The 72,089-nt window shown below is 43.7% G+C and overlaps 1 long non-coding RNA gene across 4 annotated transcripts; it reads right to left on the bottom strand.

The window, feature by feature from the left end:
• Positions 1–21,117: 21,117 nt before the first annotated feature.
• On the bottom strand, positions 21,118–64,738 carry LOC103163096. Of its 4 annotated transcripts, none has more exons than XR_003484349.2 (9): positions 64,388–64,734; positions 44,084–44,342; positions 43,234–43,325; positions 34,652–35,780; positions 33,311–33,417; positions 32,957–33,037; positions 29,149–29,184; positions 27,164–27,298; positions 21,118–23,763 (listed from the first exon to the last, which is right to left on the bottom strand). It is a non-coding gene; the product is annotated as an uncharacterized LOC103163096 (long non-coding RNA). The 4 variants fall into 4 exon arrangements; XR_003484350.2 differs by having other exon boundaries at positions 44,084–44,339; XR_004769388.1 differs by having other exon boundaries at positions 35,380–35,780; positions 64,388–64,729.
• Between the last annotated feature and the right edge of the window lie 7,351 nt (positions 64,739–72,089).

Genomic DNA, 72,089 nt, shown 5'->3' with positions numbered 1-72,089 from the left:
GCCAGCTTGGTCTACACATTGAGTTCTAGGACAGCCAGGGTTATACAGAGAAATCCTGTCTCAAAAACCAAATGAACAAACAAAACAAAACAAGCAAAAAAGAAGAAAAGATCCCTAGCTGGAGATAAGGAGCTGTAGTTCTGCTTAGCATACAGGAGGTGTGGGGTTTGATCACTAACACTTCTGCAAAAGTACCAGATCCATATCTTGTTAGAGACATCCCTACCCCAATATCTCATAAAATAGTAAAGCAAATTCGCAAGTATTTCCATAGCTTCCTCAGAAATAGGTTAACTTTGGGAAGCATGGGAAGCCTCAGTTTCTCCACTGGAAGACAAAGTTGCTAGATAACGCATTGGTGCCTGGAGATGGTTGGGACTGTGCAAATGAATTCTCATGTTACCACTTAAAACAGACGGCTGTTGAACTGGCAAGCGTGCCCCCCTCCATTCACACAGATTTAAGGGATCAGACTTTAATATAGAGAGAAAGCAATATACCTCTTCCCTGGGATGTCCGTAATTTATTCTTTTGGTTGGAAGTTTTTGTCCTTTGGACTAGCTGTAATTACCTCTTCTACATCTTGTCCAAAGCTTAACCTAAGAAATTGCTGAGCCTAAGATTTGGGAGTTTCAGAGACAGCTTGGAAGGAATTTTTCACTGTATAAAGACTTAAGTGGTGGAACATAAGACACATTTGGAAAGTGTACTAAAAGCTGGACTCTAACAATCAAGAAAGCAGAAATAGTGATAATTACTGAGTAATGGGAGAAGGGTGGCCTGAGGGAGAGCGGGGCAAAAAAACGGTCTCAGAAATCACTTTACCCGAAATGGCTCCATTTACAAAGAATGATAACAACTCCTGTTTCCCCTTCGCTAAAGTTTAAAAAATAAAAAGGACTGCCACCCACAAAGACAGGCTGAGTAGTTCTAAGAAGTGTCTGAAGGAGGCCATGAACCTGGTAGGCTGTGAGCAGAAAACCTGCCAACTAAGGACAAAGCCAAGCCTGCTGGGAGCTAGCGACTTCCCAAACCAAGGCCACAGGCTGAAAAAAATATCCAACCCACAGCGTCTCTCTCTGGGATAGCGTTTCAATCCACACAGGTCAGAGGGCTGCAGAGGGGGCCATGGGTAGATATAAACCGTTACACAGAAAACCTCCGTGTGAAGTGAGGGCTTGCCCAGTTGCATACCATAGTCACACAGACAGGGACACAAAAGCCATTTGTTAATGCTGCAGACAAGGCAGTAAGGGAGGCATGAGAAGGTTGACCCACATTCCCCAGCTAATGTAACAAACAATTCTTCCCATTCACACCATATTAGTACTGACTGTTTTATTGTAGTCATGTTATTGCGGCTGCTACTCCTTTAATGACACCATTTCAAAAGTTTAAAAGTTGACTACTAACATTTGCTCCACTCTACATCTCATGGCTGTTGCTGGAAAGAGAGAGAGCAATAGAGACAGAGACAGAGAAAGGGAGAGAGGAGAAGGGGCCACTGGATGGAAAAAGATTATTTATTTTTATTTTCTGTGTATGTGTGTTTTGTTTGCATACATGTATGTGCACCTTGCGTGTGCTTGTTGCCTCAAAGAGGCCAGAAGAGGGTGTCTGATCTCCTGGAACTGAAATTATACACAGCAGTGATCTGAAACCCCAACCTCCCACGATGTACAAGTGCTCTTAAGCACTGAGCAGGGATACTGGATTTAAAACTTGCAAATATTTCAAATGTGCACTGGTTGGTTTTGTGTGTCAACTTGACACAAGCTAGAGGCATCAGAAAGGAAAGAGCCTCAGTTGAGGATATGCCTCCATTGGATCCAGCTGTAAGGCATTTTCTCATTTAATGATCAATGGGGGGAGGGCTCAGCCCATAGTGGGCGGTGCCATCCCTAGGCTGCTTGCTGGTCCTGGGTTCTATAAGAACCAGGCTGAGCAAGCCGGGGGAAGCAAGCCAGTATTTAGCTCTCTCCATCACCTCTGCATCAGCTCCTGTTTCTGGGATCCTGCCCGTTTTGAGTTCCTGTCCTGACTTCCTTCAGTGATGACCAGCAATGCTGAAGTGTAAGCCTAATAAACCCTTTACTTCCCAACTTGCTTTTGGTCATGGCGTTTTGTTGCAGCAATAGAAATCCTAAGACAAAATGTTTTAGCTACAACACAAGCTGCGTTTGAATAAATAGCTCCCAGTATGATCTAAAGATGGACCTGCTTGAAGTTGGCTGAAGCTAAGGGAAAGATAAGCAATCTGGAAGCTGATGGGTGGGCAGTGTTCAGCTGCAAGCAAGTCATTCACCACGGCTTTGCCTCCACCTTTCTCACCTGTAATATGGGCATAATTATATATAGTGTCTTTTTTCCCTTTTCGTGAGGGGCTGTTTGAGACAGGGTTTGTTTGTGTAGCCCTGGCTGTCCTGGAACTAGCTCTGTAGACCAGACTGGCCTCAAACTCACCGGCCTGTGCCTCCCAAGTGCTGGTACTAAAGGCATGTCTTTCCCCACTCCCAGCTATATATGGTGTCTTATATACATTTCCTAGACACCCCAGCTAGATGTGATAGAATAGTCTATGGTAAAGCTACAGAGTGCCTTGAAAACTCAAGGTGGTTGTACAGTGTGCTTGAGGATGACTTACTCCTTCCTTCCTCCCTTCTTTTTTCCTCCCTCCCTTCCTTTCTTGGCAGGGTTTTTCTGTGTAACAGCCCTGGCTGTCCTGGAACTTGCTCTGTAGACCAGGTTGATCTTGAGCTCAGAGACTCAGAGTGCTGAGATTAAGGCCATGTTCCACTACTGCCTGGCTGAAGGAGGATAGTTAGCCTTCCTTCAAATCCTAAATTGTTGCTAGCACACAATTTAATCATTTCTCATTGTAATTTATTTATTTTCATTTCATGTGCATTTACTTTGGAGCCTATCCTGGCACTCGCTCTATAGACCAGGCTGACCTCAAACTCACAGAGATCCACCTGCCTCTGCCTCCTGAGTGCTGGGACTAGAGGAGTGAGCCACCAACGCCCTGCCATGCATTCACATTTTGCCTGCATGTATGTCTGTGTGAAAGTGTCGAATCCCCTGAAACTAGAGTTATAGGCAGTTATGAGCTGCCATGTGGGTTCTGGGAATTGAACCCGGGTCCTCTGAAAGAGCAGACAGTGCTGTTAACTCCAGTGCCATCTCTCCAGCCCCTGCCTTTTCATTGTGATATCCTCCAGGATATCACTATTGAGGGGTCAGCTGCTGTGTGGATGGCTGCCTTTTTGCTGTTGAAATTTCCCCTGTCTTTCTAGGTGAATGGGTGTCATCAGAATTAATGATAGAACAATTAGGTTTTATTGGGTAACTAATAAATGCTGAGAAGGAGGATCCTAGGGGATGCTTCTATGCCCCTTTCCTGTATTTGTAAGAGAGGAATACAATACCAAAAATGAGTGATACTCTGGGTCAGTCATGTTACAAAGACTCTGGCAGGAGCTGATGTGGGTTCCCCTGTGACTGCATCAAAATAAATGAAAACAGAAGAACTACTGAAGGCTTGTGTAAGCATGCATGCATTTCCCTGGTGTGGAGGTGTGTGTGTGCGTGTGTGTGCGTGTGTGTGTGTGTGTGTGTGTGTGTGTGTGTGTGTGTGTATACAAACATTTAAAAATTTCCTTTTAGTATCCTGGGAAAGAAATACACAGACAAAAATATGCCACACCTCAACAAAACCAACTCCGAATTAAACAGGTAAAGACAGAATTCTTCCCCCCTCTTTTATTGAAAATATATTCTTTTCACACTGGATGGTGGTGGCGTGTGTCTTTAATCCCAGCACTCTTCAGGTGGATCTCTGAGTTCAAGACCAGCCTGGTCTATAGATTGAGTTCCAGAATTCCAGGAGTCAGGGCTACATAAAGAAACCTTGTCTTGAAAAATTAAAAAAAAGAATAAAATAAAATAAACTAGACTCTTTTCCCATACAATACATCCTGATTAGAGTTTCCCCTCTGTACTGGCTAGTCTTTTGTCAGCTTGACACAAGCTATAGTCATCAGAGATAAGGGAGCCTCAATTAAGAAACTGTCTCCATAAGATTGGGCCATAGGCAACCTGTAGGGCTTTTTCTTAATTAGTGATTGATGGGGAGGGTCCAGCCCATTATGGGGGGGCCATCCCTGGGCTGCTGGTCCTGGGTTCTATAAGAAAGCAGGCTGAGCATGAGGGAGCAAGCCAGGTAGCAGCTCCCTCCATGGCCTCTGCATCAGCTCCTGCCTCCAGGTTCCTGCCCTGATTTCATTTGATGATGAACTGCGGTGAGGATGTTTAAGCTGAATAAACCCTTTCTTCCCCAAGTTTCTTTGGTTATGTTTTTTCATCACAGCAATAGAAACCCTAATAATAGACATGCTTCCTAACTCCTTCCAGTTATCCCCCATCTGCCATCCCAACAGCATTCACTCCTTTTCCAGAGAATTCTTACACAACAGGATTGTAGAATTTAGCCAGAATAGAGAATGCCCTTTTACAGCCTTGGACTAATTTATTTGTGATTAAAATCTTTCAAATTTTAAATGTCCTGTGTTTCTTTAGGCACATGATATATGTATATATTTAAAGCTGTATGAAAGAAAACTCTGAGAAATTTCTCCCCACCCTGTTTGTGATGGCTTACATGGTATCTGTCTCCCAAAATGTAGTGAAATCTTCTGTAGTTGGTTTTTTACTCTTTACTCTTTGGGCTTTTTTTGGGGGGCCACCATCTAGCTCCCAAATATTTACACATGGAGACTGATTCTTACTTATGAAAGCCCAGCCTTAGCTTGGCTTATTTCTTGCCGGATTTTCTTAACTAATTATCCCATCTACGTTTTGCCTCTGGAATTTTACCTTTCTTTACTTCTGTATATCTTTTCTTTCCTTCTTATTCCGTGCTTGCCTGTGTAGCTGAGTGGCTGGGCCCTTCCTTTCTCACTCCTTGATCTTGCTTTTCCCAGATTTCTCCTTATATTTATTTTCTCTGTGTGCCAGCCCCACCTATCCTCTCTCCTGCCTAGACACTGGCCATTCAACTCTTTATTAGACCAATCAGGTGTTTCAGGCAGGCAAAGTAACAGCTTCACAGAGTTAAACAAATGCAACACATCTTTGCATCATTAAAGCAAATGTTGCACAGCACAAACAAATGAAACCCATCTTAAAATAATATTCCACAACAGGTCTCAGAGTGCCATCTTCGGTGGAAAGTGAGTTGTTGAAGATCTCTTTCTCAATTCAGGGTCATATTGGAGAGACCAGGCCCTTAAAGCAACAGGAATCTTCATAAAAAGGAATTGGGCAGAGAAAGTCAGGCGACATGTCACATGAGGACATGGACGGAGAATAGAACAATAATCACAGTTCAGGGAGTACTGGCTTTATTATTATATTATTGGCTATATTATTATATAACACATTATTATTCATTTAAAAGACCCAATTTGTGGTACTAGATTATTTTCTTCCCACCTTTGAGTTCGCTGTCTCAAGTAATCAATGTCAGTATTTAAGACACTAATACTTTCCTATGATTTAAAAGTCAATTGCTTGGCTTTTTTCTGTTTCAATTGTTGCATTTATTTATTGGTGTGTATGTGAGTCTGTCTATTTGTCTGTGGGCAACGTGTATGCATGGCCCATGTATGAAGGTCAGAGAACAACATGTGGAAGCCAGTTCTCTTCTTCCACCATGTGGATCACAGGGATGAAACTCGGGTTGTGAGGCTCAATGGCAGGCACCTTCACCGGCTGAGCCACCTTGATGGGCCAGTGCTTGACTTTTGAATATATAATATAGTCACATGGCTCACAAGTAAACATGTGCAGAGTATTGCACGACAAAGAGCCTCTTGATCCTTCATTTTCCATCTGTTTTACTTACTTTTCTCTTGTAACAAAACATCCTGACCAAGGCAACTTCTAGAAGGAAGGGTTTATTTGGGCTCATGGTTCCAGAGGAATGAATCCCATTACCATCAGAGCAGGGAAGAGAGGCAGCAGAAAGGAATGGCAGCTGGATCAGTAAGTTGAGAGCCTCTCTCTCTCTCTCTCTCTCTCTCTCTCTCTCTTTCTCTCTTGCTCTCTCTCTCTTTCTCTCTCTCTCTCTCTCTCTCTCTCTCTCTCTCTCTCTCTCTCTCTCTCTCTGTCTTTGGTTTTTCGAGACAGGGTTTCTCTGTGTAGCTTTGGAGCCTATCCTGGCACTCGCTCTGGAGACCAGGCTGGCCTCGAACTCACAGAGATCCACCTGCCTCTGCCTCCTGAGTGCTGGGATTAAAGGCATGCACCACCAACGCCCATCGAGAGCTCATGTCTTAAACCACAAGATGAGACATAGAATGAACTCCAATTGGTTTGTGCCTTTAAACTCCCAAAACCTGCCTCCAGGGACATACCTCCTCCAACAAGGCTAAACCTCCCAAACCTCCTCTACAGCACCATGAACTGGGGACCAAGTAATGAAATGCTACAGACTATGGGGGACATCTTACCTTATGATGATCTTACCTAATCTTGTCTCTGTGCTGTGGTCATTGGTGGTGCTGGTTAATTTATATACATAATACAAATTTGATTCTTTGTACACGTTATTCTTCATCTTATTCCCCCCTCCCACTCCCCACGAGAAGTGTTTCTGCCTCATCGTTAAGGAGAGAGGAAGCATGTGGCTTCTTTAAGGTCACCCTCTATCTGTCTCAGTGTTTGAACACTGTAATTTCTCTGCACTAAGTTGCAGGAGAAATATGTCAGCCAAGGCTGAGAATGTCAGAGTTTTCACCTTGCAAAATATGCATTCATGGAAATGGGGTAGCCTGAGGAAGCAAGTTTCTGAGCCCCCAGGGGTCCTCATAGGCTGGCAGTGAAGGGTATCCGAGCAGGATGGCCTTCTATGTCTCCACCATCTCTTAGATGTTGCACAGGCAGGTGGGATGCTCAGAGTGACAGGTGTCCAGATCTCAGACAGTCATCTGAGTCTGGCGATCTTGGTGCTCCCATACCTGCAGGAATGGCTCAGTACAGCATGGGGTTAATTAAAGGCATGGCTTTCCGAGTCATGGGCTGGATTCAAATTCCTGTTACCAGCTGGAGGTGTGGCCTGTATACTAAACCTGTACTCTAGACTCCTTGTTTGGAAAGTAAGGATTGTCTTAAGGAGCCCTGGTGGATATTAGCTCATTGTGCATGCTCAGACTGGTACCTTGATATTAAGATGGTGATGGGAGGGTTGAGGATGCGGCTCAGTGGTAGAGGTTTGGATTCCCAGGAGAGGAGAAGACAATGGTAGGATGAACATGAGATGACCAGGAAATTTAGCATCTTAGGAGGGTGAAATATTGGGCTTAAAGCTGGACCAAGGAGATTTTTAATTTTGTTTCAGTGCCGTAAGAATATTAAGCATGCTGGGAGGTGGTGGCGCACACCTTTAGTCCCAGCACTTGGGAGGCAGAGGCAGGTCGTTCTTGGTGAGTTCAAGGCCAGCCTGGTCTCCAGAGAGAGAGAGAGAGAGAGAGCGAGAGGGAGAGAGAGAGAGAAGAGAGAGAGGAGAGAGAGAGAGAGAGAGAGAGAGAGAGAGAGAGAGAGAGTTCCAGGACAGCCAGGGCTACACGGAGAAGCCCTGTCTTGAAAAATCAAAAAACAAACAACCAAATAAATAAATAAATTGAAAAAAAAAGAATGCTAAGCACACACTCTATTGCTATGCTACACTTCTCTCTCTTTCACCCCTTCTGTTCATGGGTTAGTGTGACCTCCTTCAACAGAGGCTGCAGGGGACTGAGGATACATACAAGAAAATACATGAGCCAAGGGGAATTTAGTGTTCATTTTGACCTCAATTAACTTACAAAACATACTCGAAATTATATGCAAATAAGTACCAATTATTTTCCATCAGGACCTTGCATTGTTTTTGTCATTTTGACATCTAAATTTTGCTAGGTCCCTTGTTCTTTGACGTCCTACACTGAACCATCACCCTTGATCAGTTTCCCTGGCAGCACTGCTGACTGCAGAGCAGTGACCCTCCTCTTTATTCCTTTTCGGATCCTAACTTCCCTTGTCCACTTCCTCATGGCCTAGAATTGAAAACAATAGCACTCCATAAACTAGTAACTATGCTGCCTTTTAATATCACATCAGCAACAGAATCAGGGCCTGTGGAATTCACAATGTGTTTCCTTGGTGATTTCAATCAGTCTCCAGGTTAACGGCCCCTGTTAAAGCTATATGTAACTGGAGTCTACCCTTCAGAAAAGCATATATTGAAGCTCTCCGTGGACTACTTTCAAGGCAAAAACCCTCTTCATTTAATGTTAGAAAAGGTCAACTAAGGACAGAAACTACAACATAAAGTGTACTCATTTATCTCTCTCTTTTTTTTCTTCTTTGTTTTTTTGAGACAGGGTTTCTCTGTGGCTTTGGAGGCTGTCCTGGAACTAGCTCTTGAAGACCAAGCTGGTCTCGAACTCACAGAGATCCGCCTGCCTCTGCCTCCCAAGTGCTGGGATTAAAGGTATATGCCACCACCGCCTGGTCTCATTTATCTCTTAATTCAATAACTGTTCAGCGAAGTATGTGCCAGGTTTCCTGATAATGATAGCTGTGTGCAGGAAGAGGTATTGACATCACCGATAGATATAATATCTAGGTAATGTACTGATTGCAGGGCTGTAGTTAGCATCTTTAGTCCTTAGGCTTATGGTCACAAAGGCCTTTTGATGTCAAGCGTATGCTGTGGAGTGAGAGCACCTATGGGTGAGGTGGCAGAAATGACAGGTACAGAAGTTGAGCCAAGAAGCCTCCTCCTGCATAAGAATGTCAAAAGGTCTGGTGAGATGATGCACACTTGTAATCTTAACATGTAGGGGGTTGAGACCGGGGGCTTAGACTAGGTCTATAAAAAACAAAATGAAACAGAAAGGAATGAGGGAAGAAAAAGAGCATTGACTCCAATGGACGATAATGTGGGTGGCATTATTTGTGTGGATTTTTTATGTTTTATAAGTTAATTGAAGTAAAATGAACATGAAATCCCCCCTGGCCTATGCATTTTCATGATATGCAGCTCCAGTTCACTCTGGCCTCTGTTGCAGGTCACATGAACACATTCAGAAGAGTTAAAAAGGAGGCTGGGGTTTATAGTTCAGCAGTGGAATGCGGGGTTAGCATTTGCAGGCCTTCAGTTTAAACTCCAGCACCAAAATGTGTGGGAACTTGGGGGTGTAGCTTAGCAGTAGAGCATGCTCTTAACACACAACACACACATGCACACACATTCCTAGGCTGCTCAGTAGCCCCTGACTATTGGTTGAGGCCAGAGGCCTTTAATTACATCAAAGGGCTATCTAGCCACAGGAAGTTAATATTTTTGAGTAAGTTGTTAGTCTGAGTTTGGCTTACCTAGAGTTGTATTCTGATCCAGTTTCTATTTCTCCATCAACATTTCAAAAGGTAAAAGAGATCTTATCAAAACCTTTCATAGCCAAGCTACGAGTGTTGCAAACAGTCTTTGGCACTGGTAATCTTAATCCTCTCTTGAATGTTTCCAGGGAGTCTTTTCTGATTTGAGTGAATTCTTCTATTCTTTGTGTTCTCAAGCTATTTCCAATGTGTTTGCTCTTTCAGAATTTTGTAGTGAATGATGTCAATTGCATTAATCTAAGATCTTCAGGAGTTCACACAGTCAACTTTCCATCACTACAACAAATACTCTATTGGACAGGTTATAAAGAAGGAAGGTTTGTTTTGTCCAGTGTTTGACCTTTGAGTACATGGTGGCACATTATTGTGGGCATGCATGGTGGAACAAGTCCTCTTCTCTCCCATAGCTATGACCAGAAAGGAAAAGAGGAGGCAGAAGGAGCTAGAGTCTCACTATCCCCTTCAAGGGTGTGTCCCAGTGACCTTCCAGTTGGCTCCATTGTTTAAGAGTCACTGCTTTCCTTTAATGCATAGGCCACTGGGGAGAAATTTACCATCTAAACTATAACTGCCATCTTTTCTCTCAAACTCACTAGTAGCTCAGTTTTTCTCAAATTCATCATCCTTGGTCTCCTGGGGCCTGGGATTACAGGCATGTATCACCATATCTGACTCAGCTCTTTACAAGCTCAAAATTACATTTTTGTTTGTTTGTTTTTTGAGACAAGGTTTCTCTGTGTGACTCAGGCTGTCCAAACTTGCTCTGTAGATCGGGCCAGCCTCAAACACAGAGAGATAGGCTTGCCTCTGCCTCCTGAGTGCTGGGATTAAAGGTGTGTACCACTACTGCCTGGCATAAATGCCACTCTTTATGGCATGACACTAGAAGCTATCTTGGAAAACAACCAGGTAGGGAGGTTTCATAATTGACCACTAAGTCATATTTTCTTGACACAATAATCTCTAGAAGGATGAGATCAAGGAACCAGCAAATCAAATCAGATTCATTTAGTGTGAATGTGAGCTATGGAGACAACAGGGATTTTCTGGCATTGTTGTTTTATGTTCTAAAAGATGTCAAGTCTTTAGTATGCAGAGCAGGGGGGTGGTAAAACAGAACTTAAACACTGAACAATAAGCTGTGATCTAACCTCCTGCTAGGAAAGCCTGGGTATCAAGGAAGACTTTATATTCTGCCTTTGATTGTCACATTCTCTTGTAGGCTCTGAAGAATAATGTCTTTCAAGAGCATTGCTATGTGCCTAAATACCACAGGAGAAACGGGAATGATAGACATCATCCCCCTGTGAATCAGAAATTAGATGAATCACTCCTTAATACCTGTTGGAGGAGTTTGGGATTCTGGCAGATGAACAGCTCAGAGCCTTGGGAAACACAGATAGGTGACAAGACCCACTTCCCTGCTGAGGGCACTCAGGTTGTTCCAGCTTGTACTGGCTGCTGGGAAATGTCTCCTATCCCTATTCCTCCTGCCAGATGCTTGAGTGAACCTACACTACCTTCAGTTGCCAGGAAACACATAGAGCTTTGGCTGAAGCCCATCAAGGAAAGAACCATCCAGAAGTACCTTGCTTTGATGTGTTCTTTCCTTTTCTTTCTGCCTGTGAAAACTGGGCTCATCTTTGAAGACCTCTGTATATTGTAATCTCCCTTCAGCTTGATTTCTATGACTAGTTGTGATGGGATCATTCTTCTTTGCTCTTTGTTCATCTCAGGCAGGGCTTTGTCTTCAGTGGCCAGGTAAGGTTTCTAGTGGTTGAGACTTGATTTGCTTATTAGTGTTGCTTATTTATTTTTCCTTTCATATGACATGAATAGGCCAGTGGATTAAGATATGTTTCATAAACTGGGTGATGATGGCATACACTTTGGCAGAGGCAGCTGGATCTCCATGAGTTCCAGGACAGCCTGGTCTACAGAGTGAGTTCCAGGACAGCAAAGCCTACCCAGAGAAACCCTGTCTTAAAAACCAAACCAACCAACCATTGAAACAAAAAAATATGTTTCATATATGCTTGGCTTTTTAAATTTTCACTCTTGGAATTCAAGCTTTCTATTTTTTATCTTATGTTTGTGGTGCTGGGGATAGAACTGAGAGTCTTCTACTTGCTAGGCAAGAGCAACTTCCCCAGCTGGAAATTCCAGTTCTTGATGATCTGAGGTAGTCAGTCCCCACTCTCTCTCCTATGAATACTTCTTAGCTTAACACTCTCAGTTTAAAAAATATTTTCATTTTTATTAACATGTATGTGTGTGTGTCTGTGTTAATGTATACAACATGAGAGCAGGTGTTTGCAGAGGCCAGAAGAGAGTGTTTGACCCCTTGAAGCTAGAGTTAAAGGCAGTTATAAGCCCCTTGATGTGGGTACTGTTGACTGAACTGGCATACTCTGGAAGGGAATACTTGTTATTAACTGCTAAACTATCTTTCTAGTTGAGTCTTAATTTTAGTTAAAATCAACCAACCACTTGCTCACTAACCAACCAACCAACCAACCAACACCAACCAACCCACCAACCACTTACCCACCAACCACCCACCCATCAAGCAACCAACCACCCACTCTCACCCACCCACCCAATCAAAACCACTGAAAACAAGAACATGACAAGACTTTAACATCCAGGCCTTTGAGGATCATTGAATATGAAAGCTAGAGCACTCAGCATACACTGGTTTATCACTGCTATGTCAGGTATTGTGGAGGCCCATAGAAGTGGCTTCTTTCCATCTTGACATAAGGTCAGAGAGTTTGACTCTATTATTGATCCTTCAAGGTTAAACCACAGTGTGTTTGGCCTAAGGTATGGCTATTGTATATATTGCCTAGACAACAGGCTATTTGGCCTAAGATGTAGCTAATCAACAGGATATTTGGTTCAGGGTATGGTTACTTGATGTTTTGGGTTTTAAGAAGGTAATTACATTTGTTTATACCTTATATCATGGTAAGGAAGCCTTTTGCCTTCTCCCCCTTTTGATGGGGGTATATGTGAACTTGGAGCAATAAACTTGGGGCTTTTCACAGTATTTACTGGATGCCCTCCTGACTCTATCTTCTGTTTCTTGTCTATTTCTTTCCTCAGTTCACACTCCTCCTTTCAAGCATGGACTGGATTAATCAGCTGGACCAGACAAGGTATTTTATTGGATCATGGGAAGACAAGAATCATCATACTGTTGTTCTGTGAGGTACCACTGTCCCTAGTTTGGGACACTAGCTAACTATGATACTTTGATACATGTGTTATTGAATTAGTGGCTGGGTCTTGAGAGGAATGTGATTCTTCATCTCAGTTTCTGGGTTCTCTTTTGAACTTGTCTTATTGCCTGGGTAGGCAAAAAGGAGATGGCAGCAGAACTGGGCTCTGAAAGTTTATGTGCAGTTTGCAGTATAGAAGACTGATTAAAATATACCATTGATGTGAAGTGACCACCCTCAGTGTTTGTTGCACAGAAGAAAACAACAACTTTCATGCGTGGAGAATGATACCAGGGCAAGACATCAGAGCTGAGGGCTTAAGAGCAGGCATTACTAATCAAATGACTGATGTGACAGAATTTTAATATACTTTTTTCCAGTACTGGAAATTGAATCCAGGGTCTCAAACATGCTAGATGAGCACTCCATCACTGTGGTATATTCTACCCCCATTTTACTTTTTATTTTATTTATTTATTTAATTAATTTATTGAGGCAAGATCTCCCTACATAGTCCAGGCTAGCCTGGAACTCAATACATAGACCAGACCAGCCTTAGACTTGTAGAGATCTGTCTGCTTCTGCTTCCTGGGTGTTGAGATTAAAAGTGTGCATCAAAGATACATGTTATTTATTTATTCTGTGTTTGTGGGGGGAGGATGGGGCATACCACAGCATGTGTGGAGATCAGAAAACAGCTTGTGGGGGCGTTGGTTCTCTCCCTTCTACTATTTGGGACCTGAGAATTAAACTCATGTCATCAGGCTTGCTGGTGTTTTTACCCACTGATTCACCTGGCCAACCTTGACCACTTTAAATTCTGTTTCCATGCTGGCCTTGAACTCACTTTGTAGCCCAGGCAGGCCTCGAAAGCTCTCCCCAGTTGCTGAGATCACAGAACTGTGTCACCAGACTCAGAAGATTATTGTTTAAACTCTACCTATTTATAGGGTACATTAAGATAACTTAGTCCACAAATGAATTGTATGAGGTTCAAATCACACTCATTAGCATTTGCATTTTCTTAAATATTAAAAATTTCCACATGTTGTGGCTTGCACCCAGGGTCTTGGGTATCCTAGGCCAGTGCTACACTGATCTACATCCAAGCCCACAAGTTCTGATTCTATGAAAGGGTGTGTGTGTGTGTGTTTGTGAGGTACAGTGTGATATTTCAACATGCAAGGCTTGTAGATGTCCCCTTGGCTACCCCATTGTCTCCAGTTATGTTATCAAACACTTGTCTGGATGTTGCCCTGCACGTGTTTTACAGACGAAGCTAACTTGCTAATCGATGTAGGAGGACTTCATCTAACTATTTAAAGCTCTAAGAACAAACTCTGAGGTCTCTTGGGGGAAGAAGAAATTCTCTTGCAGACGGTAACAGCAACTTCTGCCTATGTTTCCAGTTGGCCATCTTGTCCTCTGCATTGCAGGCTTAGCAGCATGAACAATGGATGAGGTCCTCTGTGGTATTTTGAATGTAATTGACCCTCCCCATAATCTCATAGGCACTATTAGGAGGTGTGGCTTTGTTGGAGTGGGCGTGGTCTTATTGTAGCAAGTGTGTCACTGTGCAGTGTGCTTTGAGGGTTCCCCGTGCTCAGGATACTGCCGAGCGTGAGAGTTGACTTCCTGTTGCTTGTAAGATGTAGGACTCAGCTATTACCCCAGGACCATGTCTGTCTGCACGCTGCCATGCTCCCCACCATGATGATAATGGACTGAACCTCTGAAACTGTAATTGATCCCAATTAAGTATTTTTTTTTTTTATAAAAGTTGCCATGGTCATGGTGTCTCTTCATAATAATAAAAACCCTAATTGAGACACCATCCTTTAAAATATATTTATCTGTGTCTGGGGAGATGGCTTAGTAGATGAGAGCATTTGAACCTAAGTTCAAATCCCAAGCACCTCTGTAAAAAGATGTATATACCCTCTGTGCCTGTAGTCCTTGTGCTGTGGCAGACAGAGACAGGAGCATTGCTTGGACTTGCTGGCTGCCAGCCTAGTTCCAGGTTCAGTGAGGAGCTCTATCTCAAGGGAATAAATATGGTGGGGAGTGATTGAACAGGTCGCTTGATGTCCTTCTCTGGTTCTATACTGCCATGAACCTGTGCATATCACACACACACACTCTCACACACACACACACACACACACACACACACACACACACACACACACACACACACGTCTATCAATGTCCATATCTAATGCATTTCTGTTGATTCTAGTTCTGTGAAGAATCCTGACCAATATACCTGGATTGAATCCTGGCTCTAAATCCTGACTCCCATAATTCCTATTTGCACGACACAAGTTTTGCTTTAAAAAAAAATCTCCATCTCTTCCGTTGTGAAATGAAAAACTAATCATAAGTCCCTTGGAAGGCTTCAGAAAGATGCAATGAGCTAGTATGCTGAAAGCACTCTGCAAACTGCCTGGCTCCGGTTAAGGAGGAGCAGTGGGTCTGGGCTATTTTTAGGTGTGTTTCATGCCACAGTTTACTTGAGGCATGGAGGCATGTGAAACCTCGCTGTGCCAACCTGAGCTTTTCTGGGGGCAAAGTATCATGTCTGTTTGCCGAGGGGCTTCTGACCCACCATTCCCCACCTGCCACCTGAACAACCATAGATAGGATTGTTGAACACCTTCTGGTGAGCCAGTGAAGTGGGTCACCCAGGAGGAGGGAATGATTCCACGGGCGTCTCTGACCCAGGAAGCTTCTGATAAGAATAGTCGGCTGCCGGTGACTCAGGGCTCAGAGTATACCTTGGGGTTCTGCTTGAGCTGAAACACCCTGTGTGTTATCTCGGAGGAAGATGGGGTGCCCCAACATCTCAGCACATCCATCTCTCTTGCTGTTGCTGTCTCTTGGCTAAAGGGGAGTGCTTCGCAGAGAGGTACCCATCTAGTAGCAGAATAGTACATGCTGTGTTGAGCCCTTTGGTGTTTTCAGTTGGTGATTTTACTTCATTTGTTTGTGTGTCTGGTTGGTGTGTACAGAAGGGTCTGTATGGCATAAATTAGTGGAATGAAAAGCCCAGTGTCTAGCCCATGAGTCCCTGTGCTGTGCTGTTCCAAGGAGAACCATGAGGCCAACTAAGGGGCAGGTCCTGGGCAGACATCTGTACAGAGTACAGAAATTGGTTTGGCATGGAGCTGTCCTCTGAGGGGACATCCACAGAGATGGCTCAGCACTATCCCAAGGGCAGGGTGGATGATTAGCAGAAGGCTAGGGGGTTGGGTGTGGTGTTTGTTTAAGGTTGCTAGAACAGAGATCAGCCAGGCTGTGGATACTTGGGAAATGGACTAGTTTTCACCTTGTGGAGGAGGGTGACCTTATATTAGGAGATTGACTTGGGAAAAGTGGGAAGTGTAGATATAAATCACTTGCATTCTCTCCCAAATATCCTAAAAACCAGAATACTGATTAGAAGGAACTCCTTCTTTTTTATTTTATTATTTTATTTATTTGAGACAGGGTTGCTATGTGTAGCCTTGGTTTCCTGTAGATCAGGGTGGCCTCAAACTCAGAGATCTACCTGCGTTAGTCTCCAAAGTGCTGGGATTAAAGGCCTGTGGCACTATGCCCAGTGTAAATACTACTCTTGGAGAAAACCCACATTTGTTTCCCAGCTCCCATGTCCAACAGCTCATAACTGCCTATAGCTCCAAAGGAACTGACTTCGTCTTCTGACCTCTGTGGGTACTTGCACTCTTGAATACACACACACACACACACACACACACACACACACACACACACACACACAAAATACAAATAAAGAATTTGAAAATAAGTTGAAACAAAATAATCCTGGTTTCCTATCTCCCTCTGGCTTGGCATTCACATTGCTGGACTGTCACTGTCACTTAAAGGGGCAGTCGTTCTGTAAGGAACAAACCAGGGACACTCTAGAGACATACTTAGGTTTATTTTTTGGGGAAGGGTAGGGATCCTATGTCTGTACAATAAACATTTCTGCCTCTGAAACCTTTGGGTGCATAGTGGGTGCTCTGCTGAAACCTTTGGGCACACAATGGGTGCTCTGCTGCAACCTTTGGGTGCATAGTGGGTGCTCTGGTTTGGGTTTGGTTTGCCCCTCAAGGCTCACACCGTAGAAGTTTGGTCTCCAGTGTCACAGTATTGGGAGATGCTGGAACCTTTAAGAGGCAGGCTGAGCTGAGAGGAGGGAAGTGGTTAGTTTGTGAGGGCTTGTCCTGTGATTATAGAGCAGTATCTTTCTTGAGAGACTGGGTTAGCTTTCGAAGACTGGGTTGGGTCTTATGGGAATAAGTTTGATGCCAAGCAACTGGATTAATTCTGGTCAGAGTGGATTTTCAGAAAGCAAAGCCAACGTCTTTTGTCTTCTCTGCCCACGTGTCTCAGCTTTATGGGCATTGTCTTTCTTGGCATCTTTCTTACCCATGCTGCAGTACATCTTGAGACATTTTCTATATGACAAGCAGATGGCAGCCCATGCCGTTGAACTTTCCTCCCTCCATAATTATGAACTATGCAAATCTCTTTTCCTTTTCCCCTATCTCTTCTTTAATTTAAATTTACGTGTGTGTGTGTGTGTGTGTGAGAGAGAGAGAGAGAGAGAGAGAGAGAGAGAGAGAGAGAGAGAGAGAGAGAGAGAGAGAGAGAGAGAGAGAGAGAGAGAGAGAGAGAGAGAGAGAGAGAGAGAGGCTATGAGCATGTGCCTGTGGGTGCCTGGGAAGGCCAAAGAGGGATCTGGAGTCACAGGTAGTTTTACGAGCTGCCCAACTTCGGTGCTATGAAACAATCTCTGGTCCTCGGCAAGAGCGGCAAGTCCTTTTAACTGCTGAGCCATCTTGGTAACCTCTTCTCTTTATTAATTATCCAAATCTCGGGTATTTTGTTATAGTAAACAGAAAGCAAACTAAGGCAGTAGGATTGAACTTTTTGGCTCCCTTTTAGTTCACAGGGCCACACAGTCAATTCTGGCCAATAAGATACTAACAGAATAAAATGGAAGTGGTCTGGGTTGCTTCTGAGCTGGGCTGTCTGATCCTTTCCATCATGAATAACCAGTGGCACTGCTTGAGACAGTGACTCTCCATTGGCCAGAGTTCTCATAGGTTATGGTGAGAATGCTCCTGGTGCTTGGAAATGGACAAATAGCACAGTCAAGGAATAGTTGTTTTTTTTTTTTTTTAATTTTTCAAAATAGGGTCTCTCTGTGTATCCCCGGCTGTCTTGGAACTTGCTCTGTAGACCAGGCTGGCCTTGAACTTATGGAGATCATTCTACCTCTGATCCCGAGTGCTTGATTCCACCTCCTGGTGGGAATAATCGCTTTTTGAGTTATCCATGGAGATGTAGTTGTTTCTTACACAGCATAACCTTAACTACCATAGCTGATAGAGAAATCCAGTCATTGAACCAAAGACCATCCTGCATTTGGATTCTCACGCTTCTCGGGTGTGCCTGCATCTGGAAGTTGGTCTAATATTCCCCTGCCACATCCCACAATCCCTTCATCTGGATGCCATTGAAAACAGAGCAGATGGAAACCTGTAAACAAGAGTACAGATCCATGTTTTGTTTTAAAACTCAGCATTTGAGGACTTGTCTGGCATTTGGTCAGGATGCAGACGTGCAGAATTCAAGTCATTCCAATGTGCTGCAATGTCAGGTCTTTGGAACCAATTGTTCAAAACTGGAAGTTCAACTTTACTTAAGGGAGAAATTGAAGGCATAGGAATGGACTGAGCAGGGTAGCGAAGGTTGGACAGCTTGCTGGGAGATGGCAGTAGAGGTGAGACTAGACCTAGGACCCTTTATCATAAGTAAATTCTGTGCATTTGAGGACTACATGCAGCAGTCAAAAGGCATTCATGAGACTCCAGGTGCTCTGCACAATATGAAAATAATAAAAGCAATAAACAGGCCAGTTTTCAGTAGCTACATGCAAAGACAAGAAAGGAGCAGATGAAATGAAATTTAATAACATTTTGATTGAAGCCAACATATAGAAAATAATATTCAATTGAAACATACATCAGTATTATGAATGAGGAGATATTTTACATTTTCATAGTGACTTTTAAATTTGTCATGTGTGTTCCTAGAGTGTTTCTTATTCAGAAAGGCTGAATCTTATGGATTCAGTATGACGGTATGGCTTCTGCCCCGGACAGGGCTCTATATTCATTGTATCTATCTATCCATCTATCTATCTATCTATCTATCTATCTATCCGTCATCTATTATCAAATCTCCCCCCTCCCTCTGTGTGTGTATATCTGTGTTCAGGCATGCCTGCCTGTGCTACTGTGGGCATGTTTGTAGATGGGAGAGGGTAAGCTAGGGTGCTGACTCTCACCCTCCATTCTGTTTGAGACACGGCTCTTACTCTTCATTGCTGCATATGTCAGGCTAGCTGGCTGGCAAGCTTTTGGGAACTGTCCTGACTCTGCCCCCCACCTCACCACCAGTGCCCTAGGGATTACAGATGCATACTCTGCATTGTCCAGCTTTACATGGGTTCTAGAGATCCAAACACAAGTGCTCAACTGTGCACAGCACGAGTTTTACCCATTTAACCAGCCAGCCAGCCAGCCAGCCAGCCCTGAATTCTTGGGGATCCGAGGGCTTCAACTCAGTTCTTTTGCTAGGTATCTAATTTTGTACCACATATCATGTTTTTCAATTTCTCTACTGGTACTAGACACCATAATACCTGGCCCCTAGTTACTACATCAGGCTGTGAAGACAATTAATGAGATAATGTCTGAGTTCAGCAGAAGGTCCTTTCTGATCGAGTTCAAGGTGCTGTTCTTTTTATGTGTCTATGGGGAAGTCCCATTAGCACGCATGGGAACTATGTATGCTGTAGCAACACGGAAACAAAGCTGGCCAGGCAGGGAGTAATAGTAGGTTGCTGACAGGGATCTGCTCTTCTGTGTGGGTGGGGACTTTCTGGGGGGAGGGCTAGAGACTCACAAAGTCTGCTTGTACTACCACAACGTGAGGGCTGTCATCTTGGCTGGCTGTTGTGTAGGGGAGGTGAGAAAGGTAAAACCAAGGCATTAAAGGCTTTTGTCTTAATGAGCACATGTGTGACTCCGAATTGTCCCCTCCTGCAGGGCACGCTATGGAAAAACAGACAGAACGCTGCTCTTTCTGCATTTGGGATGTGGAGTTCAAGTTTACTTTTTATGCTGTTTTTACACTTTTACCTTTCCAGGTGGTACTGCTCAACACAGCTTGAATCTGTAGGTTTGAGCCTCACTGAATATGGGCTCTGGCCTCTGCGGGGCAGAGCTGCTGTGTGGGAAATGGCCCAAAACCACCAATGTTGGCAGATTTGCTAACTTTAGGAAATTCTGGGGTTGTAGTGGATGACTTCTTGCTCCAGATATGAGGTTTCAGCCTCCATATTCCTACATGGCGTGTTAAAACAAAACAAAACCCTGAGTTAATGGAAAATCTTTTAAAAATATGCAATATTATAATGGTAGCTCAAAATGTAATTTAAATGTATACAGTAAATTTAACTATGATGATAACTTTTTTTGTGATTTGAAGTGTTTTTAGTTTTGTTTTTTTCTTAATAGTTGACTTTTTTTTTGTTGTTCAGCAAGGTGGTTCAGCTGGTAAAGGCACTTGCTGCCAATTCTGAAAGCCTGATTTCCATACCTGATTTCCACACACAGTAGAAGGAGAGAATAGATTTTTAAATGTTGGCCTCTGATTTTCACACAAGGGCTATGACACACTCTCTCTCTCTCTCTCTCTCTCTCTCTCTCTCTCTCTCTCACACACACACAGACTATATACAATTTTAAAAAATGTTTTCTTTTTATTTAATAAGCTGAAAGTAAAAATGTCTGGGATAGTCAATTGTCTTATTTTCCTTCATACATAAACATTCTCCAAATTACAGGAAAGTACAGGCTACCCCCACAAAATGCTAGGCTTCATGGTTATTGCCCTCTTGCTTAAATTTCCAATTAGCCAGTGATCAAATACTTTTGAACCCTGTAAAAACAGTGCCCTGAACTATAGGTGGGTGTGTCTTGCTTTTAAAAGCCAGGCTATTGCTTACAAAAAAGACTCACTTTTTTGTATATGGCTATTCCACCTACATGTATGTATGTGTATGCATTATATCCATGCCATGCCCACAGAGGCCGGAAGAGGATGTCAGATCCTCTAGGTCTGGAGTTAACAGCCCGTTGTAAGCCACTATGTGGCTGCTGGGAATTGCATCTGGGTCCGCTGCAAGGGCAGACAATGCCCTTAACTTCTGAGCCATCTCACCAGTGCCTCCTGAGAGACTTATAATAGAACCCTAAAACTGAAAAAGCCCTAGGCAATGACAACACTACTCAGTGGGAAATTTAAGAACAGGGACCAGGCTTTATTTCATCCTTGTTCCTTGGAATCTGGCACAATGGCTGTCTAGTAGGTAGTCATCAGTGTGTGTGTGTGTGTGTGTGTGTGTGTGTGTGTGTGTGTGTGTACCTGTGTGTACAGAGCCAAGAGAACATTGGATATCCTTATCTATTGCTCCCCATCTTAATCCCTGGAGATATAGCTTCTCACTGAACTTTTGTTTATCCAGCTAGGCTGGTGGCCATAAAATGGCAGCATCCCTCCTGTCTGCTCTCCCCACACTGCTGGGGTTACAGAGTATACAGTCACACTCAGATTTTTACGTGGGTGCTGTGGGAGGGGGGGTCTAAACTCAGGTCCTCACGGTTGCACAAGTGTTCTTACCCACTGAGCTAAATTCTCAGTCCTTATACCATTGTTTTTACTTTTAAATCACATTTCTAAATCTTTGGGGGGGTATTTATTTTTATTTTATATGCATGAGTGTTCACCCAAATGCATGGCTGTGGCACACAGCCATGCAGTGCTCAAGGAGGCCACACAAGGACATCATATGTATCCCTGGGATTGGAATTAGAGGTGGTTATGATGTGAGCCTCCATGTGTGTTCTGGGAATTGACTCCGACTCCCCTTGAAGAGCAGCCGAGGAGGCTCTTACTCTCTGAGCCATCTCTCCAGCCCTCGTATTATTGTTTTTAAAGACAAGATTCCACTGTGTAGCCCAAGCTAGCCTTGAACCCATGATCCTTCTATCTCACATTTCAAGTGCCTAGTTTCTCTGACATTTTTGTGGAACCAATGAATGTATAACTGATAAAGAAAGGGAGATCGTGGCCTATTCTCTCCTTTCTTATTCTGCGTCCCTCTGGGCCTTGTTCTAGCCGACTGAGCAAGATGTATGGTGAACTCATTTATGTCCCTTGCTGACTTTTTGTTCCAGTAACTTCTTCCATATGCGGACTCCCTTTAGTGTGAAAAGGTTTGGTTCCTATTTTCTTTTTTATTTATAGTTTCCTGAGTTCTCAGGAAAGTTCCTGTCTCTGCTTGCCTGCTCTCCATACACATGCCCAGGAGGGCAGAGCAACAGTGCTGGTGGCTGTCACCTGGATAAGCAGGTTCTCAAGAGGTTGGTTGTTACTTCCAGGCAGCTATCTCCTGGCCAGCAATGTCCCTGGTTACCTTACAGGCCTTTTTCAATAGAAATGCGCTGCCCATGTCTCTCTGAGCAAATGTCCCATCCCTCTTCAGGGGACACAGCCCAGATGGTGGGCATGGGAGTGGGAAAAGACCACTGAGCCCCCTCCAGGTGTTGTAGCTAGCTGATAAGGCCTTGGTGGGTCTGTCCACCAGCCTGAAGGGAAACCAGAAATGTAGCCAGCTAGGCTCGTTAAGATTGGACAAGGAAGCCATTTCCAGGGGTACCTTGTGCTTTCAAACTGATTTGTGAGTCACCACCTGCAGAGATGGGCTTCGGCATTTTGATATCCATTTTTGGATCTAAACAAATGTTTGCTGAACAGTTTTGGACTTGACCTAACGGTATCCCCAGGGCGCAACATGCCAGTGTCCTCCCTCTGGGTGATTTAAGGCTGACAAACCGTCTATGGTTTCTCGGAGTCAGAGCCTAAGAGCCACCTTTTCCAGGACCCCACTGGAGCGTGGTGTTGTCTTTCTTCCTGGTCAGGTTAGGAAATGGTCCTTCTCTTGCTCATCCCAGTGAGGACTTGCATATGCTGGGAGAACTGGGAGCCTTTCCACCTTCATGGCTATGTTTTCTCTGGGCTGCCTGGGAAACAAGCCTCAGGGTTTGATTCAGTTAGAGCGATGCACAATGGAGCAGGCTACCTGTTGAGTCCAAGACTGTTCAAGCCACAGAATGATACCTGCTTCATGTGAGAGGCTAGAATCCACCATGTCTAAGGCCTTTTCCAGAAGGAGGTCTGGGGTTTTCAATATAGTAAGGTGTCTTATTGGAAGGCAAAATATGGATAAGAAGAGGCACAACGCCATGCTGTTTTCTCACTTGTCAAACAGGCTGCATTGTAGCAGTATCTATTCCCCATGCAAGCTGAACTGCTTGTCATACATGATGCTGTGAAAAATGTGCAGAATATCTGGTCCAGGATCTGGGATACTGTTAACTATCACCACGGAAGGTTCCAAACAACAACGTCAGGAGGTCCTGAGTCATTCTTTCTGTAATAGTTGGTGAGGCACTTTTGGCCATTTCTCCTGATAATCACATCCCTGAATTGATGGGAACTGGGTGTGGCAGCCAAACAGAGGAGGAAAGGCGACATGGGATTGCAGGAATGTGTGAAAAAAGGCTGCTCTCCCTCCCCTCCAACCACTACAAGTTCCAGCTTTGGTCACCATCCCTGTTAGAGCAGCGAAGGAGGAAGGAGCCGGGAGATGGCAAATAGGCGGGGTCACCATCCATCACCACTCTCCCTGTCACCATCCTCTGGACTCTTTCCAAGTAGCTGAGATTATTAGTGATGAAGCAATACAGCACCTAGAACACTTCCTGGCTCTCAGAGGCTTCCACCCTTTCTTGGGTGCAGCTCTTGCAGACCAGCTCATGCTGCAGAGGAAACGCTCAAGTGAGCTGGTCTCTGTCCGCATTCCTCACGTCTGCCTTTCGCATGCTCCAGTCTCCTCTTCCAGACTCCAGCTTCCATTACTCCGCACTTGACCCTTCTCACAGCTTACTCCCCCTTCCTGTTGACAGAGGACATGGAGACTTTTAGGATGATAAAGAAGTATCCCCAATCTTCCTTCTGGATTAGCCAGGCTACTACTCCTCAGTCACTTTCTGCCTTTCCTCTGATGGAAATAGCTTAGCCTGCCACTTCCATCCTGTCCCAACACTCTTTCCTGAACATTCTATTGTTCCTAAACGATCTATTGCTGCGCCTCTGTTGGCTTGTTTCTCTTAGCCAACGAACACACCCATTTCCTGTTAAACATAAAATCATGCTCTCTGAAGGTACCATTGGATCATCCTGCTTCTTTCCACACTGCAGGTTTCTATACAGAGTAATTCTCTCTCCTCTCTCTCTCTCTCTCTCTCTCTCTCTCTCACCTCTGCCCACTCTCCTTGGATGATTTCATCCATTTAGACAGCACTAGCAATTGTGACAGTCCTCCAGCTCGTTGTGTATCCCAACCAAAGCTCATGGTGTTCTCTGAACCAGCTGGCCGTCCTCCTGCCCCCTCTTCCTCCATGAATAATGCTGTCACCGGCTGTGCAGTCTCTAGCCAGAAGCCTCTGTGTCATCCTTCTTCGCCCCCAGCCTTTGCCTCTCATGAGTCACAGAAGGGTTTCACTGGGGCATAAGCTCTGGTGTGCAGAGTCCTTTTAGGTGGATTCTCAGACCTATGTTCCTCCTCCTTCCAAAGTTGCCATGCTCCTCACATCTTTTCACCTTTCACCTGAATTACTGCCCCAGTTCAGCCGGTACTTCCTTCCACATGTTTTCCCTTGCCGTGTCTGAATGTTCCCCCACACCCTAGTTCATATTTTGAAACCCTAACCCCAACATGATGGTGTCAGGAGGTAGGGCCTTGGGAGGTGGTTGGATCTTGAGGTTTCTTTTTCTTTCTTTTTTTTTTAAGTTATTTTTTTAATTTTTTTTTTTTTAGTTAGTAATGAGCTTGCTTCACATGTCAATCCGAGCTCCCTCTCCTTCCCCTCCCCCCCACCAAAAGCCCCACCCCATCCCATCCCCCCTCTGCTCCCCAGGGAGGGTGAGGCCCTCCATGGGGGACCTCTAAAGTCTGTCAGAACATCCCAGGCAGGGCCTAGACCCTCCCCCATGTGTCCAGACTGAGAGAGCATCCCTCCATGTGGAATGGGCTCCAAAAGTCCATTTGTGTGCCAGGGATAAAGACTGGTCTACTACCCAAGGCCCCATAGATTGCCAAGGCCTCCTCACTGACACCCATGTGCAGCTGGTCTAGATCAGTCCCATGCTGGCCTCTCAGCCATCAGTCTGGGGTCCCTGAGTTCCCCTTTGTTCAGGTCAGCTGAGATCTTGAGGTTTCTTCTAAGGTGTTAGTGTCTAGTGAGGGGACAGAGTTGTTTCTTCTTCTTCTTCTTCTTCTTCTTCTTCTTCTTCTTCTTCTTCTTCTTCTTCTTCTTGGTTTATTTATTTATTTATGTATAATGAGTGCTGCCCTGTTTTCTGGTATATCTGTAGGGCAGGAGAAGTCATCAGATGCCATTATAGAAAGATGGTTGTGAGCCACCATGTGGTTGCTGGGAATTGAAGTCAGTATCTGTAGAAGAGCAGCCAGTTCTCTTAACAACTGAGTCATTTCTCCAGCCCCAGAGTTTCTTCTTGATTCTAGGCAAGGGCTAAGCAGTAAGGCACACTCTGTGAAGCAGGCCACAGGTCTTCCCAGATAGTAAACTTGTTGGCTCTTCTCTATGAACTGTTCTGCTTCAGACAGAGGCAGGCAAATTTCTGTGTTTAGAAGTCGTCTAGTCTATGGCATTTCATATAAGCACTCGAATGGCCTAAGACAAGTCTCTCTTAGATGCTGCTGATGTAATTAACTCACATACAGTGTTGCCAGTGAGATCCGAAAGGGTCCTCTTGCGGCCTTCACAGTCAGGGCTCCTTAAATTTTTTTTTTCAAAAATTAAATGTTTGTGTTTGTCGTTTTTCCCCCAAACTCTCAATATGTAGCCCATATTGATCTCAAACTATCCATCCTCCTGCCTCAGCCTCCTCAAGTGCTGGGCATCTAGGTACGCCGGGCCACACCCAGGAGTTAAAATGGCATTTAATGCTGATACATTTCTCCCTCCCTGACTGACTTTGACATACCCATGTAGCTTTGGAGCTCTCAGAAACAAGTGCCCCACATTCTAGGCAAGCTGAGTTTCTGGTCCTTTCCCACAATGTCACTTCTCCTCATTCCCAGCTCCGCCAACTCCCTCTTCTTTCAACTCTTCTCTTGACAGATTCCTTTTATTTATTTATAATAAAAATATGTGTGGGAGGTGGGTGGGGTGGCACAGACCTGAAATCCTAGCCCATGAGAGGCAGAGGATCAGAAGTTCAAGGTCATCACCACCTACCAGTTACTCAAAACAAAACAACAACAAAAACAGATGAGCCTGGGGTGTAGCTCATTGGCAGGGTGCTTCCTTAGAACATGCAAATGTCTTGGTTTGCTCCCCAGCAATACAATCAAGGTGGGGAAAATAGGTGTATTTAAAATCAGGCATGATTTGGCTGTATTTATTTTTCTACTACACAAACTCTGTAATTTAAACAAAACAAAATAGGACTAGAGAAGAAAGGTCATCAGAAGTCATCAGCAGTTAGGCTAGACAAATAATACATGTGGAAAAGGTATAATAATTGATCCCCTGCTCCTATTCTCTGTTATGATAATTTTACTCTTTCCAAACCCCTCCCTCCCTTTTTTTTGTTGCCTGACTGGCCTGGAACTCTCCCTATAGTCTGGGTTGGCTTTGGACTCACAGAAATCTGTCTGCTTCTGCCTCCTAAATGCTGGGATGAAAGGAAAGCACCATCAAAACTGGCTTTTTCCAATCTCTTTGGTGGATATTCCATTTCTTTACAGCTTTACTGATGTATCCCTGACAAATACGATTGAATACTTCTTGTTTTATTTTATTTTGGTGGGCCTTGGTGGGCCTCCAACTCATGGCAATCTTCCTGCCTCAACCTTCTGAGTGCCAGGATAAAACTGTAGACAATTTCGTAACAGTGGAATTAGCATATTTATTGCATTACCTAGTTGCTTGTATTGTGTGTGTACTGTGTTAGTTTTAGCACATTTTAGCAAGTTCAAAGTATATTATATAGTATTATGGGCTATACTTACCAGGCTGTGTATGAGAGTCCCCAGAGCTTAGTACTATTTCGGGGGGAGGTGGGGGAAGGGGTTGCAGAAGGGTCTCACTCGGTAGCTGAGCTTGGCTTTACTCGCATGGCAGTTCTCTTGCTTCACCCTTACCAGTACTAGGCTCATATGCTAACTTACACCTAATTTATCATGGAAACTGGATCTTCTGACAAACACGTCCACGTTTGCCCACTCCCAGCCCAACACCCTCGACCCCACTTCTGTGAGCTCTCACTTCCGGCATTCCACCAGGCGCTCTGGATTTGTCTCTTTCTCTGCGTTGCTCCTTTCACTCAGCCTTGTGTATGTCAGGCCAGTCTGAGTCACACTCCCAGGCCCTTTGCTTCTATTTTCCGTTTTCCATTTGTCCCTTTGGAGACAAATGGAAGTTAATTTCTTTCTTTTCTTTTCTTTTCTTTTTTTTGTTTTATTTTGTTTTTTTTCGAGACGGGGTTTCTCTGTGTAGCTTTGGAGCCTATCCTGGCACTCACTCTGGAGACCAGGCTGACCTCGAACTCACAGAGATCCGCCTGCCTCTGCCTCCCGAGTGCTGGGATTAAAGGCGTGCGTCACCAATGCCTGGCTATTTAAGTTTTAATTTCTAAAGTATGATTTTTCATTTAATCAGCATTAGTCTTAAGTAGTTAGCTATAAACCTTTGGAAAGGTTTATTCTAATTTCTAGTGTATGGATGTTTTTACTCCACAAAAGTGTTTTTTCCATGTGTGTGCTGGTACCGGTGGAAGTCAGAAGGGGACATTGGATCCCCTGAAACTTGAGTTACAGACAGTTATGAGCTGACATGTGGGTGCTGGGAACTGAACTTGGGTTCCTTGCAAGAGCAGAAAGTGTTCTTAATAGCTGTCTTTGGAAAGTTTTAAGTGTTTGTCTATATTAAGTTTAAGTGAAAATATTTCCTTAACATAAGGTATGGTATGTACTGAAGGTTGGCCTTGAACTCCCTATGTAGCAGGCTGGTGTTCAACACTCATCCTCCTTCCTCTACCTCCCAAATGCTGGGATTATAGGCATGGAGCAGGATGCCCAGCTACTCTAAGTGAAATGTGTATCAATAGCAAGGACATTAGCCATCACCGCAACAGCACCCTTCAATTTCTATTTTATTTTGATATATGGGCCAACCTGAAGACTTAGAGTTTATTGTATATGTGGTCCTTGAGAACTGGGAATGAAATCCAGTTGGTAGAGTGCTTGCCTAGCATGAATAAAACTCAGTGTGATCCTCAGCATTGCATAAACTGGACCTGGTGGGACATGCCTGTGACTTCTACTTAGGAGCGAAAAGAAGGATGATCAGGAGATCAAGGTCACCCTGGGATACAGTGAGAATGTAGGGGCTGGCTTGGCCTGTATGATATCCTATCTCAAGAAGTGCTAAAGTGAACTAGCACCACAACAAACCAAACCATGCATGCTGTAGGAGGCAGGTGACCAACCGAAGCCTGAGTAGAAGGGGTTAAGTCCTGGGGGACATCCATCAATTTTTAATAACTATGAAAATAAAATAGGAACTATAAAGATTCACAGAACCTTGCCTTCATCATGGACAGCCTTTTAATCTGGGATAGAGAAAGAGAGGAGCTTCAAAAGATAGAATTATGGTCTGAATATGTGCCACTCTCCTCTCAAGTCTTTTCATTGAAACAGTCTGAATACTGTGGTAAGTGTGTGGCTTTGGGTGGTAATAGCATCCTGAGAGTTCCAGAATGTATGAGATCTGCACCTTTATTGAAGGGACTATGGAACCTGCTGCTGTGTTAGGATGCAGGAGCTCACCAGACATCAAATCTGCCACCCACTTGATCTTTGACTGTCTAAAGCATTTTTAAAAAGGTAACACGGTACTGGTTTTGTGTGTCAACTTAACACAAGCTAGAGTCATCAGAAAGGAAGGAACCTCAGTTGAGGAAATGCCTCCATGAGATTCAGTGTAAGGCATTTTCTCAACTAGTGATGAATGGGGGAGGGCCCAGCCCATTGTGGGTGTTGTCATCTCTGGGTTGGTGGTCATGGGTTCTGTAGGAAAGAAGGCTGAGCAAGCCATAAGGAGCAAGCCAGTAAGCAGCACCCCTCCATGGCCTCTGCATCAGCTTCTGCCTCCAGGATCCTGCCCTGTTTGAGTTCCTGTCCTGACTTCCTTTAGTAATGAACAGCAATGTGGAAGTATAAGTCAAATGAACCCTTTCCTCCCCAACTTACTTTTTGGTCATGGTGTTTCATCACGGCAATAGAAACCTAAACAAGAAAAACATATTTCTATTATAAGTTTCTCAGTACAGCAGCATTGAGGGACCAAGCTAGAGGGGTAAACTAGTTTTAAACTGGAAGGACCTATGTTTTCTGTAGGAAACCATCAGCTGGGAAGCCTGTCTATGGCGTAGGTGAACAGGTAAGACAGAGATGTTTGGATGGCAAAGCAGGAAAGGAAGACTGTTTTGGTAGACTTCAGAAGCACTTACGGGGATGACACAGTAAAAGCTTTGACCCAGGAGCTAGGTTACATGAATACCCAGATATCCCTTCTTTTCAATTTTAGTTTTTCAAGCTGGGGATCAACTCAGACCTGGCACCTGTGAAGCGTGCATTCTCACACTGAGCTATATTCTCAGCTCTCCTTTTTTTCTGGGTGACACGCTTTAATGCTTCCATGAATGTGGCTTTAAGGGCAATCCTGTTAGCCACCAGTTGTGCACAGGGTCTCATAAAGAGAGAGGGCTTACCCCATCTACATTTGAAGTTTATTTGGTAGGTAATGATGGGATGGGCCTCTGACCTCCAGGAGTTCACATTCTTAAATGCTCCAGGGAGGCCTGGGCAAGTCCATTAGGCTATCTGTTCGGCAGGGCAGGTGCTTCCAGCAGTAGATTGCCTGAATCAATTCAAAGAATGCACCTGTTAGATGGGAATCTGGATCTGGCGATCACACCATCTCCTTTCCAGAAAGCTAAGCCAGGACAGGAATGCTGTAGGCTCTCACCAGCTGGTTTTGTGAAGCTGGAACCGAGCAGGTGGTTCTCCTCATTTGGAGATTTCATTTTGATGGATTAATGAAGATGATCCTGTACCCAAATGAGCATTCCTTTCCTCTTGCTTGCTGGCTCCTCATCCCTGCTTACTCTCCTTTCCCTCCTCTCCTTCTTCCTTATCTTTCTTTTCTTAGCAACTGTTGTTCTGAGACAGAGCCTGAAAGTGTAGCTTAGCCTGATGCTCACTATGCAACCAGGCTGCCTGGAACTCTTGCCTCAGCCTCTCTAGTCCTTGGATTATATATGTGAATGGCTGGCTTCTTAGCGACATTTAAAAAAATGTCAAGAATCCAAGTGAGATCCCCTTCCTTTCTGTATTAAATACATATCCCAGAGGGAAAGACAGAGAAATATGACCACGCTCCAAGGAGTATGTGTAACACAAATTGGAGCTGGTGGTTTTTGTTTAGTTTTTTTTTTGGGGGGGGAGGGAGGCACAAGAGTAGGAGGGTAGACCTGGGAGAAATGGGAATTGAGTGTGACTGGGTTATTCATAAAGTGATATAAGACGACAAGGCAAGCTATGGCATCAGGACATCAGAACTGAGGTGCATAATGGCAGGACACTTAAAATGTGCTTGGCATCCTGGGCTTGCCCCCAGGCACAGAGGCAACAAACAAACAAACAAACAAACATAAAAACACCGAAGGGGGCCTGGAGAAATGGATCAGAGGTTAAGAGCACCGACTGCTCTTCCAGAGGTCCTGAGTTCAATTCCCAGCAACCATATGGTGGCTCACAACCATCTGTTATGAGGTCTGGTGCCCTCTTCTTATGTGCAGATATACATGGAAGCAGAATGTTGTACAAATAATAAATAAAATCTTAATAAAAAACACTGAAGGAAGAAGAGGGTGCATTATTTTCAAATTTCGTAGGTGAGCAGTAAGATCATCCTGAAGAAACAGACCTGGATCTGGTAGTGATGATGGTGGAGGGCTGTGTGCAAAGCTTGGCAGCAAGTGGCAGAAAAGAATACTTGGTCAATGGACAATGAGGAAGTAGTATTACTGGAGATGAGTGGTCCAGGGGAGAAAGGCTGAATGAAACAGTAGTCAGTGAGTGGTTGGATCACCGGGGGCTTAACAGGCAAAATCCTGACCTTGAACTTTATTGATGGTGCCCTAACAAGCCACTGGAGGGAGCTGAGCAGGGAGACGAGGAGATCTGAGTTACAGCATGGAAATTATACTCTGAAAAGAAATAGAAAAGAAAAGAAAAATGCTGAAGCTCTTGGAAAATGTTCTGCTGCAGAAGAAGACAGATGAAGTCAAACGAGTCACTTAGCTTCAGAGGACTGTGCTGGTGGATTGAAGTATGGGGCTGTGTGGATATGGTGAGAGGCAGTAGTTGGGCTCAGGGTGTTTCAGGGACTGACCAAGAGTTCATCGGTGAATGACTAGGTGTGCAGTAGAAGAGAAAGAGATGGGGTGGGGATGACCTCTTGAGTTGTGGTCTGAGCAGCTATGTGATGGTGGAGGTGTTTCCTGAGTGATCTAGGGATAATTGGGAAAGAGGTAGTTTAGATTGGCAAATTAAGAACTCTGCTTGCATCATCCTAAGTGAGGATGTTGAGTCTTGATTGGTACAGGAGTTTGGAATGTAAGTTAAAACTCCATCCTGCAGCTAAACTTGGAGAGTCACAAGTGTGTGGATGGTATTTAAAGCTACAGGTCCAGAAGAAATCATGCAGGGGATGGCGTGGGGGGTGTGTGGGGGCATATAACATTAGGCAGGTGCTGAGCTCAGGGGCACCACAATGTTTCAGGGACAGACCAAGGAGGAGATGTGAGCAAGGAGGACCAAAGGAGCTGCCCCATTGATGTAGGAGGAAGCTGCAAGGGCTGTATGTGTGTAGGTCTGAAAAGCATGATGTTCTGCAAGGGAGTCAAACATGTCAAGTCCTGCATCCAGGCTCTAAGATGAGGACCTGGAATGGGTGATAAGATTCAATGCAACAATTTTAAGTAGAGCCGTGGAATGGGGGTGGGGAGAAGTGTGATGAGATGACCACAGAAGCCAGAGGTAAAGATGCAGAAACCTTATAGGAGATGATTCTTGGGTGTTTAGGGGGTGGAGGTGGTGGGGAGAAGCCTAACATAGATGTGGGAGGTAAGGGTTGGTCACTTTCATTCATGAAAAAGAAGGCAATGATGAGAACTCTTTGGTATATAGGTGGGAATGGTTTCCAAGTGAGAGGAAAAAAGGTGAATCAGAATTTTAAAAAAATAGGAGTTGCTAAACCCAGAGCCAGGCTAGAAGTGTTCAATACGAAGCTCAACTGAACACTTGCCTCAGAAGTTAGAGAATAATAGAAAGAAATGTGAGTTGTAGACCTGGGCTGTGGGAAGGCTGAGGATGTATCTCAGTGAGAGTGCTCACCTAACATGTACAAGATTCACGGTTCTGTTCTTGGCACAAGGGAAGAAAAAAAAAACAAAACAAAAAACAACTCATGCCTTGGGCCGGGAATGTAACTCAGTAGGTGGAGAGCTCTGATAGCAAGCATGAAGCCCTGGGTTCAAACCTCAGGACTGTATAAACCATTTTTGGTGGTGGACACCTCTATTAACAGCACCTGAGAGGTGGTGGTCGGAAGATCAGGAGTTGAAGATCATTCCTAGCTGAATGGGGATTTGTGAGCTAGAGATATTGTTTAAAGAAAAAAGAAAAAGAGAGAAAAAAGAACAGAGTTTTTGGAAGGCACAGTGGAGCTGCTGTTATTTCTATTTTCTCTGAGAAGCAAGACAGAGCCTTGGGAGAGAAGAGGGTCTTCTGCCTTGTAAGGAAGACGGGAAAGAAATATGAAATAGTCATTTTGGGGAAAGAGAGATTGAATTGACTGGACATTTAATGCTAGGAACTTTTGAACTAGTTGAAAGTTTTCTCATAGGTTTAAAATAAATTTAAATTAAGGACAAACCAAGGGCTGGCAAGAAGGCTCAGTGGGTAAAAGCCCTTGCCCTGAAAGTCACCTTACCTGAGTTTGATACCTGGAATCCAAGTAAAATTGGAAGAAGACTCCACTGTTCTTTGATTTCCAGTCCAATGTGTACTCCCCCTAAATAATTAAAACAAATGTTATTTAGTTTTAGAAGTTTATTTGTTAATGAATTTTATGCATATGAGTATTTTGTCTGCATGGACATTTGCATGCCAGAAGAGGATGTCGGATTCTCTGGGACTACAGCTAGAGATGGTTGTGAGCCAACTTGTGGGTGCTGGGAATTGAACCGAGGACCTCCAGAAGAACATTCATTCAGTGCTCTTAAACACTGAGCCCCCACCCCAACAAACTTAAAAAAGGAACAAACTGTATATTTCCCCTGGTTACCTTCAGCTGGTAGACGTTGGGCAGGTAGGAAGTCAAGAGTGTGGGCAAGGGGAGACTATGTAGATGGACTCTACACCACTGGAAGTAGGTTTGTGACCATCATGGAGCTGATGAATAACGAAAAACATGAATTAAGTAGACTCAGGGTCAATGTGGAGGGAAGAATTGTGGCTGTTTTGCCTTTTGTCATGCCCATCTCTCTCACTGTTTGGGGTACTATGAGAAGACATCTGATTTTCTTCAGTGTAGGCTGTTTCTTCTGTGAAATCACCTCCATAATGAGCTTCTTTTTTTTTTTAATTGGTTTTAGGTGTGTGTGTGTGTGTGTGTGTGTGTGTGTGTGTGTGTGTGTGTGTATCTGCATGAGTTTTTATATACTACATGTGCGTAGGAAGCCAGAGTACAGTGGGATTCCCCCACAACTGGAGTTACAGGTGGTTTCAAACCCCATGATGTGAGTGCTGGGAACCCAACCTAGGTCCTCTTGCAAGAGCAGTGACACTTTAAACCACTTAGCCATCTCTCCAGCTCCCCCCATAACACTTTTTTTAATGGACACCTCCTTTTCTTGAGCCCCTGTTCCTGTTACATTTCATGTATACATTATGTCCTGGCTAGTTTTATGTCAACTGGATTCAAGCTAAAATCATCTGAGAGGAGGGAACCTCAATTAAGAAAATGCCTCCAGGCCAGGTGTGGTGGTGTCAGTGCAGGCCTTTAATCCGAGCTCTTCAAGAAACCCTGCCTCAAAAAAACCCAACCAACCAACCAATCAACCAATAAATAATCCTCCATCAGATGGTGTTGTGGGCAAGCCTGTATGACATTTTCTTAATTAGTGATAGATAGGGGAGGGCAGAGCCCATTGTGGGTGATGTGATCCCTGGGCTGATGGTCCTAGGTTCTATAAGAAAGGAGACCTGAGCAAGTCATTATGAGCAAGTCAGTAAGTAGCAGCCTTCCATGGCCTCTGCATCAGCTCCCGCCTCCATGTCCTGCTATGCTTGAGTTGCTGTCCTGAATTTCCTTGATGACTGACTGTGATGTGGAAGTGTAAGCCAAATAAACCCATTTCTCCCCAAGTTTCTTTGGTCTTGGTGTTTCATCACAGCAATAGTAATCCTTACTGAGATGCCTTATTCAGTTGTATTTATCTTATTGTAGCTCTAGGAACAAAAGGGTTTGCAAACACCATCTTTACCAAAGCTCTCAAGAGCATAATAGTCTATGATACACATAGACCAATTGCATCCCACAAAACTAAATTCTGAAGAAAGTTTAGGTGTGGCAAATATGTCTTTATACCTAGATCATACTCCCCTGAGAAGCATGGGATCATACCATAACAGCAGGGGTTGATGAACACTTGTGGGAGTCTTATGTCATTCCTTCAGTGGTCTTAAGGAAGAGCAGTGGAAGAGGCATGGGGCAGAGCTTTCTGGCAAATTATAAGTCTGAACTGTTTAATCAACAGCTTGGTGAAAATTTGGAATCACTGCAGGCTTATTGTGCTAAGAAAGCCTGGTGTGTCTGTCCCACTCTTGCAAGTCCATGTCTCTGGTAAGCTATTAAAGGCACAGTTACCAGGAAGGAGCCATGTGTTCAAACCAAATACAGCTTTCTCTTTACCCATTGTACACATTTATCAGGGGCTTGACATTAATTCTTTTTCTTTCTTTTTTTTAAGATTTATTAATTTTTTAATTTAATATACATCAGGGTTTTGCTTGTATGGGGGTGTAAGATCCCCTGGAACTTGTATTACAGACAATTGTGAAGTGCATGTGGATGCTGGGTACTGATCCTGGGTCCAAAGAAAGAAAGCCAGTGCTCTCAATCACTAAGCCATCTCTCCAGCGCTGATGCTAATTCTTCAAAGAGGTTCTTTATATGGTCCCCTGTGAAATTCCTGTAAGAAATGCTCTCAGGTTCCCAGGGGGACCTCCTCAGGCTTTAAGCTTGTGGGTACAGCACCAGTGGGATGATAGGGCAAAGTGAGGCCATGAGTGGCTTCATGCTGCTGTTTTAAGTGACTTTGGCAGGACAGACAAGTGACCCAAGTCACTCACAGTGGTTCCAGGGCACACAAGGCCCTCACTATCTAGTGATGCCATCCTCAAGAGCCTGGTGAAGTTTTCCATCCATAGGGAGCTTAGAATCAGGACATCTGATACTAGTGCATATATGGATCCTCTGATAGAAGGCCATGGACTTGATTTAATAATAGAAATGTATTTCCTTGTTGTTCTGGAGGCTGGGATCCAAGCTCAAAGTGGGGCTGGTTTCTCCGGAGGTCTCTGTATTGTTCTTGCAGATGCTACCTTCAGCCCGAGTCTTCATATGGTTGTCCTTCCTTTGAGGCTGCTTATCTTGGTCTCTTCCTTTTAAAATTTATTATTGTTTTAGACAGAATCATACTGTGTTTTCTGAGCTGGCCTCTAAGTTGTGGCAATCCTTCTGCCTTAGCCTCCTGTAAATGATGAGATGAAAGGGACACATGACCATGGCATAGTGTCACCCTTCTTATAAGGATACCACCAGTCATAGTGCATTAGGGGTTGCCACAATGACTTCAAGTTAATTTCCTTTTTAAAGACCTCTCCTTCAGATCTCCCATGCTAGGAGTTAGCATGGCAACATTTGAACTTGGGTGCCGACACACTTCTGCCTCCACCACTTGGAACATCTGGAACTGGCTCACCCCTCTAAGGAGCCCACTCACTTAGGTTCCAAAATAAAACCATACTTATTCCACAAGGTCGCTTTCAGCCTCACCCACTATGCATCGGTTTGGTAACATTTTCCCAGTGAAAATATGCCTAAATATCAGAGGAGGAAGGTCTTGTCTTCATTTTACTTAAAACAATCATTTGTGTGTGCGTGTGTGTGTGTGCGTGCACACGAGTGTGAATGTACAGTGGGGAGGGCATGCCATGAGGTGCCTGTGGTTGTCAGAGGACACCTCTGCAGAGTCTGTGTACTCCTTCCGTCTTTGCATGCTTTCCAGGACTGAACAGGTGAGCAGCCTGTGTATCCAGCATCTTTACCTGCTGAGGCACCTGGTTGGCCCTTGGTTTTGCTTTTGATATTCGTTGCAATTCCTCTTCCATTTCTGTTTGCTCTCTAGCCCTGCAGGTGGCACACACCTTTAACCCCAGCACTTGGCACTTGGGAGGCAGAGGTGGGTAGATCTCTCTGTGAATTCAAGGACAGCCCAGTCTATCTATATAATAGTGAGTTGAAGGCCAGCCAGGGCTATGTAGTAAGATTGTGGCCTTTCCTTGTTCTTTTTTAAAAATTGCTTTCTAGAGGTTATCTTAGGAGATGTAGAAGCTTTGTACTTATCTATTTACTTATCATTTATTGCGGTGCTTGGGAGTCAAACCCAAGGGCTTCATATGTTACAGGCAAGCATTATACACCTAACCACTGAGTTACACCCCCAGCTGGAAGTGTAGCTAAGCTGGCTATTCATAACCATTTTGTCATTGTTTGTTACTTCCAAACAAAGCTTAGGGAAAGGAATAATAGTCTCATTATCACTCATCTATTATGGACTATGTGACAGAGGACAGGAAAGAAGGAATTTTTAGCTTATTTTCTCTGTTTTGAAAGTGGAATTAAGATCAATAAGTGGAAGAGATAGGCAAACAGATTTTAACACTTAAGAAAAAAAGAGCTTCTGTCTATCAGAACTGCTCCCCCCATATAATCTTTTTATTTTTATTATTTATTTTGTTTGGTTACTTATAGAGACAGAGTCTCATTATGTAGCCCTACCTGGCCTGGAGCTTGCTACTCATGCCCCAACCAAGGAGTGCTGGAACTAAGGGAGTTCAGCACCACACCAACCCCTGTAGAATCTTTTGATATTGTTCTAAATTGCAGATCTGTAAATCTGTGATCTTGCCACTGGCTGGTATTTTGAAGAAGTCAATCTGAAACCCAGCCCTAAAGGTCTTGACAGACACCTAAGCTAAGAACGGACCTAGAGTGTAGAGCACCCTGCACCTACCCTGAGGGTTTCTTATGTGATGAGGCCCCTCTGTCTGGAGATGAGGAGTCTGCACTTAGGGATGGTAAGCAAGGGTAAAGGGTGATGGGTAGGTCTTTGTTACTGGTGGGAGTGTCAGAATGTCACAACATTAGGAGATCGTGAGGATTTCTGGAAACACTCCACTGCAAAAGAAGAGTTTAGATTAAACCTGTAGGCCCACTTGTTGGTAGACAATGTGTGTATAGGGGAGGAGCCAGGCAGCCTGTGACAGGAGTGCAGAAACCAGATAACACTGGCACTTCAGATCAAAATCACGGTGACAATAAAATCCACAGTATGACAAGTTGTGCTTGATGGACTAAGTCCCTCTTTCCCCAGTGTTGCTAGACTCTAGCCTAGAGAAACAGGGTAAAGAAAAGCAATGGGGGGGGGGGGTTTCAGCCTTTTGTGTAATCTATGTATCTGAACTCATTTTGCTCTTATCCTCATTTTGCGTAGTAGACAACTATTATTCCCATTTAGCAGATGAGTAAGCTGGCCTCATAGTAGTTAGGAGATGAATGGTGACGTTGGAATCTAGTCAGGGTCTGACTAACCCCATTGCTTAGGCAGTATTTTTCCTCTCCTGGCTGCATAAAAATAAAGGAAGACGAATGATGTCAGGTATACCACATCTGGTGGGATGTCACAAACTGACCAAATGTTACTCATTTTATTAATTACATTATTATGAAGATGTAAAACGTCGGTCATTCTAATCCCATGAGATGCTGCAGAAAATGACTTCCAAGCATGAAGTTGCCAAGAATGACTCCTCTAGGTAATCTTGCTTTCACCTCTCATTAAGTTGTGAGTATATTCCACCATCATTACGCCCCTGTTAGCTCTTGTGTGTCTCATCATGAAGCTGGCTAGGTCAGAGTTTATCACACATCTCTGATTCAGTTCCAGAGCTCCACCCAATTCCTCTCATACCTCTTCCAGATCTACGTGGTGAATGATACCCCTTTGATAACTCCTCTCTTTCCCACCAGACGTCATTCCAGACCTCTTTTCCTGTCATCTTTCCAGTGACTTGGTGACTTTAGAAGAAACATCAATTAATCAGTACCTGTAAATGTGTAGCTCACCAATGAAAGAGATGTCTTCATAAAGGGAGCCATTATAGGATTAGGGAGAAACCTGGTCCTAGAGGAATTCTCAGGAATCCATGAGGATGACCCCCGCTAAGACTCCTAGCAATAGTAGAGAGGGCATCAGAACGGACCTTCCCCTTTAATCAGATTAGTGACTACCCTAATTGTCAACATAGGACCTACATCTAGTAACTGATGGAAGCAGATGCAGTGATCCACAGCCAAGCACTGAGCTGAGCTCCTGGAGTTCAGTTGAAGAGAGGGAGGAGGGATTGTATGAACAGGGGGGATTAAGACCACGATAGGGAAAACCACAGAGACAGCTGACTCGAGCTAGTTGGAGCTCATGAACTATGGACTGACAGCTGGGGAACCTGCATGGGACTGAACTAGACCCTCTGAATGTGAATGACAGTTATGTGGCTTGATCTATTAGGCAGAGGGTGGGAGTGGGGGTGGGAAAGCTGGCTGTGGCACCAGGACCTATCCCAGGGCCATGAACTGACTTTCTGGAGCCCATTCCCTATGGTAGGATATGTTGCTCAGCATTGATACAGTGGGGGAAGGGCCTGCCTCAACTTGGCATGCTGGACTTTGCTGACTCCCCAAGGAAGGCCTTACCCACTCTGAGGAATGGATGGGGGGTGGGAAGAAGGGGAGATGGGGAATGGGAGAAGGGGAGGGAGGGAATTGGGATTGGTATGTAAAATGAAAAATAATTTTTTAAAATAGAAAATGTATTATTCTTTAATGTCTCTAGAGAAATAGACCATGAAGATCCTGGCAAAAGATGGTCTGTATATGCTACTCTCTTCAGCTTCTTTGACTTTGCCAATCTCATCTCATTAGCAATTGGCCATGTGGCCTTTCTTAAACTATATAGCCTTGCCGGGCGTTGGTGGCACACACCTTTAATCCCAGCACTCGGGAGGCAGAGGCAGGCGGATCTCTGTGAGTTCGAGGCCAGCCTGGTCTCCAGAGTGAGTGCCAGGTTAGGCTCCAAAGCTACACAGAGAAACCCTGTCTCGAAAAACAAAAAAACAACAACAAAACAAAACAAAACAAAAACAAAACCATATAGCCTTTATTAGTCTGCTGATTTGTTTGTAAAACCAAGGTGTTGGCTTGGTTGAAATACTTCTTCCAATGTCTGGAGATCTACAAAGATGACACCAACTAACATTCTAAGCAACAGAGGAGAGGCTACCTTAAATGCCCTCTTCTGATAATGAGATTGAAGACTAACTTATAAGCCATCCTATAGCCTTCATCCAGTAGCTGGTGTAAGTAGAAGCAGATACTCACAGCTAAACACTGAACTGAACTCTGGAACCCAGTTGCAGCGAAGGAGGAGTGATGAGCAAAGGGGTCCTAACCAGGCTGGTGAAACCCACAGAAACAGCTGACCTGAACAAGGGAGAGCTCTTGGTCCCCAGACAGATAGCTGGGAAACTAGCATGGGACTGATCCAGAACCCATGAACGTGGGTGTCAGTGAGGAGACCTTGGAAGTCTATGAGGCCCCTTGTAGTAGATTAATACTTATCCCTAGCATAGGAATAGACTTTGAGAGCCCATTCCACATAGAGTGATACTCCCTGAGCCTAGACACATGGGATGGGCCTAGATCCTATCCCAAAGGATATGACAGCCTCACCCTCTCTGGGGAGCAGAAAGGGTATGGAATAGATAGGGTGTTAGTTGGGGGACAGGGGAGGAGGGGAGGCAGAGGGAACTGGGATTGATATGTAAAACAATCTTGTTTCTAATTCAAATTAAAAATTAAAAAAAGAAAAAGAATCGCAAAAAAAAAAAAAAAGAAATACTTCTTCCAGGTTGTGTTGCTGGAATGTTCTTAAGAGGAAAAACACATAATGGTGCCTTCACACATAAGCAAGTGACAGAAACCAAGAAAAGAGGCTTAAACTTTCTGATAGACAGAAAGAGAGAGGAGAGAGAGAGAGAAAGAGACAGAGACAGAGACATTTTGGCCTTCAAGATTCTGGCGCTGAAGACTTGATAAATCTGCCTTCAGTTTGGACCTTATGTCTGTTCTAGCAGTTATGTTCATTCCCATTATTCAGGTAAAGAAACAGAGGTTGCAGAAGGCTGGCCGCTTGCTCAACTTCTTGGTGAGTCAGCAGTTAGGAAGGAAAGTGTGCAAAAGGCTATAGACACGTACGCCGGTCCTTGGACCCTAGGACATTCTGCCTTGGGAAATTGATTTGTCCACAGAGGTTATGATGAGTAGGCTAAAGTCTTTCAAAACCCTGTCTTCCAATAGGACCTTGGGGCTTTCAGCAGCCAGCTACTTTCCCCCAGATCATATGACTGTTCTCTCCCTGTTTGAATATCTCTGTCCATGGGTGTTTGGTGTCTAGGGCTTCCTTGTCAAGGGTTGAAGCCTAATAAATGCATGGTAAATAAGCCTAATAAATAACCAAGTAGTGACTGGTGGGAGAAATTAACCTTAAAATTGTATCAGTATCAAATGCCCAACTCTGCAGCAAATTGATTGTGGGTCCAAGTTTCCTTGTTCTTTTTCTTTTTCTCCCTCCCTCCCTCCCTCCCTCCCTCCCTCCCTTCCTTCCTTCTCTCCCTCTCTCCTTCCCTCCCTCCCTCCCTCTCTCCTTCCCTTCTTTCTTTCTTTCTTTCTTTCTTTCTTTCTTTCTTTCTTTCTTTCTTTTTTTGAGGCCTGCTTTCTGACTGGCCTAGAACTCATACATAGCCTGGGCTGGACTTGAACACTTGACAATCCTCCTGCCTCAGTTCCAAGCACTGGGGATAGAAGCATGAACCACCATGGCTGGGTGCCAGTTTATTTTAAAACAGATGTAGTAGGCCAGGCTGGGCCTGGTGACACACACCTGTGATTCTAGTGAATACAAAAGTTTCAGGATTTCTAGGTCAGCCTGGGTTATGTCAGACTCTGTCTCAAACAAAAACAAAAACAAACAAAAACAAAAAACAGAAACAACCCATCCCTCTAAACCCACATTTGACAATTCCAAATATTAAACTACCTTTCTCTTTCTTAGCAAAGTAGAGAGTGTCTTTGCTGAGACATCATGCCACACCGAAGAGTCATTTGTTTTCAGTAAATTGAGATCTCATATGCATTTTGTTTGGTGGCAAGTGTACACATTATGGTTACCTGGAGCTTAATACGTGGGGCAAGGAGGTGGCTGCCTCAGAATGGGGAAGGTTTCTCTGGGCTGCAGAAAGACAGGTAGAGTAAAGAGGTGGAGTCTAATTGTTTTGGCAAATGAAGTAAGAGTTAGACAAATCCTAGAATCTGTGATGGAGGGGCTTGAAGTACCAAAGAAGTTCCAGGACAAAGTGTGCAGGCTTTTTTAGTTTCTAACTTCTGTGGCGGTGAATTTTCATGTGTCAGCTTTTTGTTCTGAGGTGTAGAGGTGAGAGCCACATATGCAAATCTTCTTAGCCATTTCCCAACAGTGCAGAGACTTATATACCCGAAAACCCTCCCATCTGTGTAGAAGAAAAACATTGAGGGACTGGAGAGATGGCTCAGTGGTTAAGAGCACTGACTGCTCTTCCAGAGGTCCTGAGTTCAATTCCCAGCAACCACATGGTGGCTCACAACCATCCCTAATAGGATCTGATGCCCTCTTCTGGCCTGCAGGCATATGTGCACACAGAACACTATACACAAAATAAATAAAGAAACCTTTAAAAAAGAAAGAAAGAAAGAAAGAAAGAAAGAAAGAAAAACAGAGTGGTACATGTTCTAATATCTCACTTGTAGAAAATGGAGGGAGAAACCTAGGGTTGAGTAGAATGAGATGCTACACTGAGAGCTGGGCATGGTAGTGCATACCTTTAATCCTGGCACTAAGGGAGCAGTTGCAGGCAGATCTCTGTATGTTCAAGGCCAACTTGGTCTATGTGGTAAGTTCTAGGCCATCCAGGACTACACAATGAGGCCCTGCCCCCAATATGTGATGGTTTCTTTAGAGTACCAGTTAGAGGAATCCATTTACCAATATATTTACTAGAAATACTCTTTAGATGAGATCGAATGCATTCAGGGTGGTATGGCCATAGACTAGAAATATTCTTCAAAGAAATTGCTTTGGTTGTCAATGGCTACTTGAAAAAAGATTGGCAACTTAGTTTAAGGGGATTGAATTCTATGTTTAGAAATATGTGACAAGAGCTAATGGCTACAGAACCATTTTTAAACAAGGTTGGGACTCTGTGGCAGAGCACTACATTGGGTGGGCTGAGATAGAAAAGGAAGAGAGGCAATCTCGAGGCAATCTTAAAGATAATAATCAACTCGTGTGCATAAGATTGCACTGTTTAGCTGTGCTGAAGCTTATGGTAGGTTTGGTGAGAATTCTTCTTAGTTCAGGCCTGACTGAAGTGGGGACACTGGGGAGGAAATGACTCACCTGGAGTCACAAACAATGTGATTAAGGCAAAGGAAAGGAAATAGAATGTTCTGGAACTTTCCTGTACTAAGGAATAAGAGCCCTTGCTCCACTGCCTCATGTCACCCAGATTTCTTTCTTTATACTTTAGCTACTCAGGAACATATTCAGATGATGGAATCCAAGTCTTAACATTTTCCAGGCAATTTGACAGGAAAGCGATACCAGTTATTTACAGTTTCCACATGTATTCATAGGTTCCACATTTATGGATTCAACCAAAATGTTCAAGAAAAGTCTTCCATCTGTGCTGAACATGTAGACTTTTGTTTTGTCATCGTTCCCTAGACAATACAGCAGAAAAAATATTTACATAACATTTGGTTTAAGTTACCTGGAGGTGACTCAGAGTATACACGTGTAGAGTCGAGTCACTTTACACAAGGACCTGGACAGAATCTCTTCAGCAAAAAGCACTTCCAACATCTTCAAAATAAAGAAATGAGATTATGAATGAACCTGACAACAACAGATTGTAAAGGGGTCCACGAAGTCCAAGTGTATTTAGCTGCTCGGACTTGTGGCTTGGCTGAATTACAGCTCCCCAATACTATCAGATCTGAATGAATTCAGGATTCCCTGTCATTTCTCAAGCAGTAAGAATTTAATGAGTAGTTACAAGGTATTGGTCATTTGTAGAAACCCATGGACCAAGAATTTAAAAACAGTGACTGAGTCTGTCTCCCTGGTGTGTCCCCAGGGTGTGACACAGCGGTTGGTATATAAATGCTAATTAAACATGTGCAGGGACATGAATTAGTGGCCGAATAGACCCACCTGAATAGTTTCTTGGGTGGTTTGCTGGAGAAGTGTGTATATAGTCATATTCTCTAGTATATAGTCATATTCTCCAGTATATATTCACAGTCTCCAGTATATATTCATAGTCTCCAGTACATATTCATATTCTCTGCTATATATTCTCTTTGATTCTGCCACACTTTAAGCTTGTTGGCATCATTAACTTTGTTCAATGGAAACAATTACTATTTGGGAAATAATGGTTTTCTCCTTCTATAGTTCTGTCTGCAGAGGACCAAGTTGGTGATGGTATTTTATTGTCTGTATTCCTATGTGGCCCACTTGAGAAGATGGCACGGTTCTGGATGGACCCAGAGACAGGTGTCATTTGTGTTACAACCACCCTGGAAGGAAGGGGTCTACTAGATAGTGACTGGCCTTACTTGAGAAAGTGCCATCCAGCTCAGTATCGTCTCCTTAGACCAAGGCATTCCTTTCTCCAAATTCTTTCTGCTCTGATGGTAAACATGGATTGGGAGGCACAGGGAAGGGAAGGCTGAGAACAGGAAGTTGAGAGCTGTCCCCAGTCCTCAGTGCAGGACTGGTGAAAGGCTGACTGGCGGAAGAAGGTGCAGAGTAATTCCTAGTGCTGAAGGTGTTTCGTCTTCACAGACACTAGCGTACTTGGCATCATTGCTCCTGCTTGTTGTACGGGAAACAAATTCAGGTTAAACCGACAGATTACCAGTGGCTGAGTGAAGGTTTTAACTCAGGGTATCACTCTAAATTACCATCTTATTCAAGGAAATAATACAATGCATTCTATATGTGGCCAGTCTTCTTTGACCGAATTTGAAACACGGCAGTGATTTGCTGTGAAGGCAGAATGTTTCATTTAAACTTTAAGAAAAAGTAAGATATTTCTTGTCCATGAGACAAATCTCATAGTATAAAACTTTAGAGACCATCTAACAAATCTCCAGTTTGCGAATATGCCCAATGACCATCTATGGATTATTTTTTCAAGATTAAAAAGAAATTGAGGGGGCCGAGGAGATGGCTCACTCAATTAAGTGCTCACTGTGCAAGAATGGGCTCCAGAGTTTGGCTCCCCAGCACCCACAAAAAGCTGAAGTGGTGTATGTGCCTCCTGCTGCTATGGAGGCAGAGACAGGGGCATTCAGGAACTCAATGGCTGGAGGATCTGGCCTGTTAGCAAGCAGCTCAGGTTCAGTGAGAGAACCTGTCTCAACAAACAAGATGGAGAAGGGAAGGAGGAGCATGCCTGATGTCGGCCTACAGCCTCCATACTCACAGTCCCCAAGTATGTGTATGTGCACTCATGTGCACACACACCGCAATTTTAGCTGACACACAACGACTGCACTCTGTTATAATTTGATACATGTATTTTGCTGTGTAATTATCACACCAGGGGGTTGACATTTCCTCAAATATGTGTCATTTTTTCTACTGGGAATATACAAACTCCTCCCTTCTAGTCCTACAGGCAATGCTAAGGCCTTGTGCAATGCTCTACCACCCAGTGGTGCGCACAACCCTCTTCTGTTTCTTTATAAAACATCTAACAAAGTGTTTAAAGTAGTAGTTCTCAACCTTCCTAGTGCTGGGACCCTTTAATATCTCATGTTGTGGTGATCCTCCAATCATAAAATTATTTTTGTTGCTACTTTATAGTTGTAATTTTAATATTATTATGAATTGTAATTCAAATATCTGTGGTTTCTAATGGTCTTAGGTGACCCTTATGAAAGGGTCATTTTACCCCAACGGGGAGAGAACCACAGGTTGAGAACTGTTGGTTTAAAACAATATTTTCCCTGCTGTGCTATAGATCAGGGGAATTAACTCTTTTTATTTCATTTACATTTCAACCACAGTTCTCCCTCCCATCCCCACCCCACCCCTGGCCTCCTCCCCTTGCCTCCTAGCTATTTGATTGTGTTTTGGAACCTCTGTTGCCCTCCCCTCCCTTTCCTACCCTCTAAGGACCCCTGTTTATTTCTGAATTGCTTTGCAGCATTTTCAAGAATATGTTCCTGGGTTAGGGTGTAGCTGGGTGAGGAAAGTGGTCACCTAGCATGAATGAAGACCTGGGCTTAGTTCTTCAAATAGTGTGGTGATGTGGGCCAGTAATCCCAGCACTGAGCAAGTAAAAACAAGAGAGTCAAAAACTCAAAGTCATCCTCAGCTACTTAGCAAGTTCAAGGCCAGTCCAGGGTTACCTGAGGCTGTGCCTGGAAAAAATGAACACAGAGAATATGTTTCTGGCTAGAAAGTAAGATCATCGGCCATATAAAGCTTGCTTGCTCTCATTCATTTGGGATGGGATAGCTGAGAATGGTCAGTGGAGTCCTCTGGAGCAGGTTAGCGGGAATCCCGGGGTCCTGGTTAGATCCTACCAGGCACTGCTTTCTTTTTTTCTGTCTTTTGTCTTTGGAGAGTATAGTGTAGTTGGCACACTCTGCTAATGATGTCAAATCCAGAGATACCTGTTAGACACCACAGTGATGGTGTGTGGGTCAATCAAACATTGCAAGCAACACTGCTGTCATGCTCTAGTTTGAACTTGGACTTGTTTCTCATACTTGAAAAAGGAAACGCTCGCTCCTGTGGTAGCACTGATTGTTTCGTCTTCAACCATGTTTGGCTTGGCAGTTAAGAAAAAAATCAACAGCAGGATTGTGTTTCAATGGCACAACACCTAATCCTCAGGCAAATGATTTGTCCACGCTTAATATAATGCTCTTAGGATATGTTGTTTGATGTAAACACTAGCACTCATAAAATGGTGCCTGAGGTACAGTGTTTCCCTCTAATACCCTATTTGTGTTGGCTTGTACACATCAGATATAAAGCCATTATGATAAAATACATCCCCTTTTAGCCAGATTAAAAAAAAAAGAATCGAGGCTTCAAGTCCACACCAAGAAAGGGACAATGCTGTAAAACTCAAGGCCCGTTATGATGTTTGTAGGTCAGCTTACATCCCTACCACCTTGGAGGAGTGTTAGTGAAATACTTAAGCTGCTTTATTTGTAGCTGACATCAGGCTGAGTCTAACTACAGTGACTGCCTTTGCCATGCCTTTTTAGCTGGATGGAGCAGCTGCCTCCAAACAGGGGCTAGCTAGCGAGCACAGGAAACCAAGCCCACAGCCTTGTCGGGCAGCAGTCTTTGGCCTCCAATAGTCTCTTGGCTTAACCTCTTTCTTCAGGACCCAATGCTGCCTAGGAGAATGTAAGGTTGGTAATAATGCTAGGCTTTTCAACACACAGCATCCATGTCACCGTTTCACTATGACGGATGACACACAGTCACCTCCTACCTCCTTTCCTGCTTGCTGTTCCTGTCACCTGTGGCTTGTGAGCTGTCCCTCCAGGTCCTGGAGAAGGATCACTGTGTAGGCAGGGTTATAGGAAAGACAGGAGGATCTGCCATTATCCTCATTTGATCGAAGGCTCATAAATTGGCAGACAACCCCTCCACTTCCCTCTGTCTCTGAAAAGCAGACACTCAGGAACAGAGCCATTCAAAGTCTGTCCTGTGACTCACTCCACAATACCTGTGATTGACAGCCTTCTCTGTAATTGTCCTTCCAGCCAAAGGATGAAAAATCACAGGGTCTGAGTGGAAGTGCCTGACATTTTCAGCTTCCTGATCTGAACTCATCCGCTGTTTTTCAGGCAGTCTTGTGTGTGTGTGTGTGTGTGTGTGTGTGTGTGTGTGTGTGTGTGTGTGTGTGGAGAGCCTTCAATGAGATGTTGGATTTTTTTTACTTTTGTTTTTTAATTTGTGAGACAGTCTTAATTTATCTCTCTTCTTCTTTGCTCCTTCTCCCTCTCTCCCTATCTCCCTCCTATTTTTTTTCCTTTGATGAGGTTCTATCCCAGCGTCTCATCTATGCTAGACATATACTCTGTCACGGAGTCACGTTCCCAGTTTCTGTTTTTCCAAGAACAAACAAATTTGAAAAGTGAGGCTTGCACACTGTTTTGGACTTAAGAGTTTTTTTTTTGTTGTTGTTGTTGTTTTTCGAGACAGGGTTTCTCTGTGGCTTTGGAGCCTAGCACTCGCTCTGGAGACCAGGCTGGCCTCGAGCTCACAGAGATCCGCCTGCCTCTGCCTCCTGAGTGCTGGGATTAAAGGCGTTCGCCACCAACGCCCTGCCCGGCAATTTAAGAGTTTTGTTGTGAGACTATTTACAAGTGAATCAAGTATTTCATCTCACAAACAGTCTTGGCTTTGACTAAAAGTATGGAATGAAAATGAATGAGCACAGGGATTGGTAACAAAGAGGAGGAAGGAGGGGGGAGGAAGGAAAATGACACCCATCACCTGCCCCAGTCTCTCTGTACTGTTATACTAATAACTACCTCAGTCCCCTGGACACCTGTATGCTTCCCCCGCCCCCCAAAGCCATGGAGACACAGGAGACTAAGTGACTTTTGGCCAATAGTGGGTCATGTGATGCTGAACATTGTGCTATGGAGCCATCATTCTCTCCCTGCTGGTTCTCATTCTACCTTCCTGGGCCATCTGCCTGGAGGAAGGAGGTCTAGAGAAAGGTCTAGAAAGGATGTCTAGTCTATCTTAGGAACCTTGGTGTGTACAAGGTGTCTGGTAAGGTAGATGGAATCCAGGGCCTTGCACAGTCTGGACAAAGACTGAAGAACCATGAGCCATATCCTAGAGCTTAGAACTCTGTTATTTGTGTTATATCTAGAATTAGAACCCAGAGCCCAGAACTTAAGTGAGTGCTGAAGCCATGAGCTGGGGGGGGACTTCTGGAGACTTTGTGGGGGGCCTTCTTTTAGTTTAGACATGTAGCATGAGTAATAAAAACCCAGAGACAGATATTGGAGTTCAAGCTGAAGATCAGGGAAGCAAAGCAGCCAGCTAGTAGCTCTTGCCTCTACCAAGGCTGAAATGGAGATCCTGTCTTCCCTGAGCCTGGAAACTGAATCTCACATGAGACCCTTTACTTCTTCCTTATATATCTCTCTAGTGCTGGAATTAAAGGTGTGAGCTCTGTTTCTCTCTTATTCTGATTCACTCTCATGTAGCCCTGGGTGGACTCAAACTCACAGAGATCCTCATGCCTCTGTCTCCCGAGTCCTGGGATGAAGGGTGTATGTCACCACTGCCCGGCTTCTATGGCTGTGGCTAGCTTTGCATTCTGATCCTTCAGGCAAGCTTTATTAAGTCATAAATAATATCTCACCACATGGACTAGTGAGTTTTTTCTTCTCTTTGGTAAGGAGGTCACTCTAGAGGGTGCCTATGGGAATAAAGCTGGGAGCATATTCCTGAGTGAGAAGCAGAATTGGAGTTGAAGGTAGAAGTTTCCCTACTTGGTAGTGGCTGGAAAAGGGAAGGCTCCTGCTCCTCCCAAAAAACTACCTCTCCCATTAAATCCTAAGTATTTCTGAGCTTCCTTGCTTGTTAATATTTGGTCTGATGTCTGATGGTGTGGCTGTGGTGGTCAGCCTCTACCACCCCTCCTCTGCATCTCATCTAGCGATGGAGACTGAACAGACACCTAAATGTGGACCCAATGGTCACTAAGAAACCATTAGCTCCTTTTGCCAACGTCAAACTCTGTTATTTCATAAGTACCATCTCAGTTCAATGAAGGATAGGGGATTGGGTTTAAGGATCCTTGGCGTAGAGTTTTTTCATTACAAATGGTAATCTTCAAAATGAAGCTATTCAGCTAGATGGTGGTGGCACACACACTTTTAATCCTAGTGGCGGATTAAAGGATTAAATTGGGAGGCAGAGGCAGTCGGATCTCTGTGAGCTTGAGTTCAGCCTGGTCTACAGAGCGAATTCTAAGACAACCAGGGCTACATGGAGAAACCCTGTCTCAAAAAAAACAAAAAATGAAACAACAACAAAAAGACCCAAATGAAACCTGATAAACAAAAATAAATGAAGTGATTCTACATCAGTCTTGAATATTGGTACAGAAAGAATTTGAAAGAGATTTGCCCCTTTTCACCTTTACTTTCAAGTGGACCTATTAATTAGTGTCGTGACTCACACTGCCTATGCAGTGGGGAACTCAGTGTGTATGGTGCCAATTTAAAGCCACCTGAGTAGCCATTTTTTATTTAGGGATTTAAAAACAAGAAATTGGGATAATTCATAATCTTTTCTGAGGGAGAGGTGAAGGATTGATATTACAGAACGTTACAAGTAAATTAGAAAAATCCAGCTGGAAACCTGTGTGGATACTAAACTATACCTAGAGTCACTGTGGTTATTTGAATGGGATGTGGGATTTACAATTTTTTAAGAATTCTCTCTCTCTCTCTCTCTCTCTCTCTCTCTCTCTCTCTCTCTCTCTCTTATGATGCTGAGGTTTGGACCATGCCAGGCATGTGCTCAGTCAGCTACATCCCTAGCTCATGTACAGCGTGATTACAGGTGATTATTTTTAAGTTTTTAACTTAAAGTAAAATTCTAACTTTCTTTTAGCCGCAAATGATATGGTCCTTGCCTCTAGAATTTTTAGGTAGACCTGAAATCTCCTCTCTGAGTGTCCGTTCTGAGTCCTCCAGTGGTGGTTTCTCCATCCAATGGCTTATGGTGGCAGTAGAATGTGAGAGGGAGGAGGAGCCTGCACTTCAGAGCCTGTCTGGTCAGGTTGCATGCTCTGTGATTCCAGGCTCTGGGCTTGTGTCTGAGCTCAGTGTGCCCACGCTAGAGGAATGACTCAATGTCATTCCTACTCTTCACTTCTTTAACAAAGGGAGACTTAAGTTTGCTGAAGGCTGTTAGAATGTTAGGAAGCTGCTGGGACTTTTACTAGTCCTCTGCAAGGAGGAAGCAGAGGGAATACAGGGGGTGGGGAAAGTTCTTTGCTGGATCTGTGTTTTTGTCAATAGACATGAGGTTTTCTGGCCCACCCCAGGTCAGTTTTTGATAAACTCATGTCTGTGTTTCATATTTAGAGACACTGGATGAAGCAGAACAAACTTCTTGGAATTCTGAAGAACCTAATCCCAGTTGTTCTTCCAGAAACATCCAGTCTTCTTCTTCTTCTTCTTCTTCTTCTTCTTCTTCTTCTTCTTCTTCTTCTTCTTCTTCTTCTTCTTCTTCTTCTTTTCTTCTTTGTTTTTACTTTCTCTTCATTACTAAGTATCTCTAACTCTGCCCATTTCCATTCCTCACTTGGATGCTCACTCAGGTTCCTTCACCCCCCTTTGCTTCTGCCTCCTGTCTTCCCCTCCTCTCTCTCTTACCTCTCCTCTCTCTCCCTTCTCACCTCCACCTTGTCATCGTTGTCTTTCTCCTCCTCTCCTCTCCTCTCCTCTCCTCTCCTCTCCTCTCCTCTCCTCTCCTCTCCTCTCCTCTCCTTCCCTCCCCGCCCCTTCTCTCTCTCTTCTATATCTCTTCTTCCTTCTCTACCCCTGTTCTGGAGGAGTGTACTCTTAGACATTTCCAGAGTCCCTAGCACATCCTGCTTAAAGCCTCTTGCTATGCCTTTCCCATTCTCTGGCATTCCATCTGTAGAAAGTAACAGAGACAGGCCACTTTGTATTCTTTGTGTCTATCCTGCATCCTTGACAAAGAAGTGTAGCTCATTCATACCCATGTGGTTGGAGCACCCCACCCCCATCCCCTAGGATGTGGCTTGAAGGGAACTTGCAGTGACTCTTACCAGGAACCCCACTGCAGACTGTGTCCTTTTTCTCAGTTGTGATGTCCTTTGCACCCTGACACCACTGTTTCCAGATACCCAGGGAGTTTGTAACAGCCTGCTTAGGTTTGTCTCCCTAGGAACCTAGTGGTCATAATGTTGTTTGCTTGTAAATAAGAATAGAGGCCGCATGACCAACACCAATAAACAAATTATCAACGACCATGGAGTCAAAGGCTGGGTCCTCTTGTTTTTTTGTTAGGTGGCCAGTGTGTTAAAGAAAATTCATGTCTTCTTGTCCAAGAAACTGACTGACTTCACAGAGATTCAAGAACTGTCTGGAATTTCCCTTTTCTAGTGTTTTGGTAGAGAAGAAAAAAATAGACTAATTAGATCAAACAAGCAGATGTCCTTTGATGTCCCTTGCTCCACCCCCACCCCTTACATATGCAAATAGTTTCAGAAGAGGGGAAAAGCCCAAACACAGATCCAGGTATGTTTGGCCTTTCCTAATCAAGAGATAATAACAGATTCTTTGCTGTTGTTGTAATTATGATTCAAAAAGGACACATCAACATTGATCTGCATGTGAAGAATGTGCACCGGCTGAGGAGACTTAGCTCTGGGGAGACAGGGGAATAGGTCACCTGTGAGGGAGTGAGTCACTAAACACAACCTCAGAATGGCTAGGATTGGGAAGCCAAAGGTGGAGCACTGGGTTCAGTTAGCCTCATCCTAGAGTAACTATCTGAAGCAGGAGATGGGAGTCTCCACTGTCCTGTCAGGGAACCAGGCAGGTATATAAAAACATGCCAGTGGCGGGCAATACGTTCTGTAAGAAGTAGAAAAGAATTCTTCTCTAGTGGAAATATTTGTGGTGGGTGTGGGCAAGGAGCGAGCAGCTGAGAGACTGTTTAGCAGAGGCGATAACGTAGTTAGAAGGAGAGGATTTGAGGGTGGAGTTTGAAAGGACAAGCAGGCCGGTGCCTTGCATATCTGGTTCTGCACAAATTATGTTATAATGGCACACCCAGAACATTAGGGAACAGGGAAGCCCAGCAAAACTAACGAAGGCACAGCTGCTGATGGTTGGCTCCATGATCTCCTTTGTGGACCCACATTTGTAGGTGTGCAAGTCTTTTGAAATGATGGTATTTGCACATGACTTGTACACATCCTTCTGTGTGCTCTAAATCAACTCTAGATTACCCAATGCACAACAAACATGCAATGAGTTGTTATGCTGTGTCGTTCAGGGAATGACAGGAATATTCAGAGAGGTTGGGGGTGTAGCTCAGTGGTAGAACATATATCTAGGTTCAACCCTCTGCACCCCAGGATAGAAAGACAATCTTCATGCATTTAGTTAGATGCAGAGTTTTTCTTGACTATTTTTTTTTCTGCAGATGGGTGAATCTGTGAGTGTGGCTTCTTCCACAGATGCAGAAGGTTGACTGTATGTATATAGAATCAGCTTCTAGAAGCTGTCAGGCACCTCTAGAGCATGTGGAAGGTTTAGAGAACTACTGGACAGATGGATTTCTCCTGGGCTGCCTCCAGCACAAGTCTTCCTCATGGAGTGATGGCAACTGAATTTCATCCCATGCAGTGTGGTTTACATGGGACAGTGACAGCCAGATTCCTTCCAGGTGACCCTCTCTTCATTTGTTTGAAACGTACACAGCTGTCCTGACTCAAACAGCTGTGGCCCCAACCGTCCTCATCCCAGTTCTGGAGGAAGGTATCTTCAGGGACTCCTTTTTGTCTGTCCCCTCCTGACATACACTCAGATGTCTTTCCATGAGACCACCGCACACAGAATAGATATTCTTACTGGCCATCATGACCTGGATATTGCAAGAGAAAATTCAGAATCTGTGCTTTTTCTTCTTCTCTTGGTGACATTATTATTATTTTTCATTGTCTTCACAAAAGGCCACCACTGAAGAATATGAAAAAAAAAAATGGTGCCGTGTCCCTCTGTTGGAGATGCTGTGGTCTTCAGCCGATTTGATAAAAGAGGATGTCAGTAGAGAGGGAGAAAGGGAGACAGAAGAGCAGAGCTCTGAATTTAGAAACCTCGCTGTGCTCTCTGGATCTGATTTGGCCTAAGAACGCATCAGATAAAAATAACAAGTGGCGCAGCAGAGGACAGAGCTGCAAGCTTCTCGGCTGCCTGGGGCCGCGCATGCCCAGTCTGCACCTCTTTGGTGGCGAAGCACCGAACTGCATTCCCCAGCAGAAGGCCAGAGTGAGAAAGGGCCTGTGTTTGATGTATGAGCTTTGGCTTGCCATCGTGAGTCACCCCAGAACTAGCTGCAGGCAAAACAAAAATCTTTTGTGATTAATTAGAAAAACTGGACGATTATGAATTGACTGCACACAGCCGGGGTATAGTAATATAAATAGTAATGACTCCGGCGCGCCTGATGAACACTCGTGTTTATATGAGATCACTGGAGAAAGGCAAAATTTTAACATGGAATCTGCTGAAATAGGATGACTTTTGATCTTGGACAATTTGGGGGTCTTGACTGAGATTTCTATTGATGCCTTCCAAAGTGGTTCAAGTTGACCTTTCCCCTTCACACCCATCCAAATTCCGCCAAAGCAGTCTTTTATTCTCTTTACTTCCTTTTTTTTTTTTTTAAGATTGAACCCCCTCCCCCCCCCGTTTTTTGCTAACCTCCTTCCCAGCACATGGAATTGAGGTGTGGTTATCTTGCCCCTTTGGTGGCATCTGATTCTCAGAAAGAGAAGACTGATTTTGAGACCCTGTCTAAATTTCCAAGGGGAGAGCACAGCAACACCAGTAAGCTTTGTTATCAGGGAACACAAAGATCAGAATATTCCAGTGAGGTCTCCTAGCAAATAGTTCTTTTTCTGTTGGGGAAATGGGGAATGTCAAGTGGATAGGTCTGTACACCATAAAGTGTGAAGAGCAAAGCTTTTAGTAAACATGCACAAAGCACATACGCACATTCTCTCTCTCTCTCTCTCTCTCTCTCTCTCTCTCTCTCTCTCTCACACACACACACACACACACACACACACACACACATTTCATGTGTTTTACTGTCTCTTCTCTTTCTGAGCATCCTCCACCCTAAAGCTAGGGAAGGTTATGATTATTTCTTCTCAAGGAAGTTCCTGATGAAAAATAATTAAACCCTGACAGTGCCAGCAAATGTCAAAACACAAATTTCCTCAAATGATCAGATTTTAGCCACCAGGGTGAGCGAGTTACCCTTTGTCCTGGGGCAGTGGCGTGTAGCCAGAGATGGTCACAGGCCCGAGAGGAGAAAAGAAAATGCCATTTCGCTGCTCGATCATTCCCCTAGTCTCTACCCCTCTCAGACAAAACGTCTTCCAGACCTTTGAAATTTGGTTTCTGTCAAGCAATTAACTTGTCTCAACAGTGCATTCTCCATCTCCAAGTGCCTTTTCGGGGGGCCTCTGTTTGCACTCGCCAGAGTTCACATTGTTTTCTATTATTATTCAAGCAGGGCTGCCTCAGTAGTAAACCCATTGACCATTCAATCAGAGCGGTAGCTGCTGTGGATAATTAAAAGTTCCCAACCTCTTGCCCCAAGGCCACGCTAGAGCCAGTCAGAGAGGAGCCAGGTCCTAGCTGCTCAGGGACCAATCGATCAGCTGATTAACCCTTCTTACTGATTGGGTAGAGCTGATTGCATCTCTAGTAAAGAAATCTGCTTTGGCCCTGGGGCACAAAAGGCAGCTATACATTCAGGGTGGCTGAGCAAGCAGCTCAGGCAGTCAGTGTCCTTACACAGTGAAGGGAGGGAAAGAGACCTCTGATGGAAAGATTTTAATCTCTCCACCATCCCTGTCCCCCTCCCCTCCCCAGACTATTTCTCCTTCTGTTTCTAAAGAGAAGAATTTCTGCTTAGGTGTCAGGAATGGTGGAAGAGATTCCTGGCAGGGAAACTGTTGATTCTGCCTGACAATAGAGTGTACCCTTGCAAAAAGCCTGAAGCCAGAAAGCATCTTGGACACACCCTTCATAAAACAGGTCCCTCTCCAAGCTGGTGGCTCTTGGTTCCGACCAGGTGACTGGCTGACAGGGTTTGCATTTGCTAGTACATATTTATCTTTGGGTATGGATAAACAGTTTGCCTCTCTTGTGCTTATACATTGGCACAATGAGTAACATTTGCTGTATTGGAAAAGAGGCATTTAGCAGAAATGACTACCCTGTTGTCCTCAAAGGGAGTAGCTGAGATGCTATCGGGCAGGTGTGGCCTGACCATTCTGAGTAGCTCTCTTTGGCCATAAAGCTAGATCTCTACGGATTTGGTAGAGAGTCAAGTCAGAGAGCCCCCTTGGAAATCATTTGTCCTGCTGCTTCCAGGGATGTCCTTTTCATCTGTAGCAAAAGGGAGAAAAGTCATATTTTTGCAAAGCAGACTTTGCCAAAGCTAGAAACGTGGGGAAATGGATTCGTTTCAAAACAAACAAACACAAAAACAACAAACAAAAACCCGGTCAGGTTTGTTCCTGTTTTCTTGTACTGTAACTCTGACAGCAAGTAGACTTTTCAGAAACCCAGATGTTATTTACCTCATAGTGAAATTAATGAATGACAATGGAGACAGACCTCAGTCAGATTCGAGAGGAGGGGGGAAGCTGGTGACTTGAGTGGGGTGCAGCCCAGTGGTAGGGTAGAGAATGCAAGCTTTATGATCTGTTTCCAGCACCATGGCTAAGGAGCGCTTGGAGGGGCTTGCTGCTCTGAGGAGGCTGTGGGCAAGCCGGCAGGTGTGAAGGCAGTCTTGGAGGAAGGAAAGGGCATTGTGGAATCCCAAAGAAACATGATTATTTTCATCCTGAGCTTAACCAAAGTAAAAAGACCCATATGGCCAGGCGTTGGTGGCACACGCCTTTAATCCCAGCACTCGGGAGGCAGAGGCAGGCAGTTCTCGGTGAGTTCAAGACCATCCTGGTCTACAAGAGCTAGTTCCAGGACAGCCTCCAAAGCCTCCAAAGAGAAACCCTGTCTCGAAAAACCAAAAAAAAAAAAAAAAAAAAAAAGAAGACCCATATGAGCTCAGATATTAATTTCTTGACGGTTTTAATCTTCCTGTCTGAGAGAAGATTGATCCGAGCACTCATGTATATGCACACATGTGTGGGATTTTTTTTTCAATGAGCTTGAGGTTATTTAGTTTACTCTTAATACCTTGCTGAAATCAAAGTTGAATTTGGAAAAAAACAAAAATGTATAAAACAGATTTATGCTATTTTGGGAAAGAAAAGATGACCAAACCCAGGGCATAGGGATGACATCATGGACCTTGTCACTGCAATTGTAATGAAGAATTATACAATACTGCTAAGATATAATGTGGAAAATATCATAAGTACCTTCTTGGCCAGCTTGCTTGCAGTCTCATTTTTCTTGTAAATGCTGCTTATTATAAAGTCATTTGTAATTTTAAATGTTTTGAATAAAGCCAGGCTACTCAAAATTACTTGTCCGTGTAAACTTTCTCAGTGTTGAGAAGGAAGATGTACAGTGGATCTTAGACAATGTGTAGGAACACGTTACTGTTTCGTGGCTGGGTGAAACCGGGTCGTATATGATACAGAGCTTAACTGAAAATCCACTAACATTTGTGTTTAGCTTTTGAGGTAGACAGTCCCCATAGAAGTGTTTGCTCCTCGCTCCCACCATCCCCATCATTTTATAATTGCCTTTTTATTACAAGAGGAATAGAGTATCATATTCTATAAGCAAAGAAGAAAGCGTTAGTTGCAGCCAGAGCTGGCTGTCAGTGCTCTCTTTCTGCAGGAGTTAAATGTTGCTTTGCTTGCAGTGTTTCTGCAGATGGAAGCCACATCCCCAAACAGTGTGGATAATGAGTGGAAACCCAGCCCAACTCAAAGCAGGTAACATTCCTGAGAGGGAAGAGCTGTAACTTGAGACCCAGATTAGCCATTTTCTGTGTAGTAAAACAGACCACAGAGCATTCCACTCAGACAGCAGCAGGCAGCTTTCTTTCAAGACTGTTTATTTTCCAAAGAAAGCTGATGGAAATCCTGAGAGAGATGCAGTTTATTAAATGAATGCAAATGATTTTTCCCTTAGTGATTTGTCGTTTCCTTTTTGTTATCACTCAGAAATGTCTCAATGCCACAACAACACCAACAAACACACAACAAGCAAACAAACAAAACAAAACTGGACTTGTTTAAAAGTGTTTTCAATATGTGAAACAATTAAAAGTTCAGTTTATTCTCCTCTGCTTCCTCACTTCTTTATCCTCTTGCCCCCTTGAAAGTTTTTCTCAACTACCCAAGAAACCATGCAGCCATCACCCCCAGACAACTATTAATGTATGCATCATATGGGAATCTGTAAAACCAAACAAGTTCATTTTCTAACTCCTTTGGTGCCAACTCTATGCTCCTATCAGTAAATTGAGAGCAAGAGAGAAGTAGACCAGACTGTGTGTGTTAGGAAGCACTATGCCACAAGGGCATCCTGAGTGCAACGGATCCATGGAATCCTAGGTACTGGGCACTAAAGAAAAAAAGGATAACCTGTGTGCATCTCTTTTACACATACCAGAAGGCTCTGTTTAGCTTTTGATGTATCAGTCTGCTTAGGAATTGTAAATGAGGGAAGCATAGCATTTAGCAGTAAAATATGGTTAGAGCTATTAAATGTGGGTTACATTTAACAACCGTGTATTGATTTTTTTCTTGTGATTTTATTTCCATGAACATTTCTAGTTTCTTAATTAGTAGCCTTTTAGAGAGAAGGAGATTTAACATTCTCTCCATGAGAGGATGTTGCTTGTAGGTGATGCAACTTCTCAAGTTGTGTCTGTCTGCAGACGGGGATGGCCTTCCTTGTATCCCATGACTCTGGGAGTGAGTGAGAGAGCTGGCCACTGTGCGAGCCTGTGCAGATACACACAGACACGTGCACAGCCTTCCACTCTCCTTGGTCTGCCAGTACAATTAAGACAGAATAATGTTGGGGACCTGGTGACAAAGCTCAACAATCTCCAATCACACACTCACCCCGTAACGGGAAGGGCTGTTTACCCCATGTTCCTTATTAAACTGAAGTATTTTATTTAATGAGCATGAGTCATGCAAGGTGTTCCCATAAATCATCGGCTGGTTTACAAACTCAATAACTAGGCTTCCTGCTCTAACTAGGCTGAGCACACCTTAAATTATTAACAAGCCAGGCCCTTGAGGCAGATCTTTGATGACGATGATATAAACACTGTGAAGACAAGGTGCTCTCTCAGCAAAGATTATTGACTCTAATTACCATTTACCACAGGAAAAAGAAAAGAAAAGACAATAAAATATGAGGGAGAATTTAAATCTGAGACTTAATTTTATGAGCCCTTTAAATACTTCGCCCCTCCCCAACTTTTTTCCTTTCTCTTCTTTCTTTCTTCTTTCTTCCCCCCCCCCTTCTTGTTTGTGGCTACCCTACCAAGCTAGGCATTGTTGACTTGTAATGATAGCCCATGGTTGGCTAACTTTAAAAGGATGACAGTTGTGGAGAGGAAAGGAGGGGAAAGGATGGAAACACAGGGGCCTCTATGGTTGACATTCTGCATATTCTTTGAAATGTGATGGATAAAGGGCCAGGGGATGGATGTGGGGGAGGGAGAAAAGGATAATCCACTAGTTAAAAAAAGAGAGAAAGAAGAAAGAAATTCCATATTTAGTAGTTTTCATGGAGGTGTGTTTATGGTAAAAAGGTTGAAGGCCTGACATAAGCTACAGAAATCATCTTGCCTAGCAAACTAGCGCTTGGGTCAACTGTTCCCTTGTTCTCTCTATGTGCTTGGATTTTCCTGCACGCAAACAAGAGGGTTGCAAGGAAGCTACAATGAATGAGGTCTAATGATAAAAGAACTGATTAAAAATAACCCTGAAAATCCAGTCAAATGGGCTGTGATGTGTAGCAGACACACGAATAGAAAGCTTTCTTTTTGAGTATTTGGAAGATGGCCATAGTAGCTAGGAGAGGAAGAGAGATCTTAGAGGCTGGAGTGCCTAGGACAGGGGAAGGGCAGGAAAGAGCCTTAGTTCTGCATCTACTGAAGGAAGGGCCGCTCTTCTTTCCTCCCTGTGGGTTCACATTCTTCTCCTTTTAAGAGTTATCTGCTAAGTATTGTCTATAGGCTAGCTTGTTGCCTCTAATTTTCCTTTTAAAAGACTCCTGTGGGGCCGGAGGGTTGGCTCAGTGGTTAAGAAAGAGCATTTGCTGTTCTTCCAGAGGACCTGAGTTTGGTCCTCATGGTCTATCTTGGGTTACTCACTGTGTGTCTGATGCTCTCTCTTCTGGCCCCAATGGGCACCTGCACACATGTGGGACACGCATACACATAATAATAATAGTAATAATAATAATAATAATAATAATAATAATAATAGTTCCAATTTTTTATTTAATATTTTATCTGTGGAATCATAGCATGTGAGAGTTGGAATAGAGTTTAGAAATAACTTTTCCTTTTGCAGACGTGTAAATTCCATGCCTAAGAAATGAGGTGCTTTGGCCAATGACCACCTCTTCCAGGTTGATGGGTTTCTAAATGAAGTCAAGCTCCAATCAGCTTATGTTTGCTCAGGAAGTGGTGCCCATAGGGATTTAGCTCAGAACCACAGAAATGTAGCTAGTGATTTGGAACCCGACTCTCAGCCTTAGGTGTAAAGCAGGCCACAGTGATTCCCAGCTCTGTCTGTACCATTGTCATGTAAGATAAACCTCACAATCAAGCATGCTCAGCCAGGACATGCACAAAGTAAAATCTGAACTATTCCTTAACTTTCTTTTTTTTTTTTTTCATTTAATGGCTCTTTTTTTTTTTTTTTTTGACTCTGTACAACTGTAGGGTGTAGGAAAGAGCCAGGAGTATAAGCATCTGTTCCTCTTAAGGCTTGTGTCATTCTCTAGCAAATCCTGGAGGTCACTCGCTATCCCATCCATCCATCCATCCATCCATCCATCCATCCATCCATCCATCCATCCAAGCATTTTTGTATGGTTAAGGTACAGCCAATGGGAGAAGCTAGAAGCTTTCTCAGAGACATTTGGTAGACCAGTGTCTCTTTCCCCATCTGCTGAAAGTGTGTGAGGTTTGGCTTTTGACCCTACCCTCTGTACCCATTAAAGCCCAGGTCAGGAACAAAGCAGGGCAGTTCCTAGGGGACCAGGACTTAGTGACTTCCTTATCCAGAGGGCAAAGAGTGAATCTGTGTAGAGTGTCTCTCCATACTTTGGGGAAATCCTCACACAGTTGTTTTGTCCCTGCCCCAAACTCTTTTTTTTCCCTCTAGGAGTCAGGACACCTTGGCCATTTCTAGTTAGGGCTGATTTCACCATAATCCCACATGGGGCTTCCAAGGAAGTGTTCTGTAGTTTTATTTTTCTCCTTATCAGAGGAAATGTAAATTGATCTTGCCCTTATTCATTAAATAATTCTTTTAATTCACTCTTCTTGCTGTATGTTATCCATAAATACAGAAGAAAAATAGGTTATATATATAAAACTTAAAAAACAACAAGCAAAAAAACCCTTATAATTCTTTTAGGATAGCCAACTGGGTACATATTGCTATTTCATGGTGCCCCAATCCCAAGCTAAATAAACACCAGGGCAGAAAGATATAAAACTGTAAATATCTGTGCATCTATTTATGAAATAGGAGGGTACAGTGTTCAATGTAAAGCACAAGATTTACACACACATCAAGTCTTCTCCAAGTCCTTTGCTCTACAATGACTGTGATGGGAAGAGCCCCACTGGAGCTGTCTTTTCAGGGGCTCCTCCAGTGACCTGGCAAGGTTCCTCCCAGCCTCTGTGTCTGGGCTCTGTGAGAGATGCCCTGGGGCAGAGTGGGCTGATGGCTCTGACTGGCCCTGCTCCAGGTCGACCCAGGGCTCAATGTCTGCCCCTCATCAATCTAATCCCAGGAAGGGAAGGAGCAGGAATGTGTATCTGTTGTCCAAGCTCAGCTCAAGAGAGCCTGGCTGGGTGTGGCAGTTTGGTCCCTTCCTGGATACAGGGTGCTCTTTCTAGGACCAGGATGTGCTACAATTCAAGACTTGAGACTCAGATCCTAACCCTGTCTGGTGTGGCCAGAATGCAAAGCATCAAGTGCTCCTGTGTCACTTGGTAGTTCTTTCCCTTTGATATTCTATTCCCTCTTTTGTTTTCTTCTTGATGCTAGGGATCAAACCTGGTGTCCTGAGCATGCCTCCAAGTTCAATTACATTTTTATCTCTAGGGAATGTATGTGTATGTGATACAGTTCTAGGAATATACATGTGGATAATTCTTCAAAAATTGCCATCTTGCTATTTTCTGAGATTTTTTGTTATTTAGACAACTTTGTTTAATTATAAAGCTCTATGTGTGTGTGAGTGTGTATGTGTGTGTATGTGTGTGTATGTGTGTGTGTCTGTGTGTGTATGTGTTGCTGGAGGGATTCAATCTAAGCCCTTTTTCAACTCTTTAAAAAAAAATGCTTAAATCAGGTTTAGTGGCTCACACCTTTAATCTCAGCACTTGAGAGGCAGAGGCATGTGGATTTTTGTGAGTTCGAAGCCACCCTGGTCTACAGAGTGAGTTCCAGGACAGCCAAGGCTACACAGAGGAAACCTGTCTTGAAAAACAAAAATCAAAACAAACATGTGCTCGTGGGCACACACACACACACACACACACATACACACACACACACACACACACACACACACACACACACCCAAAACCAAAAACATTTAAATCCTGGGAAATCATGCAAAAGAATCCATGTAAATAGCATACCACCAGCAGCCTCCCCTGGTGTTCTCAGCTGTGAACATTAGTAGCTCCTGGCCAACTGTGTTTTTGTCTTCCTGATCCACTTTCCTTCTCTCCAGCTCTGTTTAGCAAATCCCAGCTATCACAGCAAATGTACACACTTGCTCTCAGCTTTTTAAAAACTGAGAGAATATATGAGACAACATTGTCCATTTTAGCTCTTATTGATCTATTGGTTCTGGGCCATGAGCGCGCTAAATCACACACTCCCCATTTTAACCACTTTGAAGAGTGTATTTTAGTAGCAAATTAAGGCGATTCACATTGTTGCTCCATCATCCGCCACACCTCTCTTTCGTCTCAGAAAACTGGAGCTCTGAACTTACTGAACAATGGGTCTCATCTGGCTTCTCCCTGGCTCCTAGCAGCCACCACTTTAACCCTGAGTCTATGGTTGTTACTACTCGAATTCTATGGGATTGCCTTATGAGGATGGAATCATATATTTTCCTTTGACATCATGTTCTCAGTGTTTACCATGTTATAGCGTGAGTCAGAATTCTCTTCTGCACCAAGAATATTTTTAACCCTCAAGTTTAATAGCCCCATCTATTTTTTTTTGCTTTTGATAATTTAAGAGTATGAAACAACTGATTTTTGAGGATAAAGTCTTTTTTCCTCCCTGCAAAACACCACACAGTAGGAAGAGTGCTAGTGGGTTCTGTGACTGTGTAGACATGCAGCATCTATCCCACACGAACTCGTTTATGGAGTTTTGTATCTGCATGCCTCTTACATATACATCTTGGGTCCTGTGCAGGACATAGCAAATGTATCCAAAGAGCAGAGATTTCATCATTGCAGGTGTCCCATGGTACCCAAAGGGGATTGGTTTCAAGACTTACAACTCCATATCAATATCCTCAAATGCTTCATGTAAAACAGCACAGTAGTTCCACATAGTTTATGCCTATCATCCCATATACTGTAAATCATTTGTAGATTACTTACAATACCCACAATGATGTCAATGCCACATACCAATACTGTATTATCTAGGGACTGATTAATGACAAGAAAAAAAGTCTGTATATGTCCAGTTTTTTTGAATATTTTCAAAAAATTGTAAACCATTGTTAAGATCCAAATTTCTGAACCCTCAGAGAGGAAGACATGAAGGGCTCGCTATTCTTAGCTGTGTTTTCTGTGGATGTAAAATCTAGACAGCCCAAGGGCCTAAGCACACAAGCAGTTACAGTAGAAGGGTTAACATACTCGGAATCTAAACATGTTTCTCTGGGAATTCAGGTCTTTTTGGAGTCAGCAAATTAGCCTTCCAAGTATCTCAGTAGAGTTATGAAACCCAAATGAATTGACAACTAAAAACCAAGTGAGGGGCTGGAGAGATAGCTCAGTAGGTGAAGTCCTTGCCACACAAGCATGATGACCCAAATTCAACCCCCCAGAACCCAGGGGAAAGTCGCTAGGCCTGATGGTGCATGCCATGGAGACAGGCAGATCCTGGGGGCTCACTGGCCAGCCATCTAGTCTAAGCCAGTCACAACTGTTCTACTCTAAGCCAGCAACTCCCAAATCAGCACCAGAGGTAGGTACCAAAGCCGAGGTGTCACATGGTGGGTACTGCCAGTGTGTTGAGGAGAGATCAAGCCTTGAGCCATCTAAAAGGTATTGTGCATAGGGCTGGAGATACGCCACACCAGACAAGAGCACTTTTTGCTCTTGCAGAGGACCCCAGTTTAGTTCCCAGCATCCACATGTGACAGTTCTCAACTGCCTGTAACTCCAGCTCCAGGAGAGCCAATGCCCTCTCCTTTGGGCCTTTGAAAGCACTTGCATAAACATGCACATAGACCCACACACATAAATAAAAGTGAAATTAAAAAATGAATTCAAAAAAGATATTGAGGATCCAGGAACCTGTAGAGCCCTCGCTGCCTCCCAGGACCCTTCCTAGCCTCCAGGTCTCTGTGCCCTGTTTCCTCTGCTGACCTACTGACCTTAGAGTAGGGTAACAAGCGTCTGAGACTATTAAGTGGCATCATTCTTGCCCTCTTTCACTTTGTCTCCATTTTCCTTGCTGCTGTGCTGACAGCAGGAACTGGCCTCGGGCTTGAGCCTTTCCCACAGCTGATCCACTGGCCTAGTCCTTTGGTTTTCTTTCTGTTCAGGTCTCTGGCCACCTCACCTTTGCCTCCCTCCTTCCTTTTGTGAAGACAAAAAAGGGTCACAATTACATGGGTGACAGTACTTACGCCAGTGCCTCCTTTTTTTGCATGGGTGGACGTGGGCACACAATCATGAAAGTGTAATGATAGCTCTTTCTTCCGGTCTCCTGCCCACCTCCAAGCCACCTCCATAAGAGCTCCTTGTCTGACGCACTGATCTGTCCCTTAGTCATCGCCTGCTCATGCTCGTCATTTCCAGTTGCCTCTCTGTTTATTTCAATCTGCATTTTTTCCCCCCACTCTGGTGATTCACAGTGGCTCCTTCCATTGCACAGCCACTTCTTCCAGAACTGGATGAAACCACAAGTGCTCAGTTTACGCCCCTTTGCACAGGGTGTGCATTCAGGACATCTGCATGGAATGAACAAAGGCTGCTCTTTGGAGGTCAGATGGAGGGATGGCTTCATAGGCAGAGCTGAGGTGGGACTAAGAGAAGAAACCAGGCTTTGATCTCCTAGCTTCCAGCCCTTGATCATTGCCCCAGAAGAAAGCAAGTCTGAACAGGCTTGGGGATCACCCAGTGTGGGACAGCACTCCGTGCTTCTGAGATTGCACTAGATGGAAGATGATAAGAACAGGGTGTTCATCCTTAAAAGCTCCTTACCTGCACTGCTCAGCTGCTGGCCAGGCCAATGGAGGGTGCTAGGTTTGGGTTGCCTGGATTGACTTCTGTGGTGTAGCAACCCTTTTCCTAGATGTTCTAGCTGGCTGGGGTAAGGCACCTGCCTATCATGTGTAAGGTCTGGGGTTCACTGAGACAAACAAGCAGAACCATTAACTGTTTAACATAACTTCAGACTGCTAATATTTTGAATAAAAAGGGCTGGAGAATACTGTTTTTCCTGTTTAAAAAGCATTGGTGTGACACAATAGCTAAGACACTGTTTAAGATCCTTAACAGTCTACCAATCTTATTTGCTAAATGTCTCTTACTGAATCATGCTGAGCAGGCCATAAAAAATGGACACAGTAATTGTTTCATTTATTTATTTATTTATTTTCAGAGAGGCTTAATCTGAACTGAGTAATTCATAAAACGTTTCTGTAGGGAGGAATTCCGTTTTAAAATATAGTGCTTTTTATCTCTGGACCTGCTGGGGGAAAGATAAAATGAGTCAGTAAATTCCACAAATTCAGCATCATACAGGCTCAGCTCTCTTCTCCCTGATCAGAAGGGCAGGGCCGTTCTCCTGCAGCAGAGTTTCTGGTGCTGACTAGTGACAGTCATCAGTCTGTACTTATTATATTTTGTATATTTGTACAGGAAAGGGTTATTTGTGTCTTTACACTATAGCTTACACACACACACACACACACACACACACACACACACACACACACACACTCTTCTGCCTGGAGATTCATGTAGTCATACACAGACACATCCAGCTCCTGTCTGTGATTGGCTTATGAGACCAAAGAAGGGCAGAGCCCTCCAACTCCCACCCTCCCTCCAGTAGGTTACATTTACAGGGATTAACTACTTTATTCAATGTATTTCTTAAGAATTAAATTAATTATAATGCATTTGGATTCCCTGAGCATTCTCACAATTAATTTGTGCTATTGAGTTATCAAATATCCCTTTCTTAAGGGATTCCCTCATTTCTGACTTTTTTTCACTGGTGTCCCATGAAGTCATTTTGGACTGAAAAATTGGATCCTTATTCCTAGGATTTGTTCTAAATCTCCAAAGGAATTCTTGGACCCTGGAATGACATGGTAAGACAGCGGCTAATCCCTTAAATTAGGCTATCTGATCACCCAATAACACGAATTACTGAAATCAGCAACCAAAAGAAACACATTCTCCTCCTCCGCTGCTTTTTGTATGTTGAGCGCCAACACAGAGCCCTTACAAAATGTATCATTTCTGCCTCTGTAGAGACCCATTAAGCTTAATTTTGAACACTGTTCATTTGAGCAACATCTTTAAGATAGACCGATAGTTAAGAAAATGCCTTGGAATTTTAAAATATCCTAGCTCAAGTTCAAAAACTTAACTCCCCCAACCCCCCACCCTGTGGTGTAACTTCCTTCTCTAAGTCAGGCCTGTTGTGCCACACAGGTGATGGCCTCTCATGAAAGGGGGCTGGAAGAGAAGGTTAGGTGTGCCATTGCTCAAGGCCAAGGCCACTATATGGCAAAGGGCTTTCCTTTAAGGTACATAGTGAGATTGCTAATCCTTTTAAAATATTGGGCCTGTGTCTTAAGGACTACAATAGAGTGTAATGCTAGATAATCTCTTTGCCCACATTTGTTTACTTAAGGTAATCTAGTCAAGGCCTCATTTGCCTGTCAAAGTCAGAAGGAAAAATATTAGCACTGTGATGTCATTAGCAGGAAACAGTTCCCTGACAAATGTAGTCACTTTAGAGACAAATACCAAAGCTAGGCGGTGCTTCTGACACTTGGCCAGCAGGTTCAAGATGTATTAAGAAGGTGTTTTGACTTGGAGCTATACTGTCTAGTTCTCATGTGTTCTGAATTCACAAAAGCAACTAAAACTGAATGAAAATTACAGAAAACCAAACTAAATGCAATGTATCAATAAAACATTACCCAGAACCTGGCAACTTTGCTTTTATTTCAGAGAACTTTATGAAAAGGCATACCTAAATATTTTGAGAGAAGAGTTCTCTTTTCTTGATAGCTCAAATGGTCATCTATGCAAATGAAACAGAAAAAAAAAAAACACTTTCACTATTTTTTTTCCTATATAAAAATTTCACCAGGCAATTTTGGAAAAGGTTTTATTTAACAGGGACCAGAGAGATGATGACTCAATTGTTAAGAGCACTGGCTGCTCTTTCAGAAGACCTAGGTTCGATTCTCAGCCACCACATGATGCAAATCCAGTTCTAGGGGGTTCAATGCCTTCTTTAGGCCTCCTTCAGCACTGGGCACACACATGGTGCACAGACACATATGTAGGCCAAACACCCATGCACATAAATTACACTAAAATAAGGAAATCAAGTAAGATTCAGTTCAATTTGCCCTGATTGTCATTGCCATCTGTGCTGTGTGAAATGAGCAAGTAAAGAAAAGGTGACTTCATCTTCATGGTCCCTGCCCTGAGTCAGCCTGCTTAGTCTGGCAGGTGGAGGCTGAGTAGTTTGTTTCTACTTGTTTGGCTGCTACAGTGAGTCTCGTGCAGTTCCCAACCTGCACAGTCTTATTATTATTATTATTATTATTATTATTATTATTATTTATTATTTTTAAGAGATGACACAGCTCCAGCAAACTGCAAAGTTTGTTTTGCTTTTGGAAGCCGCCGTGTGTTCCTCTTCATTCTTCATTGGGTGAGATTTTACTGTGGTTACTTTCTCTCTCCTTTTCTTTCCTATCATCACCAACTTAGTAATTTATCATTGCTGTCTTGCATGGAAGAGGATTTGGTAGGACCAACTAGCCACCTGTTGGTAGAGCTTGTGTGCCAGGCAGCTTGGCAGCTGTGTGAGTCAGGAGCCAATTCCAGCACCCATCATCTCTGTCCAGGGTGTCGTAAACCCTAGCAGGGGACACACCCACTGAATACCATTGTGAATAATGGAGTTTGCAATGGTGACGTTTCGCTCTGATTACATCTTGGGCAGACTTGATTTATATGAAAACACGTAATAGCGTTATGGCAGAATTTTCTTTGATTCCCTGGGAAAGGAATGAAACGTGTATTCTGTGTGCCAGAGGGAGGTTGGATAAGCAAAGAGCAGAGTAGTTATTCAATGTGAAACCAGTGCCTTTCAGAGATTTCCCAGTGTGTGTCATCCGTGCCCCTACCCTCCATCAATCCAGCAGCCTTGTTGTTAGGCAGCAATCAGCAGTCTTCTCTGACTTCCTAAATATTCACAATACCTGGCATTCTAACAATTATTATAACTGCGTTATAATAATTGTATCTCAGTAGCTCAGTAGCTCAGTAGCTACCTTATCCTCTCATTAAGCCACCTTTATGCTGTCAGCAGGATGGCATTTCTACAAAACAATTCAGATCTATGTTCACGGGCCACTGGTGTATGGTGAATGCCCTGGGCCACAAGGTCTCCATGGTTTTGTCTCTTCCTTCAAGGGTTATCTCTGTGCTTTGGACCTTCGCTTCACACTCCACATTTATTTGTTTTAGAATATTTTTATTTATTCTTTGACGATTTCATGCATGTATACAATATATCCTGATCATATCTACCCCAAATTCCCCGTGGAACCCCCCCTTCTATCTTCATCTCCTTCTCTTCCTTTTCTCCTTCTCATTTCTCTTCTCCTTCTCTTTTTTCCACTAAATCCAGTTAACATTGCCTTCATGCAGGGTGTGAGATCCTCCACCAGAGCGTGGGCAGCCTATCAGAGGCTACACTCCCAAATAAAAACTGATTCTTCCCACCCCTCTTTCTGGCTGTTCCTCTCTCTCTCTCTCTCTCTCTCTCTCTCTCTCTCTCTCTCTCTCTCACCCTCCCTTTCCTATCTCCCTCTGCTCATGTTCCCAGAGGCTAGTCTGCCTCCCTCCTCCTTCCCCTTTTTACGATCCTTTTCCCTTAATTAAAAAAAAAAACAAAAACAAACAAAAAAACACCTTACACTTGAACTCTGTCTCATGGCATCTTTCTCTCTTGAGCTGCTTTTTAAAACTACAATGAACATTCTCTAGCTCTTGTATTCTTTCTCTCCACTTTCCTAAGCTGTTCCCTGAGCCTTCACAGGGGATATTGATCTATATCCCATTTGGGGCAGAACACTTAATAGCATTTTGATCAGTTGCACTTCTGTGCATTGATTACTACTTATTACAAAAAGAAACTTTTCTGCCTGGGCAGTGGTGGTGCACTCCTTTAATCCCAATACTCAGGAGGCAGAGGCAGGCAGATCTCTGTGAATTTGAGGCCAGCCTTGTCTACAACCGAGTTACAAGACAACCAAAGTTACACAGAGAAATTCTGTTTCAGGGGGGAAAAAAAAAAAAAAGGAAGCTTCTCTGACAAATGTTGAGACCAGTGCTAAACTTGGGTATAAATAGAAAAAGTCAGTTTGACAAAATATTCATTTATCAAACAATGATAGGAGTTTCCCTCCTAAGTTTTCTGACTTCCCTGGCTTCCTAGTCATGGACGGGCTTTGACAATGTTTACAGTACCAGTCATGAATTCCCTCCTGTGGGCCTCACATCTAATGAGAAAGTGGTTGGTTTCCTTTATATTAGTCATGCCACTATTACATCAATGAGCACATTTTTTCCAGGCAAATGACTATTGTAGCATGCAGTGATGGGGGATGTCCTCCTGTATATATGTTTCTCTTATTGGTTAATGAATAAAACACTGATTGGCTAGTAACCTGGCAGGAAGAATAGGCGGGGCTACCAGATCAGTAGAATTCTGGGGAGAGAGGCAGAGAGAATCAGCCAGGGAGATGCCATGCTGCCAAAGGAGTAACAGGCTGGATTACGGGTAAACTACAGCTTTGTGGCAATACATAGTTTAATAGAAATGGGTTAATAATTAAGAGAGAGCTAGCCAGTAAGAAGCCTAAGCCATTGGCCAAACAGTTTATATTTAATATAAGTCTCTGTGTGTTTATTTGGGGCTAAATGGCTGTGGGAGCAGGTGGGACAGGAAATTATGTCTACAATGCAGTTACCACTGGATAAGTTCACTGATGCCTCTTGTCCACAGTATCTTCCAGTATCTGAAAGCTAGCCAGCAGGAAGGAAGTGTCCAGATTTGTCTCAGCTTGATTTCTTTCACCTATGGTCACTTTCACTTTTGTCTCCTCTCCCCCTATCCCCCCTTTCTTACCTACCATCTTGTCTTCTCTTCTGTCTCCTTATCCTTCCACCCTCCCCTTACTTTCTCATTCTCTCTTCTCCTCACTCCCTCTCCCTTATTCCATATTTCTGGTGTTGGGGATAGAATTCAGGGCCTAGCAATGTTGAGCACACACTTTGTCACTCAGCTACACCCCTAGCCCAATCCCTTTATACTGTTATCTATCCCTAGGCCTCTCTGTATCACAGGAAGCCCTTTCCTCCCTGGCTATTCCCTACTTGATGTGAAGTGTAAAGTCTTTGTGGAATTTTCTCACTCTAAATAGAGGGACTCTCTTCTGGGTACTCTTAGAGTCCCTTGTCCCAGCATTGAACCTCAGTGAGGTGGGGCTTGAGAGGTGGCTCATTGGTTAAGAGCATTTGCTGCTCAATCATGAGAATCCGAGTTCAGTTCCCAGGACATACATTAGTTTTCACAAAAACCTTATCATTCTAGCACCAAGGGATGTCACACTCTCTTCTGGCTCACTCCCATGTGCATGTGGACACACACACACACACACACACACACACACACACACACTCACACACACACACACACACTGTGTGTGTGAATAAGATAAACCTTAGCAAATAGCCAAAATATTCAGTGAGCTTATCTGGGCATAGTGTCTCACATCTGTAATCCTAGCACTTAGTTGGCTGTGACAGTAGGTTTTCTGTGAGTTAAAGGCCAACTTGAGTGACACAATGACAGCTGTCTCCTCAAAAACTCCAAATAAACCAAACCACTAAAAACTACATAGTGGACCAAGTTATTCTTGGTTCCTGCGCTGTCTCATCTTCCATGTGATGACCTCTTAGAGATAGGACTCTGAGACTGTAAGCTCAGGACCTGTTGCTGTGTTGACTGCTAGGTGATGGCAGATTCACACACATCACCGAACTGTGGAATTTTCCATCAAATCACATGGAATACACCTCATTCCTCAAAGTTTCTATGCAAAAGGCATTGATAATTTTGAATAAAGCTTGTTTCTTTTTTTTCTTTTTTAAATCTTAATGTGTTTATTTAGCCATTTAGGGGTCTAGGATTCTCCCACAATACCTTGAACTACTAGTAATCAAGGCTCAAAAACACAAGAATATGAGACAAGTATTTTCTTCAATATGTTCCAAATAGAAGACAATTGTTTGCTGTAGAGAGGTTATTTCAAGTGGAATACACCAGAGCACTAACTTCTTAAGTTAGTGTTCTAGCTAAAAATAATGGGGGAAAAACAAAAACAAGGACAACAAAAACCTCCAGGATAAGTCCAACACATAGCTGACAAAGACCATTCCAGAGGCTTCCCAGTTAGATTCACCATTGCATATCTCTGAATATTTTTACAGCTTTCTTCACCGAGACTTGAAGAACTTGAGTGCAAACCATTACTCTTCACTCAAACCATGGTGACCTGGTGTGAACCACCAGTCTCTTCATAGTTCCATAGCCTAGTTCGGACACCATTCCTTTCTCAATGTGTGGCCAGAGGCAGTTGGTTATTCTCTAGTTTCTCCTGTGACCCTAAATGTAGAGTGTCAGTGATGACAGAAAGTATAGAATGGTTAAAGCTCGTTTCTTGTCTCACCTCCCCATATCTATTTTGGGATGAAGAGGGTAACACTCATTTTTCCTTGTGTTTTTCTTCTCCACATCCACTCTTGAAAACTTTTCTTGATGCATTTCCAAAATCTGATCTGAATGAATGAGACATATTGAGATAAAAAAAAAAAAAACAAACCAACCCCCAAAACAAAACAAAACAAACCTAGAAACTTGGATGACTTTGTTAATATCTTTTTCTTTTGGGGAAGAGCTGTTACAGTCTCTCTAGAGTGATTGAACTCATATGTTGGGCATTGGTCATTGGACATGGTGTAGGTGTTTGAGTTGACTTAGGATTCTATGTCTAGTTTGAG

Source organism: Cricetulus griseus, chromosome 3, assembly GCF_003668045.3.
Source record: "Cricetulus griseus strain 17A/GY chromosome 3, alternate assembly CriGri-PICRH-1.0, whole genome shotgun sequence".
In the NCBI taxonomy this organism is placed as follows: domain Eukaryota; kingdom Metazoa; phylum Chordata; class Mammalia; order Rodentia; family Cricetidae; genus Cricetulus; species Cricetulus griseus.
This window is presented reverse-complemented; position numbering and strand designations above follow the sequence as displayed.